Source organism: Coffea arabica, chromosome 2c (genome assembly GCF_036785885.1).
Source record: "Coffea arabica cultivar ET-39 chromosome 2c, Coffea Arabica ET-39 HiFi, whole genome shotgun sequence".
Classification (NCBI taxonomy): domain Eukaryota; kingdom Viridiplantae; phylum Streptophyta; class Magnoliopsida; order Gentianales; family Rubiaceae; genus Coffea; species Coffea arabica.
The window spans coordinates 3827375-3886694 of NC_092312.1; the positions used below are offsets into that span (position 1 = coordinate 3827375).

General features: G+C 36.8%; 8 protein-coding genes and 1 long non-coding RNA gene across 20 annotated transcripts; 4 read left to right on the forward strand and 5 right to left on the reverse strand.

The window, feature by feature from the left end:
* The first annotated feature begins 5362 nt into the window (after positions 1–5362).
* On the forward strand, positions 5363–7421 carry LOC113725208 (ethylene-responsive transcription factor 2). The gene is made up of 2 exons (XM_027248226.2): positions 5363–6330; positions 7034–7421. The coding sequence occupies exons 1-2, from the start codon at positions 5545–5547 to the stop codon at positions 7061–7063; spliced, it is 816 nt and encodes a 271-aa protein (XP_027104027.1). The 5' UTR covers positions 5363–5544; the 3' UTR covers positions 7064–7421.
* A 7074-nt stretch (positions 7422–14495) lies between these two features.
* On the forward strand, positions 14496–15284 carry LOC140034246 (oleosin 1-like). Its single transcript, XM_072073673.1, has one exon. The coding sequence runs from the start codon at positions 14594–14596 to the stop codon at positions 14999–15001; it is 408 nt and encodes a 135-aa protein (XP_071929774.1). The 5' UTR covers positions 14496–14593; the 3' UTR covers positions 15002–15284.
* Positions 15285–21563: 6279 nt separating this feature from the next.
* On the reverse strand, positions 21564–23582 carry LOC140023475 (uncharacterized). The gene is made up of 2 exons (XM_072073094.1): positions 23527–23582; positions 21564–22473 (listed from the first exon to the last, which is right to left on the reverse strand). The coding sequence occupies exons 1-2, from the start codon at positions 23580–23582 to the stop codon at positions 21564–21566; spliced, it is 966 nt and encodes a 321-aa protein (XP_071929195.1).
* Positions 23561–25126, reverse strand: LOC113725209 (cytosolic sulfotransferase 12). The gene has a single exon (XM_027248227.2). It carries the CDS (start codon positions 24847–24849, stop codon positions 23815–23817), a length of 1035 nt encoding a protein of 344 aa, XP_027104028.1. The 5' UTR covers positions 24850–25126; the 3' UTR covers positions 23561–23814.
* Positions 25127–25138: 12 nt separating this feature from the next.
* Positions 25139–27890, reverse strand: LOC113725211 (pentatricopeptide repeat-containing protein At4g21065). The gene has a single exon (XM_027248228.2). The coding sequence runs from the start codon at positions 27421–27423 to the stop codon at positions 25570–25572; it is 1854 nt and encodes a 617-aa protein (XP_027104029.1). The 5' UTR covers positions 27424–27890; the 3' UTR covers positions 25139–25569.
* A 2592-nt stretch (positions 27891–30482) lies between these two features.
* On the forward strand, positions 30483–30849 carry LOC140035804 (uncharacterized). Its single transcript, XR_011839727.1, has 2 exons — positions 30483–30608; positions 30681–30849. It is a non-coding gene; the product is annotated as an uncharacterized lncRNA (long non-coding RNA).
* A 608-nt stretch (positions 30850–31457) lies between these two features.
* Positions 31458–45898, reverse strand: LOC113725212 (polycomb group protein EMBRYONIC FLOWER 2). 12 transcript variants are annotated; one of them, XM_072073680.1, is made up of 22 exons: positions 45651–45898; positions 44758–44867; positions 44170–44338; positions 42786–42841; positions 41782–41896; positions 41535–41709; positions 41405–41446; positions 40254–40393; positions 39247–39309; positions 39029–39150; positions 38316–38380; positions 37290–37342; positions 37120–37173; positions 36981–37040; positions 35888–35934; positions 35657–35778; positions 34481–34616; positions 33950–33998; positions 33360–33443; positions 33076–33155; positions 32523–32612; positions 31458–31925 (listed from the first exon to the last, which is right to left on the reverse strand). In XM_072073680.1, the coding sequence occupies exons 2-22, from the start codon at positions 44790–44792 to the stop codon at positions 31787–31789; spliced, it is 1896 nt and encodes a 631-aa protein (XP_071929781.1). In that variant the 5' UTR covers positions 44793–44867; positions 45651–45898; the 3' UTR covers positions 31458–31786. The 12 variants fall into 12 exon arrangements, with proteins under 12 accessions (XP_071929781.1, XP_071929775.1, XP_071929776.1 ...); XM_072073674.1 differs by having other exon boundaries at positions 34481–34667; XM_072073675.1 differs by having other exon boundaries at positions 34481–34667; positions 44758–44903.
* Positions 45899–47913: 2015 nt separating this feature from the next.
* LOC113720567 (transcription factor MYBS3-like) lies at positions 47914–49522 on the forward strand. The gene is made up of 2 exons (XM_027245330.2): positions 47914–48377; positions 49179–49522. Exons 1-2 carry the CDS (start codon positions 48095–48097, stop codon positions 49520–49522), a joined length of 627 nt encoding a protein of 208 aa, XP_027101131.2. The 5' UTR covers positions 47914–48094.
* Positions 49523–53244: 3722 nt separating this feature from the next.
* On the reverse strand, positions 53245–56852 carry LOC113725214 (ras-related protein RABD2a-like). The gene is made up of 8 exons (XM_027248242.2): positions 56586–56852; positions 55656–55728; positions 55132–55179; positions 54997–55044; positions 54406–54477; positions 54159–54314; positions 53965–54068; positions 53245–53544 (listed from the first exon to the last, which is right to left on the reverse strand). The coding sequence occupies exons 1-8, from the start codon at positions 56597–56599 to the stop codon at positions 53451–53453; spliced, it is 609 nt and encodes a 202-aa protein (XP_027104043.1). The 5' UTR covers positions 56600–56852; the 3' UTR covers positions 53245–53450.
* Positions 56853–59320: the final 2468 nt, after the last annotated feature.

The window sequence follows — 59320 nt, forward strand, 5'->3', positions numbered from 1 at the left end:
CTCAAAGGGAAAAAAAATATCGACTTCATTTCAACTTAAAAGATACCGAGAGTAAATAATTTGATTTCCGTCAGGAAGTCCACAGTCGTCGGATTAAGATTCTGTAAACGAGAAAATCTGCTGGGCGCTGCTCGTGGCCATGGAAATTGGAATTGAATGATCTTCCGATGAACAGAGTTTTTCTTCCTTCCGGTAGAAACCCCCCACACACACGCACTTACACTCAATGATGCAGGAAGCATCGAGAAATCGGTCCAACAAAAGCAATCTAAGGGGATTCATAGAAAAATTCTATTCAGTGAATTGATGACAGGAAGGCTCGACCTAGTAAAGATCGCACGATCTTTTGACGTGGATGGTTCCTATGAATAGAGTTGGTTTTAACTTTTTTTTAAGAGTAATAAAGCAGGACGGGACGGGACGGGACAGGACAGGAGGGGATATCCATTCCATTCTGCTTTGTTTTTTCCATGGAATTTGTTAATCTTTCCTGGTCTCGTATCATCGAAGTCACGGGCTAAGGGCGCAATATTCAAGAGTCTTTGGTGGCGCTCTTTTCAGCCTACTATTGCACATTCCACTTCTAAGTTCCTCCTCCATGAAGTCACTGGATCCACTATCCAAGCTGCATGAAATCACTTGGAATCCTCGGTAACATTTTTTTTATACCAATTCAATATCACCTATAATATTATGTCAAGTATCCTGTTATTATTTATACTTGTGTTAAATCAAATCAAGTTGAATTATTAGAAAATTAAAATATAAATTATAACAAGACACTTGGCGCAATATTATAGATAATATTGAATTGGCATAGAAAAACATGTCACCGAAAATCCCAAGTGACATGAAACGCCTTTTCCTTCGTGGTAGCGTAAAACGGGCAGGAAAGCAACTAGTCATAACACACTCATAAGTCACAATTACCAATTTAACCAGGAACTAGTAGAACCGGTAATAATTAACCAAAAAAAAAAGCACATACTAAACTTCAACATCCTTTACTTGCTTGTTAAATTCCATATTCCAAGAATTTTCGTTGCTAGGCAGTACGTAATCGAAAGCTATTACCTGACTCTACTGCAACGAACATTCAAAAGCACCAAGGTATATGTCGCAACGTTGTTGTGTGCGTGTGTTTCTTTGCGCTGTTGAAAGAAAAAAAATTATGCCGCGACGATTGCGTAGTGCACTTGTCTTGACCGATAGGTGATTTAATTCCCTCCGATTTTTTCTTGACCTCTTTGGATTCTCCTCTTCCCATAGTATAGAATAATTGTAGGTTTATCGTATTGAAAAAAAAATCAAGATATATGCCGTAACACTTACAAATCTCCAACTTCAATCAGCGCTCGTGTTATCTACAAAACAAGTCATTCTTGAAAGTTAAACGAAGACTCGGGAATATGTGTGTGTGTGTGTGTGTATATATATATACGCGCGTGCGTGCACACACACTTACACTTTTCAGGTTCTCTCAACTTAATTTTTGCAAGCTAAAATCAGATGTCAAAAGCAATCTTTTGGAAAAGGATTTCCCACCAAAAAATCTATACGGAAAATTTGTCGTGAATATAATTTTTTATTACTTTTTTTATCTCACATATATCAAATCAAATCGTTACAATATATGTTTTTTTTATAAAATTTTCAAAAAATTGCAATCCAAACACGACCTGAGTGTTTTGACCTCAACTTATTCCGAGTGGATAACTTCAAAATAAGGCGGAAAAAAACAACGATAATAATATGTTATTTCAAGACCCTTTAAACGCAAATAATGGGTATTGGCGTAGTTTTTGAGAATGAATGGGAAATGAACAATTTATGAGTGAGATCAAAGTAAACTGGTTAATATGAATGACCTACATGATGTGATCATTAATCGCTTCATTCTACGCTTTGCTCAGGTAGCGCGTAATATGCCGCTTGAGGAAAACTTCGCACAAATCCCTGAATCAAAATTGTGGGAAAGAAAAACTGAGAGAATATGCTCTGCCCCGGGTAAAATTTTTTTTTTTTTTTTTTCCAGCTTTAAGTTATACCACAGCCAACAACAACAACATTTACGTTGCTTGAGAAATTGCTCACTTCCACTACTGTTTTTCATTATGGGCAGCACTTTTGTAGTCATCATTGAGATTAAAAAGGCCGATGAAGCACTGGATGATGGTGGATGTGGCGCGTGATCCATCGTTTTTGCATAAAACCACCGCAAGTGCTTTGCGGTTCCAGATCACCATTATTGTGGATAAACATCAAGGATGGCTCTTGCAAAACTGCACGTTCTTGGAATCTTAAATTATTATTAATTTATCTATACCTGAAAGATAACGCCAATTACTGGCCAAGGTGCCTGAAGGATGATGCTTCCTGCCTACTTCATACTTTTACATTCATATTTTTTTTTTATCAATATTTCTTTTAGAATGGATTAAAGAGGATACATGCCGATTAAAAATGCTGGATTAATTTGAAAACACCTGCTTTATCGATAATGACAAAAGGGCTTGCCCATATTATAATCTGCTAATCAGGGATGTCAAAATATCGCACAATAATTAATCTTCTTTATCTTGCATTTACGAATAAACTGCGGAGCATGGAAAACAGGTTTAAAGAATGAAGTAAGTCGCTAAATCATTTTAGTTGCATAAGGCGTGACGCAGGAAGGGGGAACATATTTTATTCGCAACCCAGTCGGTAATAGCCCATAAATGTCTTGATTAACTGACGTGTAAAACTCGTTTGGCTGGCAATAAACGATTCTTTTTATGTCGGTCTTTGAGATGGATGAAGATCCTCGGGACACATGACCAGATCTGGTTTTGTTGGTGCGTGCAAGTTGAAGCTCCATTAGTGTGGGTTTCTATTCATCAGACCCTTTTTCTGGAAAGCAGAAAGGCACCAAAGAAAGCGAAAACAATAATAATTAATATTAATATCTTCTCCGCCGCAAATTTAATAAGAAAAAGAAAAACAACGTTTTAAAGAAGCACAAGAGAGAGTGCAACCGTTGTGCGCTTTAAAGCGAGCATCGAATACTTTGGTAAGAAAAAAAAACTTGCACAGTGTGTTTGGATTACTAAAATTGTTCTAAATTATTTTACTTGCATTGCATATACAACGTTTTACTTTTTCAATTATTTTTTATCTCGCATACATTGAATATCATCAAAAGTGTTACAATAATTATTTCAAATAATCTCCTTGAAAATTCAAGAAGAGAGAAGTTAGGACCATCAGGTTGTAATTCCGCTAGATTCATGGTGTAAATGCCATACTTATCCGTTACTAGTTGTTAGAAATGGATCAACAAAGTAGATGTCTATATCTTCCTGTCAATTCAGGTTCGAATCTCTATTGAAACATTTGGTCGTCGTACAAGGCTTGTCTAGTGCTTCTTATCCTTCTTATGGCTGGGGAGCTATCGCACAGGGTGAGGATTATCTAATGCGCACTCTCGGATAGTGGCCGTAGGTTCTCTTATCAACAAAAAAAAAAAAAAAAAAAAAATAGATTCAATAAGCATTGCTTGGATTGCCGGTTTCTGTGGAGCAAATTTATTGTGGCTCTTTTAGAAATATTCACTCCACATATTTTTTCATTCACTATTAATTCTACTTGATATACATCTAAAATGTTATTGTTCTATAAAAACTCTCAGAAACGTCCAAAAAGTGCAACTCAAATGGATTTTAAGATTTAATGTAGTATATGCATAGAACAACAACTTTGATACAATATATCAAAATTTAAATTGAAATTTACGACGGACCAAATGCATATACCAAAAAATCATATAAGTAATCCCTCACATATAAACTTTGTACTTTTTACATTCCGCACATATGATTTTTCATCCTCCCATATTGTTTAGTACCTTTCGTGTCCCTTTGATGTGAAATGGTGAGTTTTCATCTCTTACAAATGAAAAAAAGTACTTATATTTTTAGTCACTCGACTCATCTCTATTTATATTCTTGTCAGAAAAAAAAATCATGTGCAGTTCAGTCTCACGATTTTTATGAGAAAAATTGAAATATCGTAAGTAAAAGGGAAAAAATGTCTCTCCCATGTTTGTAGCCAATAATGCAGCAGCAGCCCTGCTTACCTCCGCCAGTTGTGCTAATGGTATCACCGTCTACTGCCTACCATTTTTGGTCACAAAAATTTAACTCCTCACTCAAATTTTCATGTAGAAATCGATCTCGATATTATCCTTTGCAAAAAATGAACAAATGTGGGTGAAAAAATAGAAAAAAAAAATTGGCTGGTCGAATATGAGTAGGAAGTTGAGTGTTCGTGAAATTTAGTGGCCTAAACCGGTGATGGGCTATGGTGACACTGCCAGCATGGCTAAAGGTAGCCACGATTGTTGCTACATTCTTGGCTAGGAAAATAGGATGAGGAACAAAGAAATGTGAGGGATGTTTTTTCCCTTATTCCTTGCAATCTTCCAATTTTGTTCCAAAAGTTTATGAAGCATGAGACGTACGTGATTTTTTTTTTTCAACAAAAAATGTGAGTAGAAAGAAGATGAGGGGCTAAAAATGTGTATTTTTCATTTGTGAGGGACAAAAAATTATCATTTCATATATGACAGACGTAAGAAATGAAAATTCATTATTTCATATGCAAGCGGCATTAAAAAAAAAAAAAAGAACAAACTTATATCTGTTGATTATTTGTAATGATTTTCCCTCCATAGCGCATATCTATACTATATATAAAGGCGGAGAAAGGAATTTGGAGTTAAAATTTATCTATACCATATATAAAGTCTTAGGGAGGGATTTGGGATTAACATTGAGATTAACTACTTATAAGTATCATGATTATTTTTATTTTTAACTATTTAAATATATATTTTCAACATAACTATTCCTACAAACATTATAACTATCAATATAAAATTATTTTATAAATAATATTTAAAAGATTAAAATTTACTTTAGTAATAAAAATTTTATTTAAAATATATAAATATAAATATTATGTACAATTTTTTGATTGCACAAACAAACAATGGGTGTGCACTGAGGACTAGTTAGCATAGTGCTGCTTAAGTGTTGGTGAGTCATGCTAGTGTCGTCGACTGACGTCACTCAGTGTGGATTCCTTATCATCCACGTGATGCAAAACACGCTGCCATCAACTTGCCCACTTGCGCTATAATGAAGTTTCAACGAACCTCCTCAGAGAAAACTTTTTTTTTTTTTTTTTTTTTTTAAATAAGGAATCACAAAAAGACAAAATATATCTGCTTGTGCTAATCCACAAAAATCAATTCCCACAAGGTTCATGCATCTGTTTCTCTCTCCTCCCCACTATACTACTTCTATAAAACCCCCCTCCTCCCTTCCTTCCCAGAAGTTCAAATTTTCCTTTTCTCCTCACTCCTCCCTTCTTCTCTTTGTTCCAGTACCGCGCTAGTATAACTTTGTGAAATAATAATAAAGAGCTCGCGCAAAAGCTACTTCATTTAGTATTTGTTTGGATTATTGGAAATAGTAAGAACCCATAATTTATTGGAGTACCATGTACCATCCGATATCCGCTGAACTCCCACCGGCGAATAGTTCCGGTGAATTTCCGGCTTATCGAGGGAGCTGCAGCTTCAGTAGCCTTGTGCCCTGCTTAACCGAAACCTGGGGCGACTTGCCTCTTAAGGTCGACGACCCGGAAGACATGGTAATTTACTGGATTTTACGGGACGCCGTTAACGTTGGATGGAGCCCGTTTAATTTGACAGCTTCTAGTGACGTCAGCGTTGACGTTAGAGTTAAAGCTGAGCCGAGTGATGCGACGGAGCCGGCTACCACTTCGCCTGCTGCTGATCACTGTTCGGCTCCGCCTCCTGCGGCCGCCGGAGCGGCGCAACCGAAAGGTAGGCATTTCAGGGGCGTGAGGCAACGGCCGTGGGGAAAGTTCGCGGCTGAGATCAGGGACCCGTCTAAGAATGGCGCCAGGGTTTGGCTTGGTACTTATGAGACGGCTGAGGAAGCGGCGTTGGCTTACGACAGAGCGGCTTATAGGATGAGGGGTTCAAAGGCTCTATTGAATTTCCCTCACAGAGTTGGCTTGAACGAGCCGGAACCGGTTAGGGTGACAGCTAAGAGAAGGTCGCCTGAGCAGGCTGCCTCATCATCGTCATCTGTTTCATCGGCTTCGGAAAGCGGCTCCCCCTCGCCATCGCCCAAGCGGAGGAGGAAAGTTGTTGCGGCTGAACTTTCAGCCGAGCCCGAGCCCGAAGTTGAGAGCCAATCGAATGCGTATCGAGTAAATTGTCAAAAGACGCATGTGCCAGTTGGCGAGCAGCTACTGGTAAGCTGAATTTGAGTTGTACTTCGTGGAAAGTTTTAAAAAAAAAAAAACAAAAAACCAAAAAAATAAAAAATAAAAAAAAGTTAGGGCTTGCTTTGTTATGTGTGAATATTAAATTTTTCCCCGTTTCTTTTTTGAGTTTTTTGCTTGGCCCTTTTAAATTCCCAGGGGCCGTGTAAACAATTGAAGCTCAAGCATTGGTGAAATACTGAAATGTAACGACGTATTTCCATTCCTCCAATATGCCACCTCTCTCCTCTTGACAGATTATTGTTACTTAATAACACTACTACTAATTCACTTGCAGTGTCTCATTTTGCTTCACCAAAACGAGTAATTTAACTAATAACTGTTTTGAACCCACCCCCAAAAAAAGAAAAAAGAAAAAAGAAAGGACTGTCCAAATCCAGTTTTTCTTTTGGGCCAATTCCGTTGCCAGTCCGTAATACGTTGTGTTCTTTCTGGGCTCTCGGTGCAGCAGTGCCGGCCAGAGCCCAGTAACTTTTAAAACCCTTTTTTTTTTCCAATTCCAAAAGAACATGAAGATAGTTACAGGCAGGTGATATGAATCAACATCGCATGGTATGTCGGTGGCATTGGCTGTCGCCTTGTAATATCGTGAACTTTCTATCCTCCTGAACTTTTTACTGAGTCATCAAGAATCATAATCGCACATTCTTAATCCTAATTCCTACGATTGCAGAGTTCTACTGTTTTGTCTCCTCACACTTGAAGCGTACCGTCTCAAAGCAAATATGACGTGGTCTAGAATCATGCGCAAGGGCGGCCATATTCTCGTCTGCTTTTTGCGAGTTGACACGCGCACACGTGTAGCGCAGGAAAACCGCGACCTGATACGCCCACCCATAACCTACAACGAACAGAATGAAAGAGCAAACACACAGGCATTTGGATCAATTGGCGTAGCGGAATGAAAGGCTGCGCTGTCTTGTAGGCTCTAACAAAATGAACATTCAGTAAATTTGTTGCTAAAATTGTTGATCAGTTTGATGACATTAAAGAGTCATCTCAAGGAGATGTTAATATAATGGTTAAGGTTAAAATTCTAAAAGTTAGAGGTCCTGATTCAATTCCGCTCCAGCTCCCTCTACTTTCTAATTTTGTGCATACACTTTCATAAGGGTGAAAGTATATATATATCGTTTGTATAAATAAGATTTGCTCTTATAATCAATTTATAATGATATGATCAATATCAATAGTTTACAACATAACATTTTAGCAATATTGCAATCTAATCCACAATTAGTATGATGCCGATAAGGCCAAGGTTTATAAAGTCAAGGTCTAATTTTCTTTTCGTTTGTTTTTTTTTTCCTTTTATGTTTAATAAAGTCTCGCTAGGGTATTCTAGTGAAAGTTTTGTCTCTCTGAGCGTTTTACTAATGAGAGTTTTTTTTTTCTCTCTCTTAGACTATTTTAGTGGGAATTTTATTTAATTTTTACTATTTTTTCCTTAAAGAGTTTTTCAAATATATATGCTAGGTCTGAAATTTCTTAAATCTTCTCGTTAGTTTTCAATATCAAATTTGAACTTGAACTGTTTGGATAGCGAATTTGAGGGAATAGACATGCACAAAAATTTATGGAGTAGTATGTGCAATTGGTTGGGTATTATGTTTTATGATCCAGAGTGTAATCATTTATATTTTGTAACTGTTAAATCTAATAAATTTTCTAATAAAATATATTTGTAACATGTTCTATGTATTTTCTGTCATTAGTGTAGCGTTCTTTGTCAGTGCTAACGATTTCTAATTGGTTTATTAATAATATTGACTTTTGTTCTATATAAAAAAAAAAAAAGATGTTTGACACACGTTTAATAACAAAAAATTGAACGTTTGAATTAATTAAGTGACGTTAAATTTTCTAGGCTAAACTTGCTCCAAAAATAAATGATAAACTATTCACTTAATGTGATATACATTCAAATGTATCATATTTGGTATTTAACAATTCAATAAGTTAATGGATTCAAATTTAAGATTTTAGTTTTCAAATTTTAATTTTATCAAATGCAACCTAAGATATGTAGGTAGGCTATGTCACTATAACTCACATTTAATGAGGTTAACTTTGAAACCTCTATTTTTTACAATAACTTGACTGAGGCCTTTCTGGCATATAATTGATAAAAGTATAGGATCAATTTTTTATATATTAACAATGTATACACTATCACTACTAAATACATGATAACTTGTAATCCAAATTGTGCATATGTATCTTGAATCAAATCGTGATATTGTGTATACTGTTAATGTACATACATACATACATACATACATATATATGTATATATATATATATATATATATATATATAATATTAACTCATAAGTATATATTACGATTACATTTATTCTGAAGTTTTGACTGAGCTCTTGACCTTTAACTTAACCATATCTACCCGACTTCTTATGAATTTTTGCATATTTGCTAATTTTAGTTTCCGCTTTGGGTTCCTTATTTTGAATGAAATTATTGTTATTTATCAACAATAAATAGGTATAAACAATTGATTTTACAATTGACACATTTTCCAAACAAAATTCATTCCATTTTGGATATGTAAGTTTTCTAACTTGTTAGTTTATGTTTAATACAAACGGAATGTGAATTTCCTTACAGGTGATATCAGGATTTTGGACCTTGAACTCTTTCAAAAAAAAAAAAAGTACAGATAAAATTGAACCTTACTATTACATTGCATATGTAGTGATTTTTTTTTTTTTTGTATGAGTTCGCCTCCGGTTACCACCACAGATTAGAGCATTTTTTCGAAACTATAGGTCGTATATAGAGATTCTTATAAATCACTTACCAATACAACCTTCCTATTAGCAGATGGATTCAAACATACGACATTTTGTGAAGAAGTGATCCGTCCTTATTAATTGAACCAACTTATATTAGCCATATATGGTGATTCAATATTCAGTAGTAAACATTTAAGCTGTGACTTTTCGTTATTTTAAATTCCAAAGTCAAGCTTTTGCATTCCGAAATCACATAGGCCTGAGGAAATTTGTCAATCTGTATTATAATTTATATATGATTCCGTATTCATTCATCTTCTTCCCCTTGATTGGTAATGAGGTACTTTGACTAACTCGTTGCTAACTCATCACGTAAATAATCATTGAAAATGTGGACAATCAGCAAAGACCGACACTCCGCCATCATATGATTGCGTCAAATTGAAGTTATAAATTACAGTTATTCGAAAACCAGAAGATTTCAGTCGGTGAAGGGCGTTAAAACTTCAAGTCCCACCTGTCACCAATATGAGGACTGTTGGTGATATGGTACTGTTTGCAACCAAAATTTCCGTGCTTGTACTCTTGTCCTGCCAAAAGTTATCGCCTTTTTCGGATTCTCCCGCAGGATTAGCTTAGATATTAAGTTTATCGATTTCAGTGAAAAGTACTCGTGTCTTTCCAAAAGAGTAGAAAAAAGTACGAACGCATAATATACAAAAATTCAATATTATATATCATAATAATGTATATGCTATTACTATTTGATGCATAACATATGTAAAATTTACATTTTAAATTTAAATTTAGATTATTGATCATGTATTCAAATTTAATAATTTATACACTGTCACTGTCAGTATATAGAAAATCAATTCTATGCATATATCTATTTATAATTCTTTTTAAGTAAATATTTTTGATACAGTCAATATAAACCCCCTCTACATTGACCGTTCACCATTTTATGCCACATCATCAATGAAACTTAGTAACCTATTGCAAGCTTTAATCACCGTAAAATTATCAAAAGGATATAATTATCTATCAAATAAAATTTCCTTGAACCCGTTAAACAAATTACAGAGTTTTATATCGATACAATCCCTTAGTGAGATTTATATCAATTAATCTCTCATGCCCATCAAGCAATGTTCTTCAACCACGCGAGAAACTAACACTCTTTTTCTTCCATATCTCTTGATAATATGGCACAGAATTGCAGCAAACTCCAGCAACGCAACACAGGCATGTTTTAGTATAAGTACTAACAAAGTAGCTCCTTCAATGCTGTCAAGCGGTTGTTTCATTCTTCTTCAATTTATTCTGATATATTTCTTTTGGTTGGCGTCAGGCATTTCCCTAATATATGGTTGTTAGGACCAATTTTTTGATAATCGAACTGACCACCGGTTGAACCGTGAACCAATTATGCTTTGAGTCCGATTCAATGATTAACTCAACAATTCAATTGAATCAATCAAATTCGATCAAAAATCCAATGAACCGACAAAAATCGGAAGGTTCAACCGATTTTCACTAATTCTTTTATTTTCTAAAATAAATATCTCGGTTTATTCAAAATTTTAATGCTAAAATAAATTAAAAAAAATAATTAAATCTTTGAATTGGAATCCGATTGAACCACGAATCAGAAGCTCGTTCGGTTCACTCTTCGCTCTAAATTTAGAAACATTGGTTGTGACTTCGAAATTTCATGTGAGAAGAGTCAAAAGAATTTGAAGGTTGCGCTAACAAACAAGTTCAGCCAGTGGACAAACTTGATTCAAGGTGGGAAGTGATTTTCATCCCTGTCGGTTATGAGATGATGGGCTGAAATTGAGGCGGTAAGACTTTCGTTTCTATTGGTCATTGACCGAGGGATATTCTCTTCCAATGTTAAAGTCTTTCATTTTTAATAATGGGCAAAGCTTGTGAAAAGGCTACAACAGGTTATGAGGTTTATTGTTGATTTGGCACAAAAGGGTGAGTCATAGGGTAAGGGTCTTTTTGTTTGAATTGAAAATATTTTCCAGATTTTCTGGTGTTTGGCAGTAGAAGACGTTAGGCAAATATTTTCCAGTGTAAAATGTTTTACACTACAGGACGTAAAATGACTTACGGAGCGGACATACGGAAGTTGATTTCCATCAAACTCATGAAGCTTATCAACCATTTCAGGGCTTACTTATTAAGATACTCATAACAAATATTAAATACCAATACTGAGACCATTAATAAAAATCCATCCTTGCGCCTGCTACGAAAAACCCCACTGTCTACCACTTTTCCCTCATCCTCATCTTTGCCAACCCTACTCCTTTCCTCCCATGCCAGCATAAACAATGCATCCATGGAGATGTAGAAAATCTATACCAAGAGAGGTCTTGATAAGTTTTTGGGTGAGAGAAATCTGGAAAAGTGAAGGAGACAGAGTGGAGGAAGACTTTTGTGCAGAAAAGTTTGCAACAAAATTCAAGAGCTGCTTTTCCATATGATGGTTGATCAATTATAAGGTTTTAATTACAGAAGTAATTTTTATTGACATATTATTAATTTGAATCTTCATTGGTATGATGTGTAATTGGTTTGAGAAATTATGAATTCCTTTATGGAGTTTGACAGATTTGGAAATTGGATGAATCTCTGGTTGGGATGGTAGATCCAATGTACATGCGATGACGGTAGTTGGAGGGATTCTACTGGGGAATCTTCTTCTTGTAGGTTTTAGTTTTGTGGTGCATTTTCATAAAATTGCACCAAACACCTGAAAATAAAGGAAAATGAAAATTTTTTCAGGAAAATTATTTTCATTGAAAATGTTCTCCTTAGGAAAAAATTTTACATTGAAACAAACGGACCCTAAATCTTTTCTACACGTGATTTTACGCTCACGTGTAGAAATGATTTACTTTATCTTTTCCTTTGAAAATTTGCTTGAACGGTCTTAAAGTCTTCTAAAAAAATTTCAATCTAGTCCCTATAGTTGTAACTAGATCTCAATTTGTTGCGTTTTCCTTATACAATTAAGTTTATTAGAGAGTCAAAATTATAAACTTTCAAGGAACGTAATGAAGCAGTATGGGTAGAAGCGTTTTGTAAGCATCCTTCATCGGTCGTTGCATTGCATTACTCAGCTCATCTTCATTAGAAAATAAGAATTACCGACTTCTAATTTCTGTCTTTCTCATTAAGCTTTGACGGGTATTTAGAGCGTGCCATTCAAAATAGGTTAGTTGCAATTTGCCGATGAAACATTGGTCTAATAATCAGGTTAAGATCTCACGTATTAGAGGTCTTGAGCACAGATTCCTCTATCCCCTCGACTCTTCTGAAGTCCCGCTCCTTTCATACTGAAAAAAAAAAAAGAAGAAAGGTTAACTGCAATTTATGTAAATTAAAAGGCTAATGTGGTATGCTAACTCAAAATTTTCCATCCAAAGTATGAAATTAAAAAAAAGAAGGATTAATCAACAAATTCTGAAATTGTTTAAAATGGAATTTCTTAAAGTTTTAGATATTGTGGTCGCAGTGCAATGGAAGGCATTTAAAGGGCACACAACTGCGACATGAAACGTCCAGGTTCGGATAATCGTGTCAGCAGCAATATGGTGGGGTTCAAACTTCAAAGTCTGGTGGTTGAAGTTTACGGGCATCCATCCATCACCCCAGTCTTAATACATGGTCAAGTCTGCCTCTTCTAATCCATTTGCTAAGAAGGAATTATTCCACTTGAAAGAAGTTAACTGAGAGGAATATCCTTCCACAATCTGCTTTCACACTCGCTGAACAAAAGAAAATCATTACATGCTTTATTTTTCTAGCAAAATAACTTTAATTTATCTATTCTAATGTCGCAGCTACAAAGATACTGCCCTTCTCTTTATTTTCTTATTATAAAATACTACTAGTATTGGTCAATTAATGCTTTTGCACTTCAAAAACTCCCAAAGTCACTCTTTTAGCTGAAAATGGGGAGAAAAAAAAAAAAAAAGAGTGCACAAAAGTAGTCAGTAGGTCTAGTCTTCTAGCCACAAAGTAATTTTCGTGCCAAGTGAAAGGATTAGAATTCGAGATCTCTTATCTACTCTTCCTTCGTCCCTCCCAAACTATCTAACCAGTTCCTCGTCCTCTTACAAGCGCTTGTAACGGAACATTCTCTTCTAGCATGTCCGAATGGGAATAGCTAGCTAACCTGTATTTCCAAGTTTTCGACTGCCTTCCAATTCATCCGAAGACTGAGGCAACCATCAACGTCGAAGATGGCTGTTATTTGTGCTCCAGTCGTTTTATTGGCGGAAAATGAGTAATCTATCCAACGCAGGTAGGTGGAGAAAATTTTCACACCCTTGTCCGTGGATTTTTTTCTCGGGAATTTGTTGTTGCCAGATGACCTTAGATAGAGACAAATGTGAATCCGACTCCAAGTTGATTAAATTTTTCCACGAGGTAAGCAAACAGATGCAATTATCAAAAGCTTTGACATATACTACTATTATTGTTCCCTTCCCAAAAAAGGGACAGCAGACAAAAGCATTAAATACAGTCTCACCCACATTGATTTAGCGGATCAGGTTGCTTAAAAAGCATTTGATTAGCTAAGTTTGTCAAGCGAGTTACATTAATTTAGCTTTTCTCTTAAAAGCATTTGTCAACGATTTCATGCGACTTTGTGGATTGAATCTTTTTTTTTTGTTTTTGAAAACAGAGAACATCATAATCATACAATTTGTCAACCCTTTTTTTTCCAATTTGTGGGTTTTGAAGTCTAGAAAAGGGAAAAGGGAGAAGGGAGAAGGGAGAAGGGAAAGGGAGGGCGTTCGAGAGTCAAAACCAATACTAATTTAGTTGGGGCTCAGGAACATAAAATAGTCGCACAAGACTGGAGACGGCCCTGCCATTTAATGTTGGGCCAGAGTCTATTTTACCGTTTGACTGGGCCTCGTTGTGGACTGTAACAAAAGGTTCGTGGATCTGTATTGGGAGAACTATTAGGCCTCGACTTATTGGGTGGGTTTCATTGCAAGGTATCCTCCATCCTACAACAGTCCAACGGACGCGCACTCGCGAGTTTGAAGCTCCAGAAGAAACCCGTGCACTCAACCACACTGAATCGCCTAAGCCTAGAAAGTAGAAAGTAGAATGCCCTCGGCTCGGGCTTTCTCCGTTTCTTGACCGCCCGTCCGTTCTGGCTTCTTTCTGGACACCGAAAACAGCTGCAGATACGAGTACAACCAAAAAATGCCGCGTCTTTAAACAACGCCATCTTTCCTGCATGCAGCCCCCTGCATGTCAAGCTCTCCAACACGTGCCAACTCCCCGCTCAACACGTATCCCCACCACCTCCTCGATCGTCCCCTTCTTTCTATATTAGCCCCCACCATCCCCTCTCCTTTCTCACCCCCAGCACACAACAAAAACTTCAATTCCCACCATCCGCTTGTCCCTTCGCCTTAGGAATCCTCCTCCTCTTCCTCCTCAATGGCGGACATTCGTCAGCAGCAGCCGCTATCCCACCAGGTGGTCAAGGCGGCCACCGCGGTGACGGCTGGTGGGTCGCTTCTGGTTCTTTCGGGCCTGATCCTAGCTGGGACTGTGATTGCACTAGCTCTGGCCACGCCTTTGCTGGTGATTTTCAGCCCGGTGCTGGTCCCCGCGGGGATCACGGTGTTTCTGCTGGTCACCGGGTTCCTGTCTTCGGGAGGGTTTGGGGTGGCAGCGTTGAGCGTGCTGTCCTGGATTTACAGGTACGTGACGGGGAAGAACCCGCCGGGAGCGGACCAGCTGGACCGGGCAAGGCAAAAGCTGGCTCTTAAGGCTAGGGAGATGAAGGACAGGGCTGAGCAGTATGGGCAGCAGAACATACCTGCCGGTTCCCAGCAGCACTAGATTTGATAATTTAAGCCAATGATCAGCTCCAATTCCAGTGGTGTGGATAGGTGGAATTGTCATGTAGCTGGCTAGTTTTATCCTAAGTCAGGAGATCATAGACGGTCGATCCTGTGGGTTGTGGTATTCATGCATTATTGTCTTTCGTTAATTTCTTCGAATTTGTAATGTCTGGGATGAGTTTCCATCGCTTTTTATATATATATATATACTAGGTAATGACTTCCCACGCAAGGCGTGGAAACTTTAGACTTGTTAATAAGATTTCATTTGTTATTGTAAATATTTTTTAATGGTTGATACGATGCTATATATAATTCAAAAGAATAAAGTCATTGGAGTATTATACAAGAATTGTTTGGTAGTCGCTCAAAAGAAAGAGCCAAGTATACCATTTACGTATACATAAAAGTTGTCTGATATATTAAAACAGGAGAGCCTGAACATCAAATTGAGACAGAACAGATTTATCACCATTTTTCATGTGCACAACAAATTCCAGAAGTTCTTCTGATGCCCATTCAGTCTTGCCTGGTGAAGAAATGTCTTCACCACCTCCTCTGACAACCGCGCCAGCACATTCCTCTTCATTAGCAACAGATCTTAACCTCACCATAAAATTCACTAAAAGAGACACCAAATAGCCCCACCATATCATGAGCAACGTTTAATCAAAAGATTCACAATTTTACAGCAAGACAATTTTTAAGACCTAAACCAAACAATCCAATTTTGCTTGGAAAACCAGACATGAAAAGCAAACATTAATCTGTTAAAGATGCAATAGTCCCTACAGACCATGCGTTCATTATTTATCATCGTTAATTAAACCGTCCATTAATTACAACTTACCCCCCTAAATCCTAATGCCCTGACCAAATTACGGTCTCTTCAAGTTTTACTCACATTCAAATGTTTGGTTTTTTTTTTTTTTTTTAATTGTTGATATGAAATATGCGCCTTCTTTGGATTGAAATCCTTAAAGCATTGTTGCGCATTCTGCCGCTTGTTATCATCTAGAAAAGGCTGTTGGTGTCGGTGTCGGTGAATTCTGGGAGGCTTTCTGGGGTCAGGCTCATTTTGGAATAGGAGGACATTTTTTTATATGCTGTAAAACGGGTATTTCGTTTCTGTGGGTATGTAATTTTTCCGAAGTCACTTACGGTATATGTAGAAGAAAGTAGAATGACGAATTAAAGTGGAGTTCCAATGGCCGCAAGGCTGAGAAAAGGTGGTGATGTATAGACAGAACGTACGTGAAACGACAAACAATTACACGAGACCGTCTTAAGAATCAATCACACGTCACTAATAACATGGAACTATATAGCAGTTAATAGTGTATTCGATTGTTGTGCTACCAAATACTACCCTGAAGAATAATAAATTATTAGACGACGTCAAGATGATTGAACACTGAAGAATTCAGCTTGATTGTTGCAACTCCACTTGTCTCTGTCTATTTCTCGTCCAGGCAATTTTAACTGTGGCCTGACATTCTTGCACATCATCACCAATCGGCATTAAATTGAATACCAATTTGAGTTGAAAAATTAGACACCAGTTATTATTAGAGTTGAAAAATGGCAGAAGATTTCAGTAATTGGGTTCTACTACTACCTCTGAAGCCTAATTCTTTTTTTTTTTTTTTTGTCCAAAAGAACGGCATCATTCTATTAATAAACGTAAACCTTTACATAAAGGATGGGCAACTGCCTTTAATATCTGCTTGCGCCAGCGCAGGCAGCCAATCTGGGAAGATATCCTTCCATTCAGTTTGTTCTTTCAAGCTAATTACCAATTTGGCAAGTTTATGGCTAACAAAGTTGTTTACTCTTCGAGTAAAAGTAAAACAACAATCATAAAATTTTGTTCTAAGTTCCTTGATATCATATAACACCACTGAGCCTATCCCATTGGTTTGCTCCTTGTTAATCTCTTCCACCACCTGTAAGCAGTTCGATTCAAACATCACCTTCGTCCATCCTTGTTGTTTTGCCAGCAACATGGCTGCTCGTAACGCCATTGATTCTTCCAGTTTTGGAGTTGAGCAGCTAAGGTTTGGTATTGCCCAGGCTTTCAGAACTTTTCCTTGCCAGTCCCTTGCAACCATTCCCCACCCCGCCAATCCTTCCTTCTGCTGTAATGTAGCATCTGTATTTATCTTGACCCAACTCTCCTAAGGTAGCCTCTACCCCTTCGACACCTCAGCTTCATACTTACTACTTCCTTGAACTTCCAACTCCCCTTCTTGAGCGTCCTGAAATTCCCTCCATTCCCCCATTGCCTTACTCACTGCTACTAACGGATTTCTGTCATGACCATTAAACTGTTTCTCATTCCTTGATTTCCAGATTTGTCACAGTAAATTGACCGTCAGTATAATACATTCTCTTCCCTTCTCCTGACTCACAGGTCCCTCTAGTTCTTCCCACAATGACCAAAATTTACTTCTGTGTTCCTCCAATCCTTCCCAACTCACTGGGGCAACTTTCCATATATTCATTGCATTTCTACAGAAAAACAACATATGCCATATGGTTTCTACATTCTCCCTACACCCCTTACACATATGATCCCCTTTCAGGCTCCTGTCCTTAATTACTGCATTCACAGGTAAAATGTCTTGCAGACATTTCCAGACAAAATGCTTCAACTTGTATTTCATATTCAGCCCCCAGAGGAAGTTCCAGTTCTGTGTTGCCCCTTCTTTCCTGCAACTAGTTCCTGCCTCTTGCTCTCCTTGCTTCCCCCTCCTTATATTGCTCTTAGCCAAATTGTATCCAGACTTTACTGTATAGACCCCAGTGGTTGAGAATGCCCAATACAACCTGTCTTTCCTAGGCTCCAAACTGAGTGGAATTCCCATAATTTTCCTTCCTTCATCCTGATAAAAAATCTGCTTAATCAAATCTCTGTCCCATTCCCCATCTTTGATAAGCTCACTCACTCTCTGCACCTCTACCCCCTCCCCCTTTCTAGTTTTTACCCTTCCATCCTCAGTGTTTGGAAGCCATTTATCCTTCCAGATATATGTAGATTTACCATCACCTACCTGCTTCCTTAGCCCCACTTCTAACAGATTTCTAGCCTGCATCAAACTCTTCCAACACCATGAATCAGCCCCTTCACTCTTTGTCCTCCAGATGGATCGTCCTTTAAAATATCTGGCCCTCATAATCTTGCTCATCAGCAAGTTTGGCTTTGTCAAAATTCTCCACAGCTGCTTTGCCAACAGAGCCAAGTTAAATTCATGCAATTTCCTAACACCCAGCCCCCCTACTGCTTTAACCTCAGTTAGCTTCCCCCAACTCAACCAATGAATCATATTCTCATAATCCTTCTGTCCCCACCAATACCTTGCCATCTCAGAACATATTTTCTTGCACAAAGTCTTTGGCAGCAAACAGGCAGACATCACATAGGTAGGCAGTGCCATGATCACAGCCTTCAGTAGTACTTCTTTTCCAGTTGGGCTCAACAGTTTCTCCTTCCACCCCTTCAGCCTAGCTATTTTTTTTTGCCTTATAAAGTCAAAAACTTGTCTCTTAAACCTCCCAATGACCAAAGGCAGTCCAAGGTACTTGCTTTGCACCACCCACCTCATTCCATGCAATTCCCTCATTACCTCATCTATCTGCCTATGGCCCACGTTCCCACTGAATAGCAATAATGACTTTTCCATATTGATTAGTTGACCCGAAGTTTCTTTGTATACCTCTAATATTCTCCTCAATTTGCATGTCTCTTTTCTATTTGCCTTGCAGAGAATGAGTGAATCGTCTGCAAAAAAAAAAAGTGAGATAATCTGGGGGACCCCCTAGCCACCCTCATTCCTATTAACAGGCCTTGTGAGTTAGCTTGTCTAATCAAATAAGACAGTCTCTCAGCACAGATCAGAAACAAAAAAGGGGACAAGGGGTCCCCTTGTCGCAAACCCCTGGTAGGCTTGATAAAACCCTTTTTTTTCCCATTAATATTCACAGAATAAGTGACACTAGTTACACAGTTCATGATCCATTGAATCCACTTTGGACAGAAGCCCATTTTCTGCATCATTTTTGCCGGAAACACCCATCTATTCTGTCATAAGCCTTGGACATGTCTAATTTGATAGCCATATAGCCATTCCTCCAAGTTCTCTTATTTTTTTAAAAATGGACACATTCATGAGCAATAGGGACATTGTCTAATATCTGTCTATCAGGAACAAAGGCAGACTGGGACTCACTAATACAGATATTCAGCACACTCTTAAACCTGCTAGTCAACACTTTAGAGATGATCTTATAGAGGACATTACACAGACTGATAGGTCTATACTCAATGATAGAAATGGGAGACTCAGTTTTTGGGATGAGGCTTATCAAGGTCTTATTAATGGATTTTAGAAGGTGACCAGAGCAGAAAAAGCTTTGCACAGCATTCACTATATCAGATTTAACTATTTGCCAAAATTTTTGGAAAAAGTAAGGAGGCATACCATCTGGTCCTGGGGACTTGTTTGGTTGCATGGAGAAGACAGCCTGTCTGATTTTCTGCTCTATAACAGGCTTGGTCAGCGTCCTTTTCATCTCTGAGGTGATTGTCTGTGGCACGCCCTGTAGAATTTCTACAAAATCCACTGGATTTCCTGGGGTGAAAATCTCCTGAAAATAATCTATAATCTCCTTACTAGATTCCTCCACATTCTCACACTATTCCCCACTCCTTTTCTGCAACACACTTATTCTATTCTGTTTCCTTCTACCAGCAACAGTTGCATGAAAGAAGCTTGTGTTTCTATCACCTTTCTTTAACCATTTTACCCTTGCATTTTGGCACCAGTATAACTCTTCTCTTTTATAAGCATCAGTCAGCCTCCTTTTAAGTCCTGCTAGCTTGATCTTGTATCCACTAGGCTTGTTCTCCTTAACCTCCTTTATCTCCCCTTTAATCTGCTCAATCAGTTTCTTTGAGTTCCAATGACTCCCTTTACTCCAATTTAACAGATCCATTTTCACTCTCTTAATCTTACATTTTACCTTATACAATCTAGATCCCTGTTCTTCCTTACCCCAGGCTTTCCCAACAACCTCCCTTATATCCTCTTACAATAGCCATCTCCTGTCAAACATGAACCTTCTCTTTTATTTCCTCTCCCCAGGCCTTGTGTCCAAGAGCAGCATACAATGGTCAGAAGTCTCAGTTTCTATATGCCTTATCAAATCTCTCAATCCAGCTTCTAGTACCCAGAATTCTATCTAATCTTTCTTTCACCTCTCCCCCATTCCCCCAATTATTACACCAGGTCCAAGGAATTCCTTCAAATCCAATATCTACTAACTCATTCTTATTTGTAAAAGAAGTGAAGTCTTGGAACCTTATCTCATCTCTCTGAATACCTCATCACTTTTCATCATTAGATGTAATGTCATTGAAGTCTCCCATTACAACCCAGTACTCACCCCACAAAACACTTCTTCTAGTTACTACCTCCCACTGTTCTCTCCTAATACCTGCAGAAGAGCTGACATAAACACAAATACACCACCAGTTGGCTCTAGTTTCATCATCTTCTATCTGTAGCTCTATAGTAAAACTTGTAAACAGCACCTTTTTAACCCTTAATTCCTGTTTCCATAGCACCGCCAACCTCCCTACCTTACCCACAGGATCAACAACAAAGACCTTGTGAAATTTTGTTCACTGTATCACTTTATTCAAATAGGTTTTTTTCTTCTTGGTTTCTGACAAAAATACTAGAGAAGGAGAGTGGAGTCTAATGACCTCCCTCAGTTGGGAACTGCCAAGGGGCTCTCCACACCTCGACAGTTTCATACCACAACCTTCATTTTAACATTGGAGTCCCATTTAGGGAGGACTCCAATCCCTCAGAAAGATCCATCAATTCACAGACCCCACTCTCAACTCTGATCCTCTTCCTATTTTCCTTACCAGTTGGACTCATTACATCTTCCACTTCCCCCTCCCTCCTCCACATTTCTCTTTCTCTTCTCACTCTCATCAAACTCAGCATCGGTTTCCCTCAATGGTTTCCTTCTACTTACCTCTAGCACCAACCTTCTCCAGCTCTTGCCACCCCTATACTTCCCAGTACTCTTGCTCTTCTGCGTACCCCTTCTCCCAATACATTCCCCTTCCTCCCATAATATCTCTCCCTCCCTTCCTTCCTTACCCTCTATGATAGTCTTATCCTCACTCCCCTCCCTGTCTATACCATCAATCCACATCAAATCATCCGATGCATCCCTTGCAACCCTTAAGCCTATCCTCACTGCAGCACCAGTTGACTTCCCCCTTTCCCACCAACCTGTCCATTCCCCAGTTCCCTATTCTTTACCTCTTCAACCCTCCCTTTTCCTGTCCCCCCCCTCCCCCTTTCTTCTGCACACACTTCAACTCCCCTCTCTACCATTACCCTCTTCTCCTCCTCCCTAATCCCAGTCATGTTCTCCATCAACTCCCCTAGAGCAGACTATTTTGGGTCCACCTGCTTATGAAATTCTTCAGTATATGTTAGTAGCAGCTTCTGTCCCTTTCTCCCTCCACCCTTATGAGCTTAAGATTGGCTCCTCACATCATCCCTGTTCCTAAACTCATCTCCACTTCTGTTCCTTCTAGTAGGACTTCTAAGATAGTTTGCTCTTAGCCAATTCCCAAACGGTGGTTCCCCTTCCATGTTCATTCCCTTCTTGTTACAATTCTTTTCACTATGACCAATCAACCCACAGCCAAAGCAGAAATCTGGACATTTTTCGTATTTAAATTCTATCCATTTCTTTCCACTATTACTATTAACCATTGTTCCCCTAGGAAGTGGAATAGACAAATCCATTTCCACCAAAATTTTCATATGCTTGCCTTTCTTCCCTCCATTCTGCAGAATAATCATCTCTTCCACACTTGAAAACATACTCCCTATCTTCCTGCCAACTTCCTTCGTAACCCAATGCAATGGTAAGTTCCAAATCTGAACCCAAATGAAAGTTCTACTTAGAGCTTTCTCATTCTCCTCTAGACCAGCCTCCCATCGCAACAATATTAAAGGTTGGCCATCATATATCCATGGGCTACTACTCAGCACCATCTCTACGTCCTTATCCTTGTCAAAAATGAATTGGAACAGGTTTCGGCCAATCTCAACAACCTTTGGATGCTTCACCTGAGACCACATGTTATTAGCAAAACTCTTAATCCCCCCAATATTAGCCAATTTCTCTCCCCACATCTTACCAATCAAACTCTGTTTACACTCCAGAAAACCTTTAGCCACCACCTCCTCGTCCAGTCGAACTCCTTCATTTTCTTCTTCAGACAGTTTAAACTTCCTTAAAACTTCTTCAATATTCTCCATCGCTCCTCCCACGGACTCCACCGAGTAAATGTTAGGAGGCTTCTCGGCTAGTGCTGATTGAAGCCAGACAGAGTCCTTTTCCAAGCCCCCAACAAAATCCAGAAACCAGCAGGTCCTAACACAAGATAGAAAGAGTAGAAAAGCACAATAAGAATCAAAACTAGCAAACGAAAGCAAGACTCAGGACAAAAGAAAAAGCTTAATAGGATCGCTATCCCATATTGCAAAAAAAGGAACAACAAAAAAAAAACAAAGGTATAAAAGGCTTCTATCGCTTAGAGATTCCAGCGCTTATTCAAGAGCCAATGGATGAATCTGGTAAGTTTCCTTTCATGGATGAATCTGATAAGTTTCCATTAATGGTAGGTTGTTGCTTGGCGCCTAAGCTGGTGGATCCGAATTTGAATTTTGCGAAGAAAGGTATGAAAGGTGTGAGCACCCACAAAAAGGGATTTTCTCTCTCTAGATAGAGAGAAAAAAACTCTCATAGAGAGAGACGAGTAGAGCAAAACAATGAATCTAAGATACTTCTGAAGCCTAATTCACCTTACATTATTGATGTTTTTGGCGCAACCAATACGGTGATGATCTTTGTCAAGAACCGTCAAAGCATAATAACCGTTGTATCATCCTCCCACCACCTCTTTTTTTTTAATTTTTTTTTAGAAAAATTAGCCTTGTATGGATTGTGATTTTTCGTAGAATTTTTTTTTTATTTTTCGTAAACAGATACTCATTTCATCCCACTTTGATAGTCCTGTTTTTCTTTTTCGTCTGCCCAAATTGTAGACCACTTTCCAATTGAAGAATATAGTTGTATTTTAATTTTTCTAAAATACCCTTATTCAATATAAGTTGTTGTTGCTATAAATCTATCCCATTTAATGAGAGTTGATTCTTTTTTTACCATCAATTCAAGTTCCCATAAAATTGTACTCTAATTAATGTGAGAGTATTTTAGAAAAATAGTTACCTAAATTGATTGTTCCAACAAAGTTAACTACTTTTTCTTAAACTGTGTGAAAAAAAATCAAGACTATTAAAATGGGACGGAGGGAGTAATTGCTATATTATATTTTTCTACGAAAACTCCTTAAAATAGCAAACGGAATATGTGCCATAGAGTGTAGACTAAAGAATTAATAAGATAAACATTTATACAGCTCACATCGGACGATATGCCCGGACACAAGTCCACAAGATACCAAGTCCATAAGATACCATCGATTTTGAAATAAACATAACACAAGTAATACAACACAAGTAATACAACACAAGTAATGGTAGTACTACAGAGGGAAACAAAACGAAAAAAGGAAAAAATTTCGGAGTAGTGCAACAGTCATCAGGAAATGAAATTCTCACCAAGCATCCTATAAAAAAAAACAAAGAAATCTTAAAAAACAAAGAGAAAGATATAGGAGTATAAGCAAAGTAGTAGTAGTAGTACACAGCTTCAAGCATCCTCAAGACAGAGACCAGAGCCCTCAAATTTGGAGCGAGCAGTCCGGCTGATTTGCTCTTCCAGCTCTGGGGTCAAGTAATTCTTCCAATCTCCCACCGCACCCCGTCTGAAGTAGGAACTGTTAGGCACTCCGTACAAGATGGAACCATTCTTGTTCACCTCGAAGTTCCTCAGCCTCTCCAAGCTACACCTCCACACCACTTTCTCCACCTCCTCTTCGCTAGCGAAGGGCCTTCCAAGAAACGAAGCCAGCTTCTTCACCTCTGCCTTGGGCTCTCTTTTCAGCTCTTCATACTTGAGAAACAAAATCTTGGTGGGCCTCTTTTGACTCTCCAGCCAGTACTCCAGAACATGATCGAAAAAGGGTCCATATTGATGCACACCACTACAAAAGCAGTCCACCGCTCTATCTAGAGGATAAGGTTCTAGACCATTTGGCCTGAAAATGGAGTTGAAAAAATGCCATAGCGAAATTAGGGTGTCTTTCGGGTTTCTGGTGATGTACACGATTTTGCAGCCGGGACTATTCTTGGTTGAATCTGGCAGGACTTTGTAAGGCAAATGAGTGTGAAAAAGTCTGGGAGAAGGGGTGGAGTAAAGATCAGGATGGGGTTTTGTAGCATAAATCATACTCTCAATAGTTTGTATGTGGAAATGGGGATTGTCTTTGGCCAAAATGTCATCATCATCGTCAGCAGCAGCTTCAGCATTGACTCCACTATCAGAGGTAGCGATGGGAATGGGATTTTGCATGATGCAAAGACAAAGGGCCTTGAGCCAGGTGGTACCTGTTTTGGGTGGTGAAGCAAGGAGAACGTCGTCGTGGTGAGCTTGGAAGGTTGTCCGGAAAGTCACGGCGGGCTTCACCAGACCAGGCTCGAACCAGCTGCCTTCCCATTGACAAATATCCATGGCATCCCAGAAACGAGCTCTGGGCAGCTCATTTACTCTGAAAGAAGCATCATCATCTTGATGATCATGTGAGTTGCCGGAGCTCGGGATTGAAGATCCTTTAGATGTGGCCATTTGCTCCCTTTCACTAGTACTAAGACCGGAGGTTTTTTTTTTCCTTTTTTTACACGTACTAATATAACGGAGCCGGAGGAGGAGGAATAGTGTAGGGCTTTGGATCCCCCTCGGACTTCGAGTCCTAATTGGGTGCCGCGTCCAACTTGATCCACTACGGACATAGGATAGTGGATACCTGGACTTAGAACTGGAACGGTCCACGAGGGCTGACGTAAACAAGCACTCACACTCCCTCCCTCCACACACAGAGACACACACCACCACCACCACCCAACCCCCCCCCCCCGGCGGCCCATACGGGGTCTTGCTTTTAAGTTGGTACCATTTGGGAAAACGGCGACTGGTTAAATGCTATATATCATCTCCGGACCGGACAGACTTTCCTGAGACGAGAGTTTCAACTTCCGACAAATTATTGCAAGCTGATCGTGCTCATGGCATCTCATCAACAAGTGGTGATTTCTGATTACTGCCGTTGATGATATGCCATGAACAGCGATCACTTTGCAGCAATTTTCTTCTTCTTCTTCTGACATCATTTCTTGCCGAGAGAAACACTACCGGCATCCTTCTGTATGGTAATGACCAACTCATTCCTTTGAGGCTCCAATTCCACTCGAACAAAGATTCGAGCATCTGTGAGTTTCCCATGAAGTGACTCGTCTTCTGAACTCACACCGACCATCCCGGCTTCAGAGTTCAGACTGCATTTACCATTTACCAAAAATCACCACAAGAGCATACACCATCTTTGAAATGGTGATACCGATTGACATCTCTAATGGTGATCTCCCTCTGGGTAATCTTTGAGATAAACTTTATTGCAACATGGCAGTCCTCACACACCCTAAGATTCTTGGATATTAAGAGCCTAGTTCCAGGTGACGTACTAATGAGTCCAAATGCAATTGCTAACCTTTCGCTATGGCTAAAAATCATTTTTCTCTTTTCATCATCATCAACATCATGGAAAACGGGTGAAATATTTGGAACATAACCAGCCTGTGCCATCAAGCCTCCAATTCTCTCTAGCTCTGCATATATGTCATCAGACAAAGGATGAGATGTGTCTCCAGATAGAAATGCATGGACTTTATTCTTCACCTCAATCCAACTGCAAGCCACGCTTTTCTTCAAACCTCTATCTGTCATCAATTTTCTCAACTTTGCAACTCCTTCCCACCTCCCGGCTTGTGCATACATGTTTGACAATATCACGTAGTTGCCAGCGTCATCAGGTTCAAGCTCGATTAGCCTCTCTAATGCCAGCTCTGCCAACTCCAAATTTTTCTGTGTCTTGCACGAGTTAAGCAAAGAACCCCATACACCAGAATCTGGCTGCACTTTCATCTGCAATATAAGACAATATGCATCATTCAACCGATTACAATGTCCAAGGAGATCAACCATGCATGTATAATGTTGAACAGTAGGTTCTATTTGATAATCTCTAGTCATCAAATCAAAAAATCTTCTTCCCTGATCCAACATTCCTCCATGGTTGCAAGCTGATAGAACCCCAACAAAAGTAATATGATCCGGCTGAGCTTCTCTCACCATCCTGTTAAACAAATCAAGTGTCTCATTAGCATAACCATGCATAGCATAGCCTGTAATCATAGCGTTCCAAGATACAACCCTCTTATCCACAAGTCGTTCAAACAAATCCCTTGCAACTTCCACTGAACCACATTTAGCATACATATCCACAAAAGCAGTCTTCACCTTATCTTGTGATTCGAAACCCTGTCTCCAACCATACCCATGAAGCTCCCGCCCTTTAGGCAGAGCCGCAATATCAGCAGACGCAGATATAGCAGTCACTAAAGTAGCAACTGTAGGCCGTACACCGGCAAAAGCCATTTCACCACTTAACAACAAACACTTCTCCGGATGCCCATTTTGCGTGTAAGCAGCCAGCATAGAATTCCAAAGCACGACATCCCTATTCAAAATCTTATCAAACACTTGTCGCGATCTATCAACAGAACCACACTTTGCATACATATCAATAAGAGCAGCACCCACAAAAACATCCCTTTCCCACCCTGTTTTCATGGCGTGCTCGTGAACATCCATCCCCACTCTAATATCGGAGAGGGCAGAGCATGCTTTAAGCACAAAGGGGAATGTAAAGTTATCGGGTTCGAGCCCATGATTCTGCAACTTATAATACAACGAAATGGCAACTTCATAAGGGCCATTCCAAGCGTAGCCGCGGATCAAAACGTTCCATAGGAAAAGATTTCCCCGAGGAATTCTATCGAACAAATTATGGGCATTTGACAAATTGTCGCAAACACTGTACAAATTGACTAGTTTTGTGGCCAGATTAACGTTGTAAGCCAGGCCCATTAGGTGGAAATGGGCGTGGAGTTGCTTTGCAGGCTCGATAGCCGGTCGAGCAATTAGAGATTGGAGGAGAGACGCATATTGTTGAGTAGGGGATACGGGGTTCGGATACTGATATTGATCATAATGCTGAATAATCGTACTAGTAGAGGTGCTGAAACTGAAGGAATTATGAATCATGTGACGTGGGGAAAAGGGTGGTTTTAGTTTTGTTAGCATTTGGAATTTTGTAGAAAGAGTTCAGGAGTAAAGCGACGTTGGAGGGAGATTTTAAAAACTGTTAGACAATGAAGTATTAGGATGGATATTTATGCAGCTAGCTGGGCCGGCGGGTGTGGAGCCAGGCCAAGCTTTTTCCTAGAGCTGTCGACGTCGTGTCGGCCACCGCCGTGAGACATGGGCTGAAGGGCTGCCGCCTCAACCGCGCCGTGAGAGATTATGTTGGCTTAACTCAGGCACCGTTTGGATTCACGGAATGGGAGGGAAAGGAAAGAAGAGGAATCGGAGGAATTTGACTTTTATTGTTTGGGATGAATTTTGAGAAGGGAAATAAATGCAAAGTAGTTTACGTGCAAACATGGGCGGAAGTCTTGAGAAAAGAATCATATTTAATAAAATAATTTAAAAGATCAGTTCTACAATACCTTCTAGGACTTGACTCTTCTCCAGTAGATTTTTTCTTTATTTTTGGCCGTGCATATGAATGCTTGACATTGCATTCATTTATTAATAAAAATTAGAATTAATCAAATTTAAAATGATCATATCCCTTCTTATAATGAACACACACATCATGCATTCATATGTGCATGGCAATAAATGTAGAAAATCAAATAGATTATAATTATGGGTATAGTACCCAAAAGGATGGTAAAAAATTTTCATCTTTTATTATCTTGTCCAATTAATTAACACTTAGTTATTTCTTTTCTTTTTTCTGTTCCCTTTCTCGTTTAAAACAAAATTCCAATTTCAAATAAAACAGATAGAAATCACTTTTCTTCACTTTCATTTTATATGTGGTTTATTATATGGCATGTATGATGTATCCCTACATTTTAAAATGAAAAGATTGTTCAAAACATTTCTCACATTTGGCTAAATAAAATTTTCCATTCTTTACTTTTAAAATGGCAACTTTATATCCTTTACAAAATCAAGTTGGTAAATTTTGATCTCAACCTAGGTTTTTATTACTTTTAACCCTGAATGCATCACATAAGCCACACATAATCATTTTTTAGGAGAAAAAAAAGTTAAATTTCATTCGTAATTAAACAAATGAGTTGATCTATATTCATTTTTCTCTCTAAAAAAAGTTGGAACTTACATGAGCCATATTCATTTTTTTCTTAAAAAAAAAAGAAGATTTGACACAATCTATATTTATTTTTGTCACAAAAAAAATGGGATCTGAATTTTTTTATACATAAAAAATGACTGCACGTAGATAATATAGTGATTTCAAATAAAAAAATGATCGAGAAACTTATGTTAGGACCAAATATTGCTAATTTGTATTTATAAATGATGTAAAATTAATATTTTAAAAGTAAAGGATGAAAACATTCATTTAGCAAAATGTAAGAGACGTTTTGAACGATTTTTCAACTTTTAAATACATCTAAAATTTCAACCAATTTACATGCCAACATGCTATTGACTATTGTCTCTGATACCCTTTTGATTTAACTTTCACTAGTTAAAATTCTAACACTTCATACTTCTCCTTATTATGCCACCTGACTACTTTAGCACTTATAAATAACTTGGATAATGAATTATATCATGCCCTAGGCCCGGTAAGTCTATGACGTGACCAGTGTCTCAGCATTCAAGTCCAACTGAATGAATTCCGTTCTCACTAACTCAAAATGGGTATTCCAACTTGGATTTGAGTGCTTAAGTAGAGCATTCAAGTTCAATTTATTCGGTTCGTTCTCACTAACTCAAAATGGGTATTCTAAGTTGGATTTGACTGCTCAACCTCTACATAAGAATGAGACTATAGCATTTCATGGTTAGTTTAAAATGAATATCCCAAGTAAAATTTGAATGCTTACACTCTACCTATGTAGTGGTTTAGGTATCGAATTCTAAAGATGGCTTGTATATTAGAGTCTCAGTAGTTAAGTCCAACTATTTGAGCTCTAATCTCGTAAGTCCAAAATGAATATTCTAAATTGAACTTAAGTGCTTAAACTCTATTCTTTTTTTTTTTTTTTCTGACGGAGTGAGTGTCCGGATCAATTCTTACGGGGTCCGACTAATCTCACTTCGATCCGGAAGGAGAGGCCCCATTCCCCCAAATACGATAACCACAGGACTCGGATCCTTGCGGACACTGGACATCAACTCCTAAGGAGGCTTGCTTAAACCAATCGAGTTGTCCATGAGGGACAGACAATTTGGTGGGAGGCAAGAGTTGAATCCTTGACCTCCCACCCCACCAGGAGAGGTAGTGGCCAGCTCAGTGGTTACTCAAACTCTATTCAAGTATTGATCTATAGTATTTTAGTATTTTGATGTGGGGGCCCGAGTTTCCTGTGTTTCGCAGGTTCCAATCCGATGTCGGTTCCGACCCGATACTTCAAACATTTAGAATCCTGCCTCCACACTCCGCAGCTAATGTGCATGAACTATTTATTTGACATGAAACAGAACTTAGTGCTGTGGTTTCATCATGCACCCATACTTCATATATTCCGAGAATTAATTTTTTTAGGCAATTCTTTTTTGAACCATTAATACCATTTTTGCTAGAAGAAGCAAGAGAATGAGCAAATCAAACAAAGGGAGCATAACGACTCTGCTTAATTCTACCCGTTTAAATTCGGATGTTTGTGATCAAGAACAACATAAGAAAGAAAAGGCTACTTTCTAAAATGATTTACTAATGACAGGTTCTGTTTGAATCTAGCCAAAAAGAAATACTACAATTTTAGAGATTAAAAAACTTTAGATATAGATATTTATTTATTTATTTTGTCCAATAGGAAATTGCAAGCCTTAAATTTTTTTTTTAGAGTTAAAAACATAAAAGCCCCCTGTGGTATAGCTATTACACATAAAAATCCCTTGTGGTTCAAATCATACCTATCGGTACTCCATGGTTTGAAAGAAAGTGCATTTTCGATGGAAATCGTTGAAGGAAATGCGATTATCAACCGTGCACTGAAAAGGAGCGTAGTTGCTTCGGAAAATGGTTTTTTAACTCAAAGTTTGAGCTGATATACCTCTTGTGCCCTTGACAACTTATTAAAACTTCAAGCCAATCAGCTTCTTCAGCATTTTGCAACAACCCAGCTTCTTTGACCGAAGAATTGCTCAAGCTCTCGTGCCTCCTTAAGATCGAGGAGGAAAATCTGCAGGCTCGTGCCTCCTTTAAGTGCAAGTTTCAAAAGGTAAAACCTTTAACCATTTGGAATATCAATAAATTCTTATAATGAACTTTATATTTTTCTTTGTGTAAACAGTGGAGGGAATAATTAAGAAACCGTACGATGATGTCTTCCTCAAGCTCTCGACCAGGCAGTGGGGGAAACGGAGCTAGAGATCTTCGATTTTTCAGCAATCTTCACTTCCTTGTATTTCCTGTCGCTGTCGGAGTTTGATTGCTATAACAATCGGGAATTTGGTTGATAATTGCCTCTCTCTCTCTCTCTCTCTCTCTCTCTCTCTCTCTCTCTCTCTCTCTCTCTCTCTCTCTCTCTCTCTCTTTTATCCAATGGAAGACTTCAAGCTTTACAAGAGAGTAGGAGTAACAGTTGCAATTTTCGATACAACTCAAAAACACGAACCAAACTTGATATAAAATTAATGGATATAAATTTACTCTTCACATGTTCGGATCAAAATTAAGTCAAACCCAAATAACTTGCCAAGTAAACAAGGTCCAAATCAGATCAACAATGAGTTGACCCATTTAATATGAAAGTTTATAATTTAATAAGTAAATTGGAGGATAAAGTAAATAAAGGAAAATTTCACATAATAAAAAAATTAGTCTTAGTACTCAATTGTCACTTTTCTACTCATATTTTCGACAAATTACGTAATTTAAACTGAATTCTGCTATTTTTTAAAAAACATGTGGTATTCTTCTGGTAAGCATCTAACTATTGGTTGGCTTTGACACAACCGGAGAGACTGCTCAAACTCTCTGAAATCACGGCAGCAAAACTGCCAAGAGCAAATTACACGAGGGGAAAAAGGAGGACACACACAATAATGATTTAAAACTGTACAACCAATTGAAAAAGAAAAGCTTGTCCTCTTAACTTGAAGAATTGACACATGAATAAGTTCTTAATGTTCACCAATAAACTTGGGTCCAAAACTGTTTTACACCGCTGATTTCAGAAAAAGGTAATGAAGCCTCCTAAAGTTGCCAAAAGAAGAAAAAGGCGTAGAGAGAAGGGGGGATGTATAGAGAGCCAGATGAATGTATATGTTACGTTGACAAGATCTACATCCATGGACGCTTGCAATGGGCAACAATCGCTTTCACCTCTCGAACCAGCTCACATCATTCCATGGATCTTCCAGTAGAGAACAACTCATCACGCCCAGTGATGAAAAACTAATCACCACCTTTACTGCTTGTCATAGGGTCATTGTCTTTGTTTTGGCATTGTTCAAGAATTATATTACAATTGTTCATGGTACGCGCATCAAGCAGACCATGGTTCCATAACTTTATCATGAACAGTCTCCAACACCTGCAAGCAGCATTAGAGAGAATTAAAAACTTGTGAAGGAAAATATAATCATGTGTTAAGTGAACAATCAGAGTAGAAACCTTTCCTCAAAGTAGGCAAATTTATAGAACATCTTTTACAGTAATTAAAAACTAGTGGCATAGGCACATTTGATGTGAACGAAAACCAGATATAATCTGATTGTTATATACGCATATGGCATGATTTTTTATTAGTAGCATCCTCGTCTCCCTCCCTCTTCATGCTTAGAACATTTATCAGCAAGCCTTTTGAGAGTGCACGATCATTAAGAGCACGCACCCTCATTATTTTAAATTGTCCAGCCACAAATCAGTTATGGAATTTTCCTTACAAATATATTACTGAAAATAGCAAGTAGAAAGCTAAAGGGATTCCTTAATCCGTTTTCCGTATACACCAATCCATACATACAAATTATATAGTAATATCCTAGCATGCATGTTTCTACCCAGCGCATGCATTTCAGGAAAAACTGGAAAAAGAATGGGAGTTTGGCAGAATAGAAGGCAGTCATGTAAAGCATGATTCCAAATTTTACGAAAAAGAGAAACACACAAGTGAACAAAGAGACCCTACCAAAGCAATGCAGGTGCCTGGACAAGATCCTGCGCATGCAACCTTGAAAACGCCTCACAAGCCCAGGGAACATGACCATCTGCCAGCACCCTATGGTAATGACACATGAAACACTTTACATCAAGGACAATCACAATCCAAAATAAAATGTCCTTGTACTGATAAAAGTTTCAACCAGTGAAGCAATAAAATGTTGCAATGCAAAACATAGGCTCTGCCCACAACACAGTATGAACTATTACAAATTTCCACAAGTAAGAACAATACTCAAGGTAGAAAGAAAGGGATAATTGCAATCCGGTGGCGCTTTCTGCCGAGCTCATATGCACTCAACAAACATCCAAGATTAAGAATAACAATCGAGACAAAGGAACTATAAATGATACTATATGTCTGGACCACATCGGACTTCAAAAACATTCAACGAATTATCTAATCAGTACGTAATTTTACTATTTCAATATTCACAAAAAAAAAAAAGCAAAAAGATATTGCTTCTAGCATAACATAAAATCAACGATAAAGACACATCGAGAGCAAGAACAACAATCACCTTTGTTTTCGAACAAAAGAGTTCCAGAGATGCATCATTTGCTTTTCATCTTTCGTAACATCCACAAAGTCATCTAGCATCTGCAATGAATTAAAATTAAGCATTGCAGCATGAGTTCACCAACAACAAAAGAACAAGTTCGCTGAAATTCAAGGAAGCTTTAATAACATCAGACACATAACCCGAGGCTCCAGCATCAACAAACTCAGTGTCACTTGGTAATATAGTGAGCATGCTTAATAGATGCAGTATAAGCTTAATAGTAGTATAATGACTAGACATACCCTTCGATCTTCCAAATCTGCTACATCATCATCAACTTCATCCTCACTGTCCCGATCAGATAAGACTTGCTCCAATGCCATTGGCTGAATAAAGGGAAATCAAATTTCAGATATTTCATGGCAATAAATATTAAGCAGCTGCCTACTATAGTTTGCTACAAAAATGATGACATCCAATCCCAAAATATGTTGTGGAGCACCATAACATGTCCAGCAATCTAGACCCTGAAGCAACTATTGGGATACCACCAAGCAAGATAGCAGTCATCAAGTTTGAAACCATATTGACACCAAGGTCTCAAACACCAGGTTTTTGTGCAGTGCATAAAACCAGAATCTGCCTTGCACTCTATTAGTTCAAATTCAAATCTTTGGACCTTAACCAAGAAGACAAAGGATTGTCTGGCTTAGTGAGAGCGATAGGGAACCAAAAATATCAATAAGCATTCCAAATTTATACCAATTAGAACTTCATCAAGGGATTAATAGCTACCATTTCACTGTTAGCCAAGAGACAGATAAAAAGAGCAGAAAAAGGATTCATAAATTAGCAATATCATTCATTTAAAATAACGAAAAGAATCAGTCACCTGAGCTCTGTGTGAATGAAAGAACTGCCTCTTCTGCAACAGCAAACGGCTGGGAGGCAAACCAAAAAGACAAAGAAAGAGACACATCAGACATAAACCAATACCAGCAAATCACACAAGTAGCCTCAGGAGGACAAAACCTAATTCTGTTATCAAAGGGGGGGAAAGAAAAGAGAGGAGGGGGGGAGGGGAGAGAGAGAGAGAGAGAGAGAGTCTGCTGGCTTTACTTTGGAAGATAAGGAAGCTTCTCATCAATCAAAAAGATCAGAAATTTCATGATGACAGCTATAAACACAACTTAGACAGAATCTCCAGCAATATGACCCCATAGTACAGATATCACAAAGTAAAAGGGTGCCAATTTAATGTAGATCAACACAAGCAAATAACCTTCCAGCAAAATCAAACACCTAATACAAGACACTATTGTCCATGACAAAATTCGAATAGATTTATCCAGAAGCTTGGAACACCAAATTAATGCAATTAGATGAGTAAAACTTGCTCATTATAATCACTTTGTTAGCATACTTCCTGGGATCCGAGCGTTCAACTGATAACTTCCTTGTTTTTGCAAATTGCAGCACAGTTGGAGGTGCAATGTTACTTCCAGGCACTGAAGGAAGACATTCAGGATCTGCATATGAATTTCCAGCTGAGGATAACCCTGGGATATTTGGACTAGATGCATAATGTTCTACAAATTCTGCAACACCTTCTAATAGTTACAAACAATTTATTAAGTGAGACAACAACAACAAAAGACCCCTGATTTCAAACTATTTTATGCAACTTTAAGAAGATTGACGAGATGACATGAAGATGTAAGCTTCCAATTCCTCCTCATATGATCAGGCGAAATCCCAATGAGAAGAAACCACTACATAACTCTTAGAAGACACCTTGTCCCCACATGACTTGAACTTGTAAGTGTTTACGTACTAATGCAGCATGATAATGCAGGACCATTTCTACTAGAAAACTGAAGCAGTCAACTAGAGGAGGAGGGGAAGAACAATATTTCTTGGCATTTTAAGCACTATCCAGATTTCGTAGTTCAAGTGAAAACAGATAAGCTCCACTTCCAAGGGCATGCTATCACATCTTACACAGAGAGAACAATATTTCTTGGCATTTTAAGCACCATCCAGATTTCGTAGTCCGTCTTCAGAAGTGCATTTCATAAAACTATTCTTGTCAAGAACTAAAACTGAAAAGGTCATGCTACTAATACCATACACGGACAGGAGAAAATTTTACCCCACAACTGGGAAGGTAGTTATAAATAGCTATAGAAAATGCCATTCATGTCATTAGCCATGACATCTGCATCAGTTAATATATAGTCCCTAAGCCCCAACTTAAATGTTCCACTAATTTACCCATCTGTAATGAACATCTCATCCTCCAATTCTCTAGGACAGTAAAGAACTATAACATTACTTCCAAGTACTGACAAAATTATGGCCCATGATTTGAGCTTTCAAATGCTCTAAAGATTATCAAGAAGTATGTCTCAGCACCAGCAAAAGTCCCATTGATTGCATGTTTTGAAAGGCAATGACACGTTGGACCAGACTAAGAAATTTCGCTTTGGGATATATGAAGGTTAAGTTGATGGATCACCCAAAGTGAAAGTCTCATCTAATTTTACAAAAGGAAGTATGCAAATGAACATAAGATAAACTTATATATGACAACTCATACCATCAGTCTTATCAAGAAGTTCGTCAAAAGATGCAGGTAAGCTTGAATCCAAGACAAGCGGATGTACATGCTTTGCATTTTGAACAAGGCTCTTTCTTTTTCGGCGTCTCAATGGCTTTGAACTGCATATACATTATACTGGTCCTTGTCACTAAATTTATCAGATTTCACCAAACTGACAATATATGACGTGCAAAGAATATCAAAACTGAAGCTTAGAAGAGTACATACCAAAAGAAAAACGTTTGCTGCTTGGGATCAACACCATCTGCAACAATCTAGTCACATGGTGCAAAATGTCCATTACATACTTGAGAATGACCCACCCTTTTTTTAAACCAAAACGTTGGAAAACAAATTTTCAACCAGCAAAGGACAAAAAAGTACTCTTAGATCACAAGTGAAAAACCTATGATGCAGACGTATCTAAACAAGGCAAAAAATGTGTTTCACAAGTATATATATCTCCCTCGAAATGTAACCAATTTTTTTCATGTAACAACCATAAAAGCATGTCATGGGCACTATTCATACTTTCTTGTTATTTATCCATCAGTTCGCAGACTGATCCTGGAATGGTTAGGCTGGGGTGAACATCTACATCTGTTTACGTCTGTCTACTTCTAGGGCTTCAATACGCTATTAACGAATCAATTGATGAGGGCAATTTAAATCCCTTTAACCAATTACAATTGCATGTCACCATTCCAAGAATCAGGTATAACTTAAATCAATAAATGCACTCTAATGTAATCAGAATAACTCACTAGCAGTAAGAATTACATAATACTTGCCAAAATAACTCCTGACACAGCATTAGATTTGTTCATACATCTAAGATTTTTCCTTAGTTCTCATGTTCATTTTATGAGGCATCTGTGTTGATTAAACAATTAGAAGATGTACTATGTCTTACATGTCAAACAAGAATCTAATAAATGTATTTATGCATATATATATATATATATATATATATGATGATATTTTGCAATTCCCTCTCCAGTCAATTACAGTACCCAAAAGACCACTTGGACTTGATGAATTGCCAAGAATTTTAAGAGGCGTCTATGTGATTAAACAATTAGGAAGAAGTACCATGTCTTACATGTCAAATTAGAATTTAAAATATGTATCCATGCCTAGACATATGATGATATGCTAGGAGATACTTTTTCTCTATGCAGGACTTCAATATTTTTTTATTGTAAAATCACTGGCGTATGACAGTAACTCCACACCATGAACTTTTCATATATGTTCAACTCAATAACCAACATCACAAATATCTCCAATTTAATTTTCCCGTATGAATCAGTCTCCTCACCTCGGATCTCCAAATGTCTGTCTTCACTGACACATTTACAGCTTGATATTCTTCAGTCACCTATATGATAATAGAAGATCAGCTTCCATAGTTCAAGAAAGAAATGTCAGCCTCAAGAAGAAAGCTGAAGTTTACTAACCCAGAATTCAAAGTTGAAGAGATCGTGCGATGTGGATAAATGATACCTCAAGCCCTAAAAGATCACAATACTCATAAGAAACTTTTGAGATACAAATAATCAAGTGCATGTATCACTTAAAAACAACAAAAAGAAAAAAGAAAAAAGAAAAATCTCAAAACCACAATCACCTTAAAGCTAGCACATTTGACCAAGCAAAAAGGACAGGAGAAGTCTTCAGTAACTGCAAATTCAGAGCAGCTAATAAGTTTATCACCTATACAATGTAAATTATCACCTTGTACCAGTAGGGATGAATGATATTTCATCAAGTTAATCACCTGGTTTTCCAGACAATATAAAATGTGTTTGATCAGAAACTATAGTTAGTAGACATCGTATTACTTTTGCAGAAGACTTTTAAATGACCTTTTGTCAATTTCTCCTAACAGTTAAAAACACCAACTAAAATATGACTTCCCAAACCAATCCATTAACTTAAAAATAGGGAAATAAACCATAGCATTAGAAGAGATGCAACAGAGGAAGAATCATTTTGAGCACTGTTTAACTCCAATGTTCTTTGTGAGTGTTCTGTTGATGCACTTTTCTGTGATACACAACATGGTTTTCAACTTCAAACTTGAAAAGTTAATGACATCCAGAATAAAGTCAGCTTCATTAGTCCAAGACACCATAGCAGTAGATTATGTGAAGAATTTGGACAGTACGAACAATACAAAATAAAGTAAAACTACAGATAGTGAGCTTTGAATGAAATCCTAGCATACATGTTAATTGCGGTCTAGGTTTTGCCAATTAGCATACCAAATCAAGCCCAACCACATCTGTAAGACTCGAAGATAAGACAGAGTCTAAATCTACATAGATCTAATCCACAAAGATCCAGTTAAATTAAGTCTATCTGTATGATATTAGATGTAAACAAAGATTAACACACAATTTCTTTCAGTAGCTACCATATACATTTAATCTGTAAGATACTCATTAATACTTCAGGCAATTTGAACCTAGCATACTTTAGGATCTAGGCTCATGTCAAAATTTTTAAGTCTTATCAAACATCAGACTTTATGCCCCAAAAAAAAAAATCAGACTTTAGAATTTGAAAAAAAAATCACCATCACAATTAATCCAAGTTGATAGCACTACTGAAAGGATTCGTCCCTATTGCATTGAAAAGAGATTAATATTACCTTCAGTCCTTTGCAACTTATTGTTATAGTACCTGTAGTTGAAAACTACATTTCCAGTCCTCAACCTATAATGTGATAGTCAGAGTTAATAATTTGCAGGTTGTATTCACAAGAGACAGATTGGTAATAAGTCAAACATCATTTACAGTAAATATCTTCAGTTCAACAAAGACTGAACCAACAAAAGAGAGGGCTCTGCACTGGTGCCAAATCAAATAAGTGAAATCTAGAATAGCAGGCGTCCTAGAAGTGCAGACATCCTGACATGAAGCTCGATAACATAAAAATGAACTCATGAAATAAACATCCAAAGAAGATATTTTCTGTTTTCATAATGCAGCAAAAGAAAAGGAAGGATAAACAAACCATATTTATCTAAAAGTCACTTCTTACTCTAAAAGGTAGACTATTTTTTATCTAAGCAAACATAAAAGTCATAAAAAAAAAACTATTTTCAACTTGAACAATTGCTGATTCAGGCATTAGAGCAAATTTGAACAGGGTTCAATTGTCTTGAGACAATGTGGATTATCATTGGTTTGGATTGGTATAGAATGGAAGTTTAACACCAAAATGCCAGTGTAAGATATGCTCGTTAAACGAATAAGAACTAGTGTGCAAATAGTAGCTCTCTGGCACCAGAAACACTGCAAAGAACTAACCTACATAGAGTGCACACGTGAACTTATGAGTGCAGAAAGATGGGACTTCACCTTACAATATGCGGCAATGACGAGGAGGGGATATCATTATAGGAGTAAGAATCATAAGGAGATCTATCCTTCGCTCCAACTTCTTCTGCAGTGACTATGACTTGCAATTGCTGCGATGAAGCCTTTAATGGCCAAAGCAGTAAAAATCATAACAAAATGATAATTTAACTCAAAGCTGATAAGACCATAATACAGCCACATTAGAGAATTAGGAGTACCAGAGTTCCAGAAGAATGGGCTGTCTGAAATGAAACACATCTATCCTCTTCCAAACAACTTGACTGTTCAAGGAACCACAAAATTCATCAAAAAACTATAAGCAGAAAAATAAAATGCACCACTAGACCTACACATAAGCTAAGAGAATGAAATTGTCCCTCTGTTCATAGCTAAAGACATTAGACTATCAATACGTCACTGAACTGCAACATTCAAAAAATTACACTTTAATTCGTTCCCAGCCATTGATTGAAAGAATAGAACATGATTTAGGGAAAACAAAAAGGTATTTTACTCCCATCTAAACAAATTTAAGGGAAACAACATAAGCACAAGTTCGTTTTGACAGCAATTTGGGGAAAAAAACATCATGTGTAATATCCTATACCACAGAATGGCTGGGGCGGAAAAACAATTGTTGGCAGCACTAAACTATTTCTTTATGTAATGCTTACCAAAGGATTAAACATGTTCTCACCTTGGAGGCAGCAAAGGGGAACCTGTAGAGACAACTACTCAATGAAGCAGTAGCCAAAGCAAATATATGTTTCCACGTTTTTGGTAAACTTAGGGTAAACAGAGTGCAAAAATCAGATGAAATTATGTTCCCAGGTTGAAAGGAGTCCATAAAAGAACAAATATTGGTTCTATAAAGTCAACATTCGTCCACTTATGAAAGAGACACCAAAACGTGGAAATTTTCAAAGAATAAATATTGGTTCTACAAAGTCAACACCCATCCACATATGATAGGGACACCAAAACGTGGAAATTTTCAAACTAGGGGCACCAATATGTGGAAATTTTCAAACCATAGATAAAAAAGTAACCACTCCTGCTAGACAGAATCACAATTTTCTGATGAATCTGTTTTCATATCTTTTAAAAACGTAAACTAAACTTGGGCATTAAGGATTACTATAATGAGTAACATCAGATATATCTATCAATTCATTTATAGTGATGGACAGCTCCAATGTTCTTACAAAAATTGATAATAACATACCGTCATAAAACAAGGGTGCATGTCAACAGTAGATAGCATCTCAGCTCTCTCGCCTAAACTCAAGTTTGGAGACTTCTCCCAGGACAAGTGAATTAACTCCATTGGTATCTTGCCCAACAAGCAGTGCCCTCCAGCATTTGCTATTACCAAGACACACACAAATTAAAAAGCTGAAGCAAAAAATAAAAGACAAGATTAGCAGTTTCCCTACAGTTCAAAGTCATCTAATTTAAACAAAGCAGAACTGCAGCAGTGGAGAAACACTTCAATTTATTGAACCTAGGGTGATTTGACTATCATATAGGTTTAATCATCTAAGATTTTGAGAAAATACAGTCTTAAGCCAATACTAGGAGAAGCTTCAAGGTTGTCCAAATGCACACAGCTTCTGTCATTTACATGGTAGATGTAGAACTATGAAAGTATAGCTTGTTGCTTGTGATGTACACAATCAATAATAGGCTTAAGAAAATTGAAAAAGTTCAGGATTTAACATACGTTACCCCACATGCTTGATATAACCATTCTGACGAGTACACCATTTGACTACACACAACTATAAACAAACAATTTGAATTCACCAAGTCAATCAGTTATTTGACTATCAAAACTAGATCTCTGTTTGGATTCATCAATTTTTCAAATACTACAAAAATTTTTAAAAAGTACTCTAAAAAGTAGTCTAAATTTTTTTTATGTTTAAAAAATATTCTAAAATATATTTTAAAAACTCTACTACTCTTAAATATTCCAAAATATTTTCTAAAAATATCCCAAAATATACTCTAAAAACTCTGCTACAGTAAAATTTTTCAAAAAACCCCGAAAACACCTAATCCAAATGGAGCAGAACCTTATCTGTCAAATGTTAGAGTCAGACTTGCTTTAGTAACTGCGAATGCATTAAATTGCTTTAGCAAGTGCTTCCCTATGAAATTAGATTAGGTATAATGAAAGAAAAAGTTCTCATTAAAATGCAACTAAATACAATTAACCAAAATGTAAAAAGGATAGCATCCATTTGATTGCTTTTCTCCCAATAATCCAACTTATTTGTCCAGGCTGCGTAGCACCTTAACATTTTGCATGCAAAGGCATCTTTAGGGACCTCTATCAAAGAACACTAAGAATGAAAAAGCAACCCGGCTTACATGAAAATGAGGAAACATCCACGCGATCTCTAGTGAACTCCACTGAAAAGAATGGCATAAGTAGTAGAAATAGCACAGTTAAGATTTCAATATCTGAATATATGATCAAGAAACACGCACACTGGCATACCACGGCTGATGAACAAGATAGCAAGAGAGCCAGATTTTATCTCTGCTGATAGCTTATTGATCTCAGGGAGAATAAAATTTGCTTGAGCATGATTTACTCCTTCATCTCCATGAAAAGAGGTCAATATGCAGGACCGATTGAAATTATAAGAAGCACAACCCTGTGGGACATCAGACTAAGCCAAATTATGAATCTTGGAAGAAAACCACAAGCTTGAACTGATGGGATAAACTGAATGTACTTCTACCTCAGTGAATTCGGCACTAGAAGCTGGTTTTGCTAACATTATGCACAAAGGAAACAGGCTTTGAATTTGAAAACCATCATTTACAGTAGCTGGCAGCGAGACTGTCATTTGTATCCTGGTGATTCAAAATAGTTTAGTCATAAGCCACTGAAAATGCATTAACATGCAGAACGGATGATAGCACCATTTTTATTACTCAAACGCACCAAAAATTGCAACATGAAACAAGAAACCTTGTAGATACGTTACACATTTCCAAATGAATATATGTCCTCAAATAGCTTTGAATAAGCTCCATGTGAAGTGAAAATCCTAAGCCTCTTGCTCAGCCTTGCATTCTCAATATCATTAAACCCAGAGAAACAAATATTCAACAACCTGAAGACCTACCTTTTCTTAAATTCTCACTGCATTTGAAGATATTAAGACCTTTACATCTTCATCTACTTTAAACTATTTAAAATTTGGCTAGAAACTAATTACTAATGAAAGACAAGCCTAATTAGTACGCCCACACTAAACTGCCCAAATTCTATAAGTAAAACCAGCCAAGCCAAATGTTTTAACGGATTGGCTTTAATCCAACATTTAATTAAAAAAAGAAAGAAAGACAGAATCCAAAGCTTTTACAGCAGACCTGCAACTGAAGTCTGTTAAAATTACTGCCAAGAGCTGCTTTGAGAAAAACACAATTACATAAAAAAGTGATAAGGAAAAGAGTTGCAATCTTGGAGACAGAAGGCAACCCAAAACTGAAGGTAAATAGGAAAGGTTCTCCCTACACAGCTACAGCCAATCTAATCCCCTTCAAGGGACATCTCAAAAGTTAAAAATCCAAAAATATAAAAACAGCTAGCATAATTCACAGATATATTAGGCAGCAAGGCTGAGAAGATCTTACATCGGATTTTAAGTTTGGACTTCAAATAATGTAAAAAATAAAAGAATAAATACTATGTAAAATGGAAACAGAGAAAACAATTGTTAGTTTCAAGTGAAGCTACCTTCTTTTATGCTTTGCTTGTACTTTGTATCGTAAGCATCTCTGAAGAAATGAAGGCTGCATAAAGACCGATATACAGGTTAGAATCTGGCAGAGCAGTTAGAGTACCATCAGTCTACAATCAATTAAGTTTAAAGGAGAAACCAGAAGCATAAAGTCAAAATATTGTCCTTATTCTCTCTATTGACAGTCCATCTCAAACTACATCACAAAAATATACAAGCTCTTAGATATTTTCAAATATACTACACGTGTAAACTCCATCTCCCTAAATCAGAAACGATTGAAACCAAAACCTCCTAAACTTCGATAAATCGCTTGGCAACTCGATCTACAAAACTAGCATGAGATTTTCAATCAATAGTTCATACATTTTCTCATGGAAACACGACAATATACTTAAACTTCCTGATTCTCTAGTGCAAACTAAATTAGATGTAGCCAGCAACTTCATCAGCTTTCTCCAACATCTGTGTGGATGTTATCCAGTCACGTTATCAAACCCATCTGTGCTCAGGTAAATATGTTCTTCACATGTTAACTTCAATTTTAAGTTGGAAAGTAGAAAACCTGTTGTTAACCTTATGGGTCCCACTGTGTAAGACAATAACAAGCACTTGTAGGGAAATTGACAACACCAAACATCATATTTATAGTTAGTGTAATTAGTTTCTTGAGTCTAGATATCTCAAGAATGCCTCTGAGAGTTCCATTTGTGGAGTTGGAAAGACTACAGATACTTATACTAGGGCTCATCTTTCCCTTTCTTTTGGTCCTATTATTTACCTTGAGGATGAATATGATATCACAATGTTGCCTTTTCCTCTACCAGAAGATCTCAGACATATTAAGACAAATGCAAAGGGCATAAAATCATCATTACAGCTTAAATAAGCACAAGAAAGTATCACTATAGCTTAGCTTCTCAACATACTAAGCTTAAGCTGTTTGGATAACATATAACTATTAGGACAACCTTGCTACAATACACTTGAATACCATGTTCAAGTGGCTTAGAGTCTCAATAACAGATCACTCAGCCTAGCAAATCATGCAAAAAAATTCACAAAGTCAAACCTAAAATTGATGCACTAGAACTTTGACCAAAAGAAGAATACAACTACTTGGATGCTAAAAACACAGTCCAACTAATCTATCTTCATCAATGTGAATAATCTTGATGGTAATTTGAACCATATTTACATCAAAAGGACAGAACTTAATGGTATTCAAATTATCACATCTTCAGACACAACTTTGATATTACACACATTCAATATGTCATACCTGTTTCATATATGAAACAATATCCTTCAAATTTCAATAAACAATGCATTTTGATTACTAGAAGCAAGGTCAAAAAACTCATTAGTGAAGTGAATTACATCTATAATTGCACGCCGCTGAAGGATGTTGTATAGTTCTACAGGTTTGCAATAAATTGAAAGGCTTTCTTCAGCTGCAATTTCCTCCTCAGCAGACAAATTCAGACGAGAATCTTGGCGACACATCTGATCTGGCCCTCTAGAACAACTGCAATTGCAAAGAGAATTCCTGTTCCACGAATTAGAATATAATGATGTGTCTATCCTTGCTCTAGTGACCATGGTTAAAGTGCCTGGTTATTTCATAATTATTGAGTGGGCAAAAGGACCACAGAAAAAAAGAAACTAATCCACAACTTAGGTGCCAATATCTAGCACCAGAAAAACTAGTAATACAAAAAGCCACTAATGAGAAAAACAAATCCAGTTGCTCAGTACAAATAAATAACATGAGGGAGAAGGGGTGAGTGTGAGTGTGCACCTGCGTGCACGCATGCGTGCGTGCGTGTGTGCGTGTGTATGAGAGAGAGAGAGAGAGAGAAGACCCCTGTCAGTATACATCCTCAAAATACAAGCAACTACTTGCATCACTAACCAAAAAAATGACAATTACATGAAGAGAGGTAGCTCCAAACAATGACAGCTTACGTGGTTTCACGAGCCACTAAAGGTATGCCTGGCATCCTTGTTAGGCAAAATCAGGATAAATGAGCATAGCTCCTCAAAACCTTGACATAACAAGTTAAGAAACTTTAAACCTGTGACAAGTGACCCAAGTCAAAACCCTTCGTCTACTGCCAAAGATAAGGAGATTACTAAGAAGCAGTCAAATATTTCCGCTAATCTCGAAAACACAACCAACAATACCATTTGAAGCAAAATTGGAAAGTAAAAGGCAGGACAAAAAAGCAAGGATATTTATGAACTAAAACAAAATCACCCAATAGATAAAGGCAACGAGTGTTTATCGGCGTCAATGCAGAGAGAAGGCAAGTAGCAAATTTACAATCACAATATCAAGTAAAACAAAGAAAAAATAAAACGGAAAAAGAGAAATGGTATGCAGATACATAAAAACATGCACACACACACATACATACCATATAACAGATATACCTAAACAAACATCAAAAACAAGGAAACAACAAAGACACGGTTAAAAATAGGAAATCATGATACTTCATGGTCATTCTAGTTTGTATACCAGTGCCATATTGAATAACAGACTCAACTGTGCAATTTAATCAGTCAAGAACTCCAATAACCACTGTTTAATCAAGCCAAATAACACCAATGTACAAAAAATACCGCAAAGCCAAGTTTGGTTATAGAAGACAGAATTGCTCCAAAATTCTAATTTAAACGACAAAGAGAAAAATATGCTATTAAACCGGAGCTGGAATCCAACCATGTATGATTAGGGATCAGGAATTCTAACACGTAAAGAAATAAAAATGCATGAAATCAATTAAAAAGCCGCAGATATCATGCCAAACCCATACAACAAACAGAAAAAACAAACAACGGAGATAAATAATTACCTTAAAATAATGGAAGCCCTAATTCTCACAGTCCCCAAATCAGGGACTTTGATGCTAAGAGAAGTTGGAGAGAGAGACAGAGGAGTAAGACTGTAAGAGTTGAACGGGTTTAAGTAGGAGCTGACAGGTTTTCAAAGCGACGGCGTTCCGATTTGAACCGAATGTTTCCTTAGGGGTGATGGGCCTACCGGCTACCGGCTTACAAGCGGCTAGCGGCCCTCGGACAAACTGGCAGTGTTAGTGTCATTCTGTCTCATTCTTAAGAGGCCACGTCGAATGAAGAGCTTTTTAAATGAAATAAAAGTGCACATAAAATTTAAAAAAGAAACAAAATAAAATATCAATGGCCTCCCCTGTAGGTTTTTAAATATCAATAACCTCCCCCAACATTTGCTTTCGTACTCCAAATTCAACGATTTTTTTTTTTTTATAATCCAAATGCAACGATATTAAATACTCTGACTAACTACTTTTCTTTTCAAAATTGCTAGGACGCAATCTATTTGCAGTAAATGATATACCAAATCAACAACGTTCTCGAATATTTTCGGAATACTTTACATACATCTTGAACTTTAAATGAATAGTTGGCATAAAACACCAATGTGCATTCATAAATCTTAAGCTTTAACTAATCTTTAACTATGGTATGCACAAACCATTTAGTGAAAAACGTTAAGCATTTTTTTGCAATCAAACTGGGGAAAAAAAATGAGGATTCAAATTAGGAAGTACTTTAATTACCGAAAGATGTTTTAATTTGGGCATAAACAGCAACAATCTTTAACAAATTAATGGTAAATATAATAGCTTATAGTACAACTAAGAAATAGGTAGATAATAATAGTTAAGGTCATAAAATTTATTAAATAGATTGATACTCAACCACTTTCATTTCATACTTTCATGCATTCCTCTCTGTTGCTTGTTTTTGTGAGTAATCGAGTAATTAAAGTTCAAATCGAGCAATTATTATCAACACAAATTCATTAATTACGAAATATTCCAAGATTTCACGCCTTTAATTGCCGGAGCTCGAGCAATTATTATCAACACAAATTCATTAATTACTAAATATTCCAGGATTTCACGCATTTAATTGCCGGAGGTGACCATGTCACACATACAAAATTTCTGAAAATATTTTCCTCATTTGATACGTGGATTTAGATAAGTCGAATCTCAATTATTGCGTTCGTTGAATCCACTTTTACATTAAAAAAAAAAAGTAATATTTTGATGAATATGTTTAAACCTAAAAAAGTTCATGGCTTATTTTAGGTTGGAGAAATAACTTATTGGTAATATTTTTCTCATATGATGTGTGGGGTTAGATAAGTCGAATTTCAACCATCGTGTCCGTTGAATCCATTTTTACATAAATAAAAAAAAGTAATATTTTGGTGAATATACTTAAACCTAAAAGTTCATGGCTTATTTTAGGTTGGAGAAGTAACTCATCGGTCATATGAACAACTTAAAAGTCCAATTACTAGTTAATTTTTGCTAGTGTACATTTACTATATATTTGTACATTTAAGTAGAGGATAGGACCATAAATCACCACCTGAAGTTCGAACCAATTACTGTTGATGCTCGCAATAATTTCATAATCAACGCTCAATACACATGTTTGAGCAAGAAACACATCACCAAAAGCAAAAATGAAAACTCTTTAGCGCCGAAAAAGCGATTGCTCAAACTTCATGATAACCATTTATCCATAAGGGAATCAGATAAGCATGGGAGCGTTTTAATAAATCACAATATAAATGTAATAGAGAACTTGAAAAAGTTTTTGACATATTTTCCACTTTCAGCAATCAATATTCCAAGGGCTTTCTCATTAAATATGTGTTAAAAGTCCAAAATTTATTAATTTGCAAAGTTTTAATTAGTTGTATTTTAGAAAATTGTAATGATTATTAGATAATTAATTGCTTGGTGAGGTTAACACTGAATTTTCTAGAAAATTAAAATTGATGTATGTTATATACAAGCTAAATGCTTTCATTTTGATTGTATGTCAACTGAAAATGGAAATGATCTAGAGACGAGTAACGATAATGCCGAGATTAGTAAAACTAATGAGGGGGGTTATGAGGTTCACACTAAATCCAGACTATGAGGGATTTATATAGCTCGTAAAACTAGAGGGGGTTATGTAAAAATTAGGTTTATCACAGGGGGTAAAGTATAATTTTCCCTACTATAAATTTAAGACCAGAGTACTTCGTCCTTGAAGCACCGAAATGGACTGGTTTATTTTTGCCTAGTCCCGTGTTAGCATTTAGCTAGGAATCTGATAGTCTTGTACCCAACCAAAAAGAAACCTGGTTCTATGGGACATCTTCTTCGTCTCCGATCACTTATCAGCACAGTTTTTTGTGGTAATATAAATAAAGCCATCATACAATTGTAGAGAGAAAAAGAGGGTCGGGGGAATGGTTAAAGCGTCGTTGAGGAGATGTTCCCATTGTGGGCACAATGGAAACTGCTCCAGAACATGCAATGGCAAAGGGATCAAATTATTTGGAGTAAAAATCAATGTGGTGGAAGATGATTATGCAAACCGGCAAAATGAATCGATTAGAAAGAGCAAAAGCATGGGAAATTTAGAGACATGCAATGGTGAATGCAACGTGCCCGATGATGCTGATGGTTATGTCTCTGATGGCCTCATTCACGAGTCATCTGGAGCCAAAACTGCCCGCGAAAGAAGGAAAGGTTTGTTATCTCCAGATATATGTACATCAAGAATACTACTACGTGTTTTACAATCTTGACCTGTATTCGAATGATCAAATTTCCTGACGGGATCGTGCAATATGGATCACCATCGTGGCTTATTTTCTGTTTTAAACGATTTGATGATCTATTCTCTATTAAGCTTTTGACTTTATCTTGAACCATCGTGTATTTAATCTATTTCTGCCCAATAACAGAAAGTGAGAATCTATGTCACCCGCCCGCCTCTTTATTCTTGGCCGGGTTTGAGTTGAGAAAGTTAGCAGTATCTTGTTGCTTCCAGTTTGAGTGCTGTTTATATTTTGTCACTTTTGATTGGTATCCTTTGATTGTCTTTTCAATGTTAAAACTTCTAGACAAAAACACTCCACTTACAATTTTTTTCTAGTGTCCTACGAAGTTCATGTACATCAGTTTTCACTTGGTTTTCTTGGCAACATCCGAGAGGTAGAATGGTGGATGATGAATTTGGTTTGCTTATTGGAGAATATCGTTTCCCAGATGTATATATTCTTTTCATGTTAGTGTAATCTACTCAGTTAGGAGATGTAGTAAACCACATTATTGAAAAACCGTGGCTCCCATGCATGACAGTGAGATGAAGGATTTGAAGGTACTCGACGTTGCACTTGAATTGGGAAAATAAGGAACAGATAAGTGGTCTTGTTGGCTGTTAGACAAATTAATTAGTACAGACTACAGAGTCTTCTATCTTGAAGGATCAAAAGTTAATTTGTCCAAATTTCTGGATGATTAAAACTCATTCAATCTGTCCATCAGGAAAGCCTTGGTCCGAGGAAGAACACCGATCTTTCCTACTCGGATTGGAAAAGCTTGGGAAAGGCGACTGGAAGGGAATTTCGAAAAACTTTGTCCACAGCAGGACTCCAACTCAAGTGGCTAGCCATGCACAGAAGTACTTTCTCAGACTGATGACAGCAACCGAGAGGAAGAAACGCCGATCAAGCGTGTTCGACATACCTCTTGACGAAATGGTGGGACTTCATCCTGTGCCAGAATTTTCATCTTTCCCTCCTCTTTTTTTTTTTTTTTTTTTTTTTTGGGTCTTTTGGGGTGGGGATACGTTACTATTATTATACACACAATTGATAGATAGCACTTGATAGTTTTGATTTGCACGCGCATGTTCGCAGGCTTCAACTTCTAAACTGCCCTCTGCTTCAAACTCCCATAATGCTCCTATTTCACCACAGGTAATTGAGTTGGTCAGGAAATGTCGATATAGAAGTATACACTTCCCTCCATTTTGTAGTGATATGATACCACCGCCCAGCTGTAAGTGTGTGAGATCAGCCTAACAAGTAAATACTAGCAGATTACAGACGATCTACCTCTGTGAAATGGATTTTAATAGACAAACATATAATTACTTCATGGTACTTACTTAAATGCATTATCTTTTCATCGTTTTCCAGGCAACCACCGCAGCAGCGCAGGTTAAAACCTGTGAAAGACCCCCACTTTCACCCAGGGCTGCAAGTCATGCTGTTTCTGACTTGCACCGTCCACGATACATGGTAATCAGAAAGGTTTTGTTGCTATCAATTTTAGTGAATGTATGTCGAAGGATAGCAGGTTTGGTAACTCTACCATGCATGTTTTCGAGAGATTTATGAATGTGAAGCCACATACGTTTTACAATTAAGAGGGGCATTTTGGATGACCTTCTGATTAGCTACAATATTTAAGTTTTCTTGGCTTGATTCATTATTTTTTATGCAGTTTGGTGTTCGCGATTATGGGCAGGGGCTTCCAGCTTGCACGCCGCCGCCAAATGCCTCATTTCTCCCCGTCTGGAACTTCTCGAATCAAAAGTTTGCCCCTTCTCCGACTACAGCTGCAAAATATACTCGTGGCCCTGCTGTAGCTCAACCACCCAGCGCTGCATTTTCGCGGTTTCCATCATATATTCCGCCCTTAACAGGCCCTGCAAATGAAGCAGCTATCAAGGATGGACTTGATCTCGGTGTTCAAGCTCTTACATTATAATTTGACAGCAGGACATAATAGGAATTCACTGGTGATAAAGAGAATGGAATGTAATGATTAGTCTTGTTGCCTCGTAAATTGAGCTTTTACTTTTCCTGCCGAAATTTCCATCGTGTTTTTGTTTCACGGAGAACATCATTTTCTCGACTTTACTTGCTTCACATTTTATTATTAGATCGTCAGTAACCTTTGCATATTTCCTCGACAGAGTAAAAAGAAGGCAGTAATACAACAAAGCTCTGACACCAGTTGAGTTTGTATACTGGAATGTTGAGTTGAGATTCTTAAAAATTTTCCTCTGGTGCTCGGTTGGCAAGAACCAAAGAATATTATTGTCTTGATGAGTGTTTTAGCTGACGCAATCCAACCAAAAAAAAAAAGGTTCAAGGTCCACGGAAACAGGGGAAGAAAAAAGGCGTTCGGGTATATGAATCAATCAAGAACGTACTACACAATTACACATTGACCTGACACAGCTTTATGTGATGCTGTACCTATAAAGCTCGTAAAGATGGGTTAATTACATTTACCTCTCTCCTGAGGTTTGATCATATTACCAATCAATCCCTGTAATTTATCCAAATAACGGTCTCACCCTTTGAATAATCAAACGTTTAACAAAAACCCCCTTAATGCCGAAAATACCCTTATTGAGGCCATGTTGGATTAAAAAAAGAACATATTTTTATTTTATTAACCCCAAAAAAATAGAAAAAAGTTTTTGCTTATTATTTTATAAAAATCATATCTTTGCTTGCATAAATAGTTTTGAATCAATAATTATTTTAAATCTTAAAAATGAATATTAAAAATTATATAAATTGAAAGAAAAATAAAAAAAGAAGAAATTATTTTAATTCCTGGAGTATGGTTCAAATTGAGAAAAACATGTCTTGTGCTCTCCGCAACATGCCTTAAACCACAAATTCGAACCATACTTGAGGATTTAAAATAATTGCTTCTTTTTTATTTTTCTTTTAATTTATTTAATTTTTAATATTCATTTTTAAGATTTAAAATAATTATTGATTCAAAACTATTTATGGAAGCAAAAATATGGTTTTTATAAAATAATAAGCAAAAAATTTTTTCTATTTTTTGGATTACTTCAGGGTTAATAAAATAAAAATATGTTCTTTTTTTAATGCAACATGGCTTCAATAAGGGCATTTTCGGCATTAAGGGGATTTTTGTTAAATGTTTGATCATTCAAAGGATGAGACCGTTATTTGGACAAATTACAGGGATTGATTGGTAATATGATCAAACCTTAGGGGAAGTAAATGTAATTAACCCCGTAAAGATTAGGGATAATTTCAGAAACCTCCCTTGAGGTTTCAAAAAATTTCACTTGGCTCCTCTTAGATTTAAGAAATTACACACACCTCCCTGGCATAGTAAAGTACCTTCACTTGGTAGACAATTCTCAATTTAAAGCAATAGATTTTTGCAAAACCCAAAAAAAATTCTATTTTTCTATCTCATTTATTTTTGCTCCTTTCTTTTCTAGTTAATATACTATTATATCCTTTTTTATTATCTTCAATTTTATGGATATTAGCAAACTGAAATTATAAAATTGATAGAAGGAGTAGATTATGTGTCAAATTAGAAGAAAATGAAAAAACTCTCACAGTAATAGAGAAATAATAGAGAAGAACCAAAAATATGAAATTTGTCATATTTTGCTTACTCTCAAAATTTTTTTTTGTAAAATGTCAGTAATTGCATGAGAATTTCTTTCATTGGATCAGAAATTTTTTGTTATGATTTTATTATAGATGAAGAATTTATCTCAACTTTTGAGATATTAATATTTTTAAGATTATAAGAGAGTTATAATGGTGGTTTTAGATTAGATAAGCTTATATTAAAATGGTATTTGGGTATTGAAATTTAATTTTGGGGTATAAAATTGGTTGTCAATGACGTGTGTGTATTTTTTGTATTTGTATTTTTATTTTTTCGCATGGCAAGCATCGATATTGTACATGCATAGTTACTTAGATTTGGAACTTACGGTTAAATGATTGCCAGAGATTCGGTTTGTGATTTGTGTAAAGTGTAGAAGAACATGATTGAATATACTATGTTTTTCTTTATGCTCTGTTTGGATCCTTCAATTTTTCAAAAAACAAATTTTTCAAATACTATAAAAATTTTAAAAAAGTACTCTAAAAGGCATTCTAAAAAGTAATCTAATTTTTTAATGTTTAAAAAATATATCAAAATATAGTTTAAAAACTCTACTACTCTTAAATATTTCAAAATATTTTCTAAAAATATCCTAAAATATACTTTAAAAACTCTGTTACAGTTAAATATTTCAAAAATACCCTCCAAAAATAACTAATCCAAACGTGGAAAAGGACAATTTAGGATTTTTGAGAGAAAATCTAGCTTATTGAACCAATATTGTTATACAAATAGTAAAATACGAGAGATATATGTAATTTTTAAAATTTGAGAGGAGCTCTTTGCAATTATTAAAAACCTTAGGGGAGGTTTGTGAAATTATCCCTAAAGATTGCATATTTGTTGTAGGCTTGACGCATCAGCATGGGGACGTGTGAACTAAACATGAATTGACGGCCAAAGACGTATAGGGTGTTTACATGTTACAAGGTTGCCATGTAGTTAACCATTTAGCCACTTCACAAACCATTACATGCCAATTTACTTCATTATTGGCTCAGTCAAGATGAAGTACAAAAAACTTCTCCAATATTTTATCCAAACTTAGCCCCACGATGGAACTGCTTGGTAAAGCAGCCAGGAATAGATCGAAGATAGAGCAACACTGCTATGCGTGGACGCATCTCGAGGGAAAAAACAGTGGAACAGCAAAAAATTTGTTATCAATCCAACAAATCCAATACAATGGTTAAGTTGGACACTACAAAATCCAATCCATTTGAAAGAATAGAACTTGAGTAGCTTATATATAAAATAACTACGACAGGGACCAACAATTGGCATCGCAGGTGACAAGCCTCCTTAGCAGGATATGACTGAGATATTGTTCAAGAACCGGGTTGCTCACTAAGAACAGCATCCACTCTTTTGGTTTACCGGTTGGCCCTTTATCTGAACTGTAGGAGGCCTTGCAGTGTTTGCAGAAGGTTGACTCGCCATCCTGCAGGAAAAAAAAGAAAAACATCCAGGAAAAGATTTTAGCATATCTGGATTAAGGTGAATGCAACAGATATAATAAGGATAAAAAAATATTAGAAACCAACACTTTGGAACACCCACAAAACAATATCCAAGAATTTGAACTTCCTGACAGACCATGTTAATAGACAGTAGAAAGGAAGACAAGGGCAGGAAGGCCAGATAATCCAACATAGTGGTCAAATATTAACAAGAAGAAGAAGAGGAAAATGTAATAAGAAGAAGAAGGCGTAATTTAGTTGACTGTAATCATGTGAGTAAAAAACTTTTGAACAATGACAATTACTTAAATTCACTTGTAACATTACTTGTAGGGTAATACCCATTACACGAGTAAACAGACAGTATACAAACAAAAACAGAGTACAAGAAAATAAATTACCTATTCTTGATGTCAGCTGCCATAACCATGAAAGCTTGCTCGACATTACTGGCATTCTTTGCACTGGTCTCCATGAAAGGAATGCCAATTTCGTCCGCAAAAGCCTTTTAGGAACAGCAAGAATGCAGGTCCCTCAACGAGCATGCACCCGAAAAAAAAAAAACAGAGAGAGAGAGAGGGAAGAAGATTTCTACCTTGGCTGTATCATAAGACACAGCTCTGTTATCAGCCAGGTCAGACTTGTTTCCAACCAGCAGCTTGTTTACATTTTCACTTGCATAACGATCTATTTCGTTTAACCATTGCTTGACATTATTAAAGCTCTCTTGATCAGTTATATCATACACTATCTACATAGTTGCCAATACATCAGGTAACAAGTTAGTAAAAATACATAAACTCAACCAGCTGAATTATAAGAAAGAATCTTAAATTACGCACTATGATGCCGTGTGCCCCACGGTAGTAGCTACTAGTTATTGTTCTAAAACGCTCTTGTCCAGCTGTATCCCACTGCATGCACCAGACAAAGATTTAAAAAAAGATGTGAATGCATTCAAACATTTATTCAAAGACTGATAAAAGAAGAATATTGCAAGTTATCTTCTGAAATACATTTTTTATCATTCCAAGATACAGAAAAACCCAATGTGTGCAATGTAAGTGCCATCCTATGTGAGAAATGAAAATTAACATTTTCGAGATAAAACACCCAACCACATGATATTAGGTCCATTGCACCGCAGGCTCTTGAAAAGCAAGGTATACGAAACCTTAACCTTTGAAGCAGGGAAGCGATTTAAAAGCATCAATCAAGGAATCACTACTCAGGTCAAGGAAAACTAACCTTACCATTTTTCTAAAAGAGTATGGACACAAAAGTCAAAAAATAGACAAGGACTAGGCAGCTTAAATGGCAGCTGAAAAGTGGAAGCACGAAGAAGAAAAGGATGGACAAAATGTAATGCTAAAAAGCTTTCTGCAGCACAGATAAACTAATATACATAAAGGGTAGATAACAGAGTGCCTTACAATTTGAAGTTTAATGGTCTTCCCTTCTTGCTCCACAGTTCGTATTTTCTGCCAACAGTGTAAAGAAAGCAGCAATTAGAGCAGTGTCATAAGGTAAGAGAAGAGTTTACCACTGCATGAATTATGCAATCTTACAAAATCAACACCAATTGTGCTGATGTAGCTATCCAAGTATGAATCGTCCTGCACACATAAAGAAAGCCAAGCAAATGAATGTTCGTATATTGACAGGTTCATTCAATGTCAAAGGCATAGAAGATTAACTTATAAAAAGCCCTAAAATAATTCAGCTGTGCAGGTTTAAAAAGTGAACAATACATTCAATACTTCTTATCACATATCAATGTCTAGCGAGAAGTCATTCTTCAATTAAATGTTCAAACATGGAGAGTTATCAAACACACCAATAGGAAAGTCAACCACTATGGTGATATGAAGCCAATTTAGCAAGAAGAGAAATCCATAATTCATTTTTATTAATGTGAATTAGCTCCTCTTAACTAAGATTGCCACAATTTGTTATCAACAGTTAGTAGTTGATAGTTCTTGGTCAAGGAGCACATACTTTTCCAGAATTAACCAAGAACTGCCTTGCCAAATGAAGGGCACGAGGAGGATAGAATGGATACAACAAAGAATATGAGAAGCAAGAAGCTAACCGCAAATCTCAGAAGAAGACAAGATTTGCCAACACCTGAATCTCCAATTAACAGAAGCTTGAACAGGTAATCACTGCAACAGAAATTAGTGCGGAATGAGTACCAATTTTTCGTCTTCAGATCATAGAATTTCAAGTAATAGTTCAAAAGGAGGAGACTGCTCTCCTCCTCAAAAATCTTAGGTAAAAACAAAGCCAATGAAACCAGGTGGTAATGCAACAAAAATGAACAGAACATTCCAAACATGAATCCCACACTTATTCAACATGATCCAAAAGATATCAAGAAAGCTAGAAGAATGCTAATGGATAGGCAAAAAACTTTTTTTTTTTTTGGCAAATTACGGAGAAAAGCTTTAAAATAAACGAAAAATTAAATTTGGACCTACTGACAAGAACTCCCAGAGTCCACACTCCAAACAGACAAACTACACTAAAATAGGTTTTGGCCAGCAGATAATCCCAAAATCATCGGGAGACCTTGTCTAAGAACTCGCAATTTTTAGGATGAAAAACATGAAAAAGAAACAAGAAACACCTCCAATCAGCTCAACTCCAAGAAGGGAGGTTAGTCGGGTTTAGGAAAGTCACGGCATTCGGATTTATGAATATTTTTTAATGCAAGGCATCAAAGCCTTACATCTGCCACAACTAGTGCAGTAGTTGTAGTAGGAAAACTGTTGACATGAACGAAACAATTGATAAATGTATAGCTGAGAACAATCATTCCATCAAGGATCTGAAACACGAGATGATTTTCAAAACTTGAAGTGCATGATTGTAAACAAAGCTAAATCTGGCACGAAAATGCAGACTCAATAAAATTCAAAACCACAATAATAATGAATCAAGCCAAGATAAAATGAAATATGCAAACCCTATAAATTACTCAAAGAGTGTAGAAACAGAGAGACAAGATCGGGTGACTCACTATTCAGGATTCATGATTTAAAAGCGGATTGCGCCTGTCGATCCAAACTTTTGGAGCCGGAAGTTTGGGCGGCTAGAGTAGCTGACCGACCGAAGGAACCGCAGAGCCCGGGAACGATGGATTTTCAGGAGAATGGGATCGAAGGGGATGATTACTTGTCGGATATTTATATGCACCGACAGGGAAGTTCTCTCTTATGTTAGCTTCGAAAGGCGTCTCCTTCCGGGGTTCTTTAAACTTATAATAAGGACCACCCATTCGCGCAGTACTTGCATCCCGTCATTTTGTTTCAGATTTGTACATTCAATAATATTTTTGGGAATTATAAATCATGAATAAAGGGATTCGATGTTGGAAACGTCATTCTAACAGGGCATTGGGTATTTCTTATCCAGGTAGATAGTTGATTAAAAATTTCTTATCCATCATATCGAAAATGTCTTATTTTTTATTTTGAAATGTTTCAAAACATTTATCCTATTAAGAAAATCAAAACACCTTTTGATCTTTTTTTTTTTTTTCTAATATAGCCCCTCTATCTAATCACATGCAAGTTACCGTTCAAATTCAAAATTTAATTTTATAGGGATAAAGTTAAAAAATATATATAAATATCGCGATCAAACTATTATTTTTAAAAAGTTAAATTCCTAAAACAGGATCTAATAATTGGGACAGAGGGAATATTGTAATTCATTTGGGCTTAGCTTGGGTATGGTGAATAGGAATCCATTGGAATGGATTTCAGGTAGATGTAAAACTAATTTTAATACAGTTTGATTAACAGGTGATCATTAAGCATTCAATAATAAAAGGAATTAAGATGTTTGGTTTTTTGAAAAAAGTGCCATTAAGAGGAATTCAGATGTTTGTTATAAGTGTGCTATAATTGACATTAATAAGATGTAAATAAAATGGAATAATTGACAATCCAAACACACTTATTTGCCAATTAATCGTGCAATCGTTTGTCCATAAGATCGATAGATATTTATCTTTTGTCTATGACTTCATTCACATTAGGCGGAACTTCATTATCAACCTTTTAGAGTGGTGCATAATCTTAAATCTCATTTCGTATATTCCTAACCAACAAATAAATCGCTAAAAGTAAGTTAATGCCACCTTTGCAACCCATAATAAAGGTATTTTGATAGTTCGTACATTAAACTTTTATTAATCCGTACTTAAATTTCTTTGACCTGTCACTTTGAGCCAATGGATATTTAATTGCTATTCTCTTCATAGAATTTGAGGCAAATGAAAATCACTCTAGTCTCATTTAATGACATGTAATAAACCCACTTAATATAATAGAATTTAATAGATTTTAATAACTCATTTAATCGAATTTGTGTGTAGTTATACAAATTTAGCTCAATAATTAGCACTCGCATGGTAATACGATCCAACCGGCAAACTAGAGAGATTTAGGTAGTGAATCGTCATATATATATATATATATATATATATATATATATATGTATAGAAGTTGTAACTCTAGTGATATTTCCTTGGATATTTTTGTGCATTCTTTTGGACTTGAAAACGTAGGCGTAACCTACAAAAAATGTATCTGGTTGGCAGAAGGCAGGGCCCAATGAAAGTCCCAAAAAAAGCCAACTAAAGAACCACAAACATTTAAATAACTTTTCGTAGATGCTGATCAATGAATATAAATAGCTGGGAAAAACAAGATAGATCAAACCGAAATTTTGGGATGGCGTTTTTTTCAAGAAAATATTCTGAGAAATGGTAGGCAAAGAAATTAGTATTTGAAAAAGGCTGAAGAGCATCGTCGTCATGGTCATGCCTTCCCGAAAATAGAAGCTTTGCGAAGGCCATCTTGTTTTGTTGAATCCAGATCTGCCAACTCTACGGGTAAATTTGCCGTTTGAGTACCATCGCTATCTACGTCGCCTTGGATTGTCAATCCTTCGATTTTTGCCGCACCAGAATTACCTTTCGTTTGCAGGTTAATATCTGCCTTGCACACAATGGTTCAGTCAGTGCATTTGCAATCAGAAATTTAGTTTAAAAAACAAACGAATTTGTTGTTTGTAAACCAATATTTGGTTCCTGATTTACAGCCAATACTACAATCAGAGGAATGATGCCCCAACCGATAGCTTCTTAGCAAAAGTTGGCCAATCCTTCTCTAACTAAAAATCTGTTAATTTCCTCTAATCACACAACTTTTTGATATGGAGAATCTTTTGAGACAGGATGCGACTGAATGAGTTCTAATCTACAATTCAATTATAGGAACTCATGAGTTCTAATCTACAATTCAATTATAGAAACTCCATATAAACTACTGTAAATTAACTAACTTCCTCTGAAGGAGTTGGCCACCACATGTATTGTGGAGTAGGAAATCGAGGGTTCGATCAATATGGCACCTTACTTTCAATCAATAATATGCTACTATACGTAACTTTTTTTAAATTCATACGAATATGTGGTATACTCGTATGTTATGCACTCGTGTGATCCGATGACGGTTCACTTTTCATCGATTCTCTCGACTCAGCTAGGCCACCCCTAGAGTAGGTTAGACTAGATATGCCGTTACGAAAAAAAATTTACTGTAAATTTACTCCACTGTTTTTTTTTTAACTTTTGCTCGTAAATTACTTAAAAAATAAAGAAGAAACCTAGAATGTAGAGATTGGGAGGGTGAATATTAATTTTTAAAACTAATACTACAGAAGTTAATCAGAAGTACATGCTTC

Coding starts and splice junctions, on each gene's coding strand:
- LOC113725208 (XM_027248226.2), top strand. CDS start 5,545: ATGTACCATCCGATATCCGCTGAACTCCCACCGGCGAATAGTTCCGGT. Junction 6,331..7,033: donor CAGTTGGCGAGCAGCTACTG/GTAAGCTGAATT, acceptor CTACGATTGCAG/AGTTCTACTGTTTTGTCTCC.
- LOC113720567 (XM_027245330.2), top strand. CDS start 48,095: ATGGTTAAAGCGTCGTTGAGGAGATGTTCCCATTGTGGGCACAATGGA. Junction 48,378..49,178: donor TGCCCGCGAAAGAAGGAAAG/GTTTGTTATCTC, acceptor TCTGTCCATCAG/GAAAGCCTTGGTCCGAGGAA.
- LOC140034246 (XM_072073673.1), top strand. CDS start 14,594: ATGGCGGACATTCGTCAGCAGCAGCCGCTATCCCACCAGGTGGTCAAG.
- LOC140023475 (XM_072073094.1), bottom strand. CDS start 23,582: ATGGTATCTTATGGACTTGGTATCTTGTGGACTTGTGTCCGGGCATAT. Junction 22,474..23,526: donor GTCCGGGCATATCGTCCGAT/GTGAGCTGTATA, acceptor ATCTTGTGTTAG/GACCTGCTGGTTTCTGGATT.
- LOC113725212 (XM_072073674.1), bottom strand. CDS start 44,792: ATGCCAGGCATACCTTTAGTGGCTCGTGAAACCAC. Junction 41,447..41,534: donor TATCTTGTTCATCAGCCGTG/GTATGCCAGTGT, acceptor CATTCTTTTCAG/TGGAGTTCACTAGAGATCGC. Junction 37,343..38,315: donor TAAGTTGCAAAGGACTGAAG/GTAATATTAATC, acceptor CTGAATTTGCAG/TTACTGAAGACTTCTCCTGT.
- LOC113725209 (XM_027248227.2), bottom strand. CDS start 24,849: ATGGCCACATCTAAAGGATCTTCAATCCCGAGCTCCGGCAACTCACAT.
- LOC113725211 (XM_027248228.2), bottom strand. CDS start 27,423: ATGCTAACAAAACTAAAACCACCCTTTTCCCCACGTCACATGATTCAT.
- LOC113725214 (XM_027248242.2), bottom strand. Junction 55,045..55,131: donor GCACAATTGGTGTTGATTTT/GTAAGATTGCAT, acceptor CACTGTTGGCAG/AAAATACGAACTGTGGAGCA. Junction 54,069..54,158: donor TGTCTTATGATACAGCCAAG/GTAGAAATCTTC, acceptor TGTTCCTAAAAG/GCTTTTGCGGACGAAATTGG.